The sequence below is a fragment of the Polypterus senegalus genome, chromosome 1, assembly GCF_016835505.1.
Source record: "Polypterus senegalus isolate Bchr_013 chromosome 1, ASM1683550v1, whole genome shotgun sequence".
Lineage (NCBI taxonomy): Eukaryota > Metazoa > Chordata > Cladistia > Polypteriformes > Polypteridae > Polypterus > Polypterus senegalus.
This window is the reverse complement of record NC_053154.1, coordinates 30,071,001-30,143,089: the sequence shown is the minus strand read 5'-3', so window position 1 is coordinate 30,143,089 and position 72,089 is coordinate 30,071,001. Positions and strand designations below refer to the sequence as shown.

The 72,089-nt window shown below is 36.8% G+C and overlaps 4 gene segments (V, D, J or C); all 4 read left to right on the top strand.

Annotated features, from left to right (window-relative positions):
* The first annotated feature begins 7,682 nt into the window (after positions 1 to 7,682).
* LOC120523760 lies at positions 7,683 to 8,215 on the top strand. The segment is given in 2 exon segments: positions 7,683 to 7,737; positions 7,830 to 8,215. Coding segments are annotated over 2 exon segments (369 nt in total).
* A 30,574-nt stretch (positions 8,216 to 38,789) lies between these two features.
* On the top strand, positions 38,790 to 39,476 carry LOC120523753. The segment is given in 2 exon segments: positions 38,790 to 38,968; positions 39,140 to 39,476. Coding segments are annotated over 2 exon segments (444 nt in total).
* Positions 39,477 to 42,203: 2,727 nt separating this feature from the next.
* LOC120523763 lies at positions 42,204 to 42,760 on the top strand. The segment is given in 2 exon segments: positions 42,204 to 42,273; positions 42,429 to 42,760. Coding segments are annotated over 2 exon segments (369 nt in total).
* Positions 42,761 to 48,686: 5,926 nt separating this feature from the next.
* LOC120535072 lies at positions 48,687 to 49,287 on the top strand. The segment is given in 2 exon segments: positions 48,687 to 48,810; positions 48,962 to 49,287. Coding segments are annotated over 2 exon segments (444 nt in total).
* The last annotated feature ends 22,802 nt before the right edge of the window (positions 49,288 to 72,089 follow it).

The window sequence follows — 72,089 nt, the reverse complement described above, 5'->3', positions numbered from 1 at the left end:
TTTACAGAGCTGAGGGCTGTCCCTTGTGGTGATGGACAGGTGGCTCTGCCTCTTAGGGAACAACCTACGAAACACATGGTACATAAAACAAAATGCTTACACATAAAGAATCTAAATAATCAATAATGTTTACATAAAAAAGGGACCAAAATATACACAAATGAGACATCTGAACCTCAGCAAGGGAAGGAATCCAGGCAGAAAAGAGCATATATTAAACACCGTCGCATGAACCCTGAAGAGGCTGGACAGGAGGATCTCTCTTCCACATCTAAAACTATATTATTGGACTTGTACCCTACTCCGATTTGGAACTAGTTCAGAACTCCAGCTAAACTACAGTCTTGGTTCCCAATCAGCTTTACTCTGGTTTGCACAATCTTCTTTTTGTTTTTCCTTACACCACTCTAAAAATCAATGCAAACCTTCCTAAATAGGGTTCAGTAATTCTCCTTACTAAAACCCTCTGAAATATCTGTAATGAATCAGACATCTGCAGGTTCCATTTGTTAAGGTCCAGATTCTCCATCTTTTCCTTTGCCTTGTTCTGTTATTATTATTTAAGATCAGCTCTTAAGACTTGTGGAATTTCATTATCTTCTCCAAATCCCTTATATCGGCTACTTACCTTCTCTCAGTCTCTTTATCATCATTAAATGACAACTTCAAATCTTCAATGTTAAAACGTTTAAAACAGCATATAATCCCCTCCTTTGGTATTGAATCTGGCAATAAAATGTCCCTTCCTTTTTCTTTTTTAATAATATTCTGTTATTCATAAACCAACACATTTCAAACGTACAGTATGCGTATATTGTATCACATAGCCCTGCTATGAACTTGTCACATATTGAACATACCATTCCTGCTCTCTCAATGTTGCTGTGCTTATCAACAGATTTTGGGTTTGTTCCCTTCTCTCGTTTTTGGTTCTTTCTTCTGGATCTGGTTTCTTTACACTTTACATTGATATCCCTTTCTCTCTCACATCTTCCTTCATTTAGACCTCTCTGTTCACTTTTTACTCTACACCAACAGAAGATCATTTCAATATTACCTTGTGTGAAAAAAATACTAATTCTTTTTCTTTGATTTTTGGTAATACACCCTTTGTAACCTGATACCTTTTGAGGTCTCTGTATTTGGGATTATTGGGTCATCTTTCTGTAATACTGAAAATTGGTTGACATCAACTAAACTAATGTGTACATGGGTCTCATAAATCCCAAGTAGTGATGCTTAGGGCTCTCTATCTCAGCCCATCTGTTGCCCACTGTCCACACTCCTGCAGCTGAATGAGTTCCAGTTAACACATTTCACCATCTTGAATCTTCCTTACAGGGCTGTTTTTTTACCTGTCTTCTTACTTAAACATCTTTTAAAACATTTTATTGTTATTGATATTGATTATCTTTGTTTTTGACTTTTTTAATGTTAAATTTAACATACACATACTACATTGTCTCTTTGTGATCTTGCCTTCATGGAGTTAGCAAACAGTTTACAATGAAAAAACAGGCGGCAATGTATTTTCTCCTTTTGTGTTACCTTCATACTGATTGACAAATAAGCAAAATGTTGAATGAATCTCCAAGAAAAGAATAAAGTGTTTGTGAGTGATACTTAAACTTTACATTAAAGATTTTTTTTCTCAGCATCAGTGAACTATATGGTGTTTCTGCTGTTGAGCTAAAGTTTGCTTAGGACAAAAAAAGTAAGCATTGTTCCCACACTGAAAAGAAAAGGAGATAAGAGACACACCATTTCAGCTGTTGTAGCCTTCATGAAGTCTGCCAGGTAAACACCTGATGAAGGCTACATGGCCAGAACACTATGCCACTTACTACCTTTTTTTATCAAGGACAGGATTTCATTTTTGTTTATTTTGCAGATGCTCATTGGCACAACCCTTCATTAACACTAATATTTGTTTGCTATATAATACCTTTACAAAAGAACATCAGATATATACTGCATTACTAATGTATGAAAGTTTTCTGTTCCACAAGTGTATCTTCTGATCTAATATCTGCTCCAAGCCCATTCCAAAAAGTAATCTACGAAAGATTAATGAAGCAGTATTGTACCCACCTTATCTGAAATGCAGTTGTTGACACTCTGTACTGTGCTACTTTTACAACTTTGAAATATAGCCTAATTTGGAGAAACTTTACTTTAGAAAAACTGAACTTTCTTGGCCATGCAAATTTGTCTACTGATCTTCAACTTAAAGCATGTGCCTGTAACAACTAAAGGTCCAGCTGCTAATGACATTCTGTGTACTTCAAGGATTCAGAGCATCCCTGGAGTGACAGCTTCCTAATGTAAGATGAATTCTCACTTAGGGTACTTAAGTGTATCTTCTTTATGCATAAGTGCATAATTTCTTGAAGAAATGCAGCAGAGGAAAACTTGAAGGATTTGTAGTAGTCCTGCATTTTCACTCTTTTCACATGTCTAACTGGTTACACATTTATAGTATTGGTGTAGTTCAAACCCAAAAACACAGTGGTGTAGAGAAAGCAACATTTTCAGATCCTATTAATTGAAATACTGCCAATATAAATACTATTACAAATGACTGAATTCCTATATTCTGATCAACAGAAAACTGTCGAACCCTAATGTGTGATCATCAGTTCAATGTACATGTAGATCAGAAACATAGAACTACGTCTTGACAAAAGTTTTGTACAAGGTGGCATTAGAATGAATATTAGAACATTAGAACACTCTAGACGAGAATAGGCGATTCAGCCCAACAAAGCTCGCCAGTCCTATCCACTTATTTCCTCCAAGAAAACATCAAGTCGAGTTTTGAAAGTCCCTAACATCTTACTGTCTACCACACTACTTGGTAGCTTATTCCTATTCCAAGTGTCTATCGTTCTTTGTGTAAAGAAAAACTTCCTAATGTTTGTGAGAAATTTACCCTTAACAAGTTTCCAACTGTGCCCTGGTGTTCTTAATGAACTCATTTTAAAATACAAGTCTTGATCCACTGTACTAATTCCCTTCATAATTTTAAACACTTCAATCATGTCACCTCTTAATCTTCTTTTGCTTAAACTGTAAAGGCTCAGCTCTTTTAATCTTTCCTTATAATTCAACCCCTGTAGCGCTGGAATCAGCCCAGTCACTCTTCTCTGGACCTTTTCTAGTGCTGCTATGTCCTTTTTGTAGCCTGGAGACCAAAACTGCACACAGTACTCAAGATGAGGCCTCACCAGTGCATTATAAAGGTTGAGCATGACCTCCTTGGACTTGTACTCCACACATCATGCTATATATATCCTAACATTCTGTTAGCCTACTTAATGGCTCCTGAACACTGTCGGGAAGTTGATAGCTTAGAGTCCATTATGACTCCTAAATCCTTCTCATAAGGTGTACTCTCGATTTTCCGACTGTCCATTGTGTATTCAAACCTAACATTTTTACTTCCTATGTGTAATACTTTACATTTGCTGACATTAAATTTCATCTGCCACAAATCTGCCCAAGCCTGTATCCTATCTTGGTATCATTTGAAAACTTAACCAGCTTGTTACTTATATTCCTATCTAAATCATTTATATATATTAAAAATAGCAGCGGCCCTAGCACTGACCCCTGTGGAACACCACTCTTAACATCAGCCAGTTCTGATGAGGTTCCTCGCACCATCACCCTCTGCTTCCTGTGTCTGAGCCAAATCTGCACCCATCTAAAAAAATCACCCTGAACTCCCACTTCTTTTAACTTGATGCCCAACCTCTCATGTGGCACCTTATCAAATGCTTTCTGAAAGTCCAGATAAATAATATCATAAGCTCCACTTTGATCGTATCCTTTTGTTGCAACCTCATAGAATTCCAGCATGTTAGTAAAACACGACCTCCCTCTTCTGAACCCATGCTGACTGTTCAGAAGAACTCCTGTCCTTGCCATGTGTTGTTCAATCTTATCCTTAATAATTCCTTCCATTAATTTTCCTGTGATGCATGTTAAGCTTACTGGCCTATAGTTGTTTGGATCTGCCCTGTCACCCTTTTTATATAATGGGATGATATTTGCCATTTTCCAGTCCTTCGGAATCTCTCCAGTGCACAGTGACTTCCCAAAAATATGTGTCAAGGGTTTATATCTGTACTCACTAGCCTCCTTAAGAACACGAGGATAAATATTATCTGGTCCTAGTGATTTGTTTGATTTCATCTTATTTAATCTGAGCAGCACTTCTCCCTCTACAATTTCCAAATCCCTCAGTACCTCCTTAGTAGTCGCGTTTACCTCTGGGAGGTTATCCACTTGCTTACTTGTAAACACCTCAGAAAAATGTAAGTTTAGGGCATCTGCTATTTCACTATCTGTATCTTTTAATTCCCCTTTACTATTCCTGATGCACTTGACCTCCTCCTTAACTGTTCTTTTACTACTAAAATACTGAAAGAACCTCTTGGGGTCTTCACCCCGTGTTGGTGCTTTAACATGCTGTGTTAAAAAACAGTCACTGATTACTTCTAAAAACTCCTGCTCTTGTGCTCCTCCATCTGCAAGGTTATCCCAGTTAATATTTGGATAATTAAAGTCCCCCATGACTATAATATCCCCTGTAAACTTGCCTTTTGATATTACTAAAAGGATGTGTGTTGAAATTACAGTCTGAATTGGGTGGTTTATAACACACTCCTAAAATAAGACCTCTTTCCCTAATATTTTCCAGGCAGGCCACATGTCCTCACTAAGATGGGGCTCATCATCCAACTGAAGATGACTTACATTTAAACCCTGTTTGGCATAAACAGCAACCCCACCTCCTTTTCTGTTCTGTCTATCCTTCCTAAAAAATGTGTATCCCTCTATGTTACACTCATCCCCATCTTTGTTATTTAGCCAGGTTTCCGTTATTGCTATAATATCATAATTATGCTCTGCTACATACAACTCCAACTCACTTACCTTATTTTTGATACTTCTAGCATTAAGGCAAGCTATTTTAATGTGTTAATCCTTCTACATTTACGTGTTTGCTTAGAATTTACATTACTATGCATTTTTATTTCTACACCATTGTTTGTTCTTCCATGTATAGATCTAAATCTGGCCTGTCCTAAACTCCCTGCCCCCCATTCCCTAGTTTAAACAATCCTCGACTAGCCTACACATACACCTCCCCAATACATTGGTGCCCCTCCAGTTCAGATGTAACCCGTCATGGCAGAACAGGTCCCATCTGTTCCAAAAGGAGTCCCAATGCCCCATAAACCTATACCCTTCTACCCTGCACCAAGATTTGAGCCACGCGTTAAGCCTTCTAATCTCCTCAGTCTTACCTGGACTGGCGCAGGCAGAACTTCGGAGAAGACTACCTTGTCAGTTCTGCTCCTCAGCTTGGTACCTAACTCTTTGAATTTGGATCGCAGAACTGACAGACTACCCTTATGTATGTCATTTGTTCCAACGTGGACAATGACAACTGGATCCACCCCGCTCTGGCCAAGAGCCTATCCACCCTTCCAGGTAGGTCTCCCACCTGTGCTCCCGGAAGGCAACACACGTGCGAGACTCTCTCTCTGGAGCACACCTGCGCTTCAATCCCCCTAATGATTGAGTCCCCAACTATCACTACCTCTCTCTTTTTGGGAACTGGTTTTGAGGTGGCCCGTTGGGGCTCCTCAACCCTGCCTACCACCTCAGAATTATCAGAGTCACCGTCCAGCTCCGCAAGGACATGATAATGGTTAGACACTTCTAATTCTGGGGTTGATGCCCCCGGACAGTGTGCACCCTTTACCTTATGCCTTGTGACCGTGACCCACCTATTCCTACCTGTCTGGTCTGGAATCTCCTCCCACGCCACCTTGGGGTGCACACTATCTCTAAAGGACACCTGGGCCAAGTCTGCCAATTCTCTATTACAACGCAGGTCAGCCAACTCCTCCTCCAGTTCAGCGACCCTGAGCTTGAGGTGCTGGATCAGCTGGCATCTCTTGCAGATGTAGCCCTCATAGACAACTGGCTCTTCCAAACCATCATCTAAAAAGTCCAACATCCAACAGGACTTGCATTGCACTGGCCTCATTATTAAAATTTGATTTGGGATTACTAAACTGCCTTAACTTTTTTTTTCTTAAATTAAATTAAATTTCTTCTTCTTTCAGCTGCTCCTTAACTTAAATGGTAACACTAAGATCTGCTACAGATATTTTACACCTTTTCCCCTTAAGCTCCTGTACTGTTCTCCCTCTCAGCTGCCTGCTATTTGTCTTTCTATGAGGTTAACTTTACTTTTCTCTGTCTCTTCTCCTAACTTTGCGCTCCTCTTACTTATAAGCTCTTCACTCGCACTGTTTGTATTCCCCCGTATTAATGAACCAATACGCTGTCGCCCACTTAACTGTTCTACCTCTGGACCGCTAAGGACTGTTTAATCTAAAATAAACAAATAAATAAAACTTTACTACCTTATTTGCTCCTACAGCTCCTTGTGCCTGATCGGCGTCTTAACGCTAACCGCTTACCTGCGCACTGCTGAGCCTTAAACTTTTACTGCTTTGAAGTCAGATGTGGCCTTTTTTTCTTTTCTTTTAAACTAAGGAATCGCTGTTACGACGACGCGGTTGTTTACTTACAAATGCCGATATCAGTTACTGCTACTTTCTACCCTGTCTCCTCGTTGCTAACTCAAATACAGGTACAAGTACAAATAAATTTTCCAAGCACACTTCCAAACACCCAGCTACGTTTGCTCTTGTGCGGGCGAAAAAAGCAAAACAAAACAAAAAAAAACCTTCTAAAGGGAAAAAAGCTTTAAAAATTCCCAAACGGTACCTTAGAGGCAACCAAAACCCAAGTTTTTAAGAGCAAAATGTATATATATTTTTTTTTCTTATTTAAATCTCCCTACAGATTTTATTTTTTCTCCAGCCGTCTGGAGTTTTTTGTTTTTCTGTCCCCTGGCCATTGAACCTTACTCTTATTCGATGTTAATGTTGATTTATTTTTTATAATTATGTCTTTCATTTTTCTATTCTTTAATATGTAAAGCACTTTGAGCTACTGTTTTGTATGAAAATGTGCTATATAAATAAATGTTGTTGTTGTTGTTGTTGTTGTAAATTTCACACCACAGAACAGATCAGGATGACTGGTGTCGGCCATAGACAACAATTAAGTATAAGACTTGGCATTAAAATATTACAGCAGTTAGCAAATAATGGGTGTCTACTGCATTTGTTTAAACCAGTTAGTTTTAGATTTTTTGCTTTTATTTAGATTTATTATATTTTTTTATGCTGACATGGTATTTCTCTTTGCCCCGAAAATGGTCTTGCACGTTATTAGAAGCTCCAAATAAAACAGAGATCGATTGCATGAAAAATAAGTTACTGATTGTTCGATCCAGTGTATAGGAAGCATCTTTGAGATGTATTAACCTCAATAAAGTTATAAAACAATCTTTATGAAGTCGTTATTGCAATGGCATAATTTTTAAACATACAAGTTAAGATAATTATAATAGCATCAAAGATGTAATCTTTAATATTTATTACCACAACAAACAAACAAAACAGGATACTATCTGCAAAAATACTCTCCTATACTCCCTGCATATAAAGAATGCGTGTCTATGCAAATGACGGAGAGCGGCGAGCTACTTAAGACTCCAGACACTTCAGACAAAGGAAAGAATACAGCGTGGAAAAATGTCAGCAAATTATATCTGCCTTTACCTCTTAACAACATATGTACTGTGTAGGTCTATCTATCTATCTATCTATTTTTGTCGAGGTTTCTGTCTGCAGTTTTTTTTTTTAATTCTAATAGTCTGTTCATTTTTTCTTTAGATGTTAAGACAGCAGTCATTTTAAGGCAGTCTGATCCACAGCAGGTGAAGCAAGGGGCAAGTCTACAGCTGAAATGTGCAGTCGAAGGGCTTGAGTTAAGCGGCAACAGAATGTACTGGATTAGACAGGCGCCTGGAAAAGGTCTGGAATGGCTATTACACTTCTATACCTCATCAGATAATGGCTATGCGTCTTCAATAAAAGGAAGATTCACCACTTCGAAAGACTCTTCAAACTTCTACATACACATGACCGATCTAAGAGTCGACGACACCGCAGTCTACTACTGTGCTAGGCACACAGCGAGCGACATGAATTAGAAAGCCGCACAAAAACATAGCGTAAAATACAGATGTAAAGTTTACTTATTCGAAAATGTAGGAAATGTGCTGTTACTCCTTTTTCAATAACTGTGTTATAAATTAAAACTTTATTAATTATGAAAAATAATTACATTATTATTATTATTATTATTATTATTATTATTATTATTATTATTATTATTTATTTTTATTGTTGTTGTACAATATTGCATTTTCAATTATTTTTAAATACATGTCAGTCAGTCATTATCCATCTATCCATCCATCCATCCATCTTCTAACCCGCTGAATCTGAACATAGGGTCACGGGGGTCTGCTGGAGCCAATCCCAGCCAACATAGGGCACAAGGCAGGAACCAATCCTGGGCAGGCCGCCAGCCCACCATTTAAATACATGTATTTTTATAATACAGTTTTTTTCTTTGAAAGTCAATATGTGAAACATTCTTGTACCTTTAAAAAATATTCTTAACTATCTAAGATTTTTTTTAACATGATATTTGGATGTTGCCTTAAATTTGTAACATGTTTTCATCTTTTTTCTTTTATTATCCATTCACCCATCCACTTTGCTGCTAATGGTGTTGATGTTCTCGTTGTCTTCATTAACCTTAATAAATCTTTGAGCAATCTGAAGATTTTACTCTTCTCCAGAAGCTTGAAATATTTCTCTTTAATTCTGTTTTTTAACAGTTACATTTTTTTAGTTGTGTTCCAAATAAACCTCTCCAGTCTTAGTAATGCCTTTAATGAAATAATCCATTCCATTTGTTCATATTGGCATTGTGGTAGTAAGCACTCCTTTGTCAGTTTTTCACAGTGTTGACTTCAGACCAGTTTGCATGTTCTCCCTGTCAGTTTTCTCCAGCTGCTCCATTATTCTCCCATGTCCTCACAGCCCCATTGTGACTCTGAGTGTGCGCCTGAGTGTACCTTGTATGTGGTCCCATTTAAGGTTGGCTTTTGTTGAATGTTAAATACTGCAGAGATAAGCTCCCGTGGTTGTGAAAATGAAATAATGAGTTTAAAAAAATGCATTGATGGATGGTGGCCTTACTTTCTTTAATTTATCATTTACAAAACTGCTATCAAACTGAATTTACACAAGATTTTACTTGAATGAAAAATTGTCCCACAATGGCTCAATATATCAGAAGACTACAAAAACTTAAAATGCAAGCAAAAAGTTCAGTATACAAGTAAAAACACAAATTTCACCATTCACTTTCCATTTGTTTTGTCATCCATTTCAAATGCGGAAGGCATATTGATGTAGTGGTGGTGCTACTGCCTTGAAGCAAGTAGACCAGGGTTCATGTCCTGGGTCCTCTTGGACTTTGCATGTTCTCTCTGTGTCTGCATCATTTTCCTCCGTATGCTCTGGTTTCCTCCCATGGTTCATACACATGCAGGTTAGGTGTATTGGTGACAATAAATTGCCCTGGTGTGCGTTTGATGTGTGTGATGGGTATGTGTGGGTGCTATATATTAATTTTATATATTTGTGTATATATGTATATACAGTATATACTAGCTGTCCCCTGTGACTTTGCCCGCGCATTAGTGAAACAGGACAGTGAGGGTGGGCCCTGCCCAGCTCTCTACTCCTGATGTTATTCTTCCCCCTCCCCTTGGTTAATCTCAGATTAGCATGAATATATGGCTCCTGCAAGCGAACTATGATTCTTAGCACAATGAGAGAAGTCGTAAAATCCACTGGAATTCTCAAGCATATTATAGAAAAAAAAAAAAAGAAAGATCTAAATCCGTTAAGTAGTTCTCTTGTTCGCCAGCTAAGCGGAGTTAAGGTGTACTCCCTGAGGCAGACGCGTGAGTGAGGAGCGCCACACCCCCTCCCAACAGATCCGTGAGTTTCTCTCAGATTCGGCTAATAAATCGGTACTGCAAGCGAACTATGATACTTTGCATGATGAGAAAGTCACAAAATCAATGTAATGTTCAAGCAAATAATAGAAAGAACCCAATCTAAATGGGTCTAAAATACTATAACAAATTTTGTGCTTGGACCACAAAATTTTTAAAACTGTTTCTTAGTGAGCACCTATGGGCCAAGGGTAACCTACATTCCAAATTTCAAGTCCCAAATCCTTATGGATTGGGAGATTTGGTGATGAGTGAGTCAATGGTATTTGGCTTAAATATATATATGCCGACTTGTAGACTGTGTGTGTGTGTGTGTGTATATATATATATATATATATATATATATATATATATATATATATATATATATATATATATATATATATATATATATATATATATATATCACATTTTCTATATACTATGTATTGTATAATATGTAAAATATAAGGTGTATTTAGTATATGTATATATATGTATAATTATTTCATGTAGATGTCTTATATATAATTTATAAATATCTCATTCATGAAGATTTTTATGCTGTAATATTCAGTAATAACGCTAAAAGTGGTTATGTCTACTGTACTTCATTTATGTTTGTGAAACAACACAACTCATTTGATAGAAACTAATTCAATTGCTTGTTACATCTTGAGGCATTCTAATGAAATACGGCTAATAAAAAATATAAAAGTTGCATGAAATTGAATTTCTATAAGTTAACATAAAAACCTATTTAGTTAACATAAAATTAAAACTTAGTTTTTTATTCAAAGGAAATACTTCATTTTTCATTGAGAGAAATTAAGTTTAGTCAAATGTAATTTTTTCTTTGGTTAAATATTGATGTAAGTTGCACTGACAGAAAAAAATGGATTCATTCGATTGTTACCACTTGAAACAATTTGTCTAAAAAAATTGAATTAAATGGAATCTATGATTCCTACTGTTTACGTTTATACTTAATGGCAATTGTTTTTGCAGTGATAAGATTTTTATTTTTATTTATTTATTGTGGACAGCCTTAATAGGGCACATAGTGTAAAATATTAATATTGTATCTATCCTTAATCTTCAGCCCCTGAAAGACATTTGAGATGTTCTTGAACAGAACTAAATATACAAACAATATTTATAGGACTAAATTTTTAAATGGGAAACAAAGAATGTGAAACGGCGAAAATCGTGTATTTTTATGAGGAAAACATGCCTTTACACTTCGTTGATCACGTTAAGCAAATATAATAAATAATATTTGCAAGAATCCCCACTCTTACATATCGTCAATGCAAATCAGCGGCACTGTACTTAAACTCCTGACACAGACATATAATGTATACTTCAGCCAAAGGAATACCGCATGACACGATGGAGAAGAAATACATCTGCCTTCATCTTCTTACAGCATGTGTTATATGTACGTCTATCTATCTATCTATCTATCTATCTATCTATCTATCTATCTATCTATCTATCTATCTATCTATCTATCTATCTATCTATCTATCTATCTACAATAAACAGATATCCATCTTTTTTTTCAGATACCACGGCTGAGATCGTCTTAAAACAGTCTGATGCACAGCAAGCGAAACCCGGTGAAAGTGTTCAGCTGAAATGTGCAGTCGAAGGATTCACCCTTAGTAGCACCTGGATGGCTTGGATTCGACAAACACCCGGAAAATCTCTAGAATGGCTACTTCTCTATCGCAGTTCAGGGAGCGAGTACTATAACAGTGCAATACAAGGAAGATTTATTCCCTCTAAAGACAGCACTAATTTTTACATGCAAATGAACGATCTGAGAGCTGCCGACACTGCAGTCTATTACTGTGCGAGACACACAGCGAGTGAGATGAATTACAAAGCCGCACAGGAGCACAGAGGGCTGTAAAAGAAATACTGCAGACTGCATTTATTACAACTTTAAAGTTTTGTTATAGGTGAGATTAATTCTGTTATGTGCAGTAATTTTTCATTGTCTTATATCAATACACTTTCCCTAATGAATTTATTTCCCTTTCATTTTCTGCCCATTTATGTGTGTATTTTAATTGAATTTTTTAGTAAGCTTACACGTTATACCGTAAAATGTATTTATCTACAGAAAACAAAATAAAACAGAACATTTTTTCCACTGACAAAAACCAGCGCAAATATTATAAAAATAATAAATACGTGCTTATTTTCTTATGTAAACAGCACAGAACATTACATATATATGTTTTTTTTTTCTAAATAAACATATAAAGTTGTCCTTTTATGTAATGTTTGACAAGAATGTACTTTGAGCATGAGAAAAGTGCTATATTAATAAAATGTATTATCTGAGGACGTAGTTCTTAAAAAAACTCCATCAAATCCTTAATAATCCCACACGCCCACTATCGTAAATTTAATTTAAGATACGTGGCATTGAACAGGTGTGTCAACTAAAACCTCCTGATTATTATTATTATCCATCCATCCATCCATTTTCCAACCCGCTGAATTCGAACACAGGGTCACGGGGGTCTGCTGGAGCCAATCCCAGCAAACACAGGGCAGGAACCAAACCCGGGCAGGGTGCCAACCCACCGCAGGACACACACAAACACACACTACGGCCAATTTAGGATCGCCAATGCACCTAACCTGCATGTCTTTGGACTGTGGGAAGAAACCGGAGTGCCCGGAGGAAACCCACGCAGACACGGGGAGAACATGCAAACTCCACGCAGGGAGGACCCGGGTAGCGATCCCAGGTCTGCTAACTGCGAGGCAGCAGCGCTACCACTGCGCCACCGTGCCGCCTATTACTATTATTATTATTATTATTCATAATTGGATATAAATTATGCTTAGAGACAGAGTGGTGACGTTTTGGCTGAATATTTCTAAAAAGTAAAACAAATATTGGAGAGACAGAGGTAAAAAGTTGAAAGGCATTCTGTCAATTACTTCTTCCTATATGTATAGTAACTTCTGATTGTATTTATTTTAAATAAAGCCTCGTTAAAACTATCTAGCTTTCAATTCAAATATGCTTAAATAATGGATCTTTGTACTGGATTCATTCTTTTGTACTTACACCTACTCCATATTCAGCAATTTACAATGCTTTTTCATCATGCTTACAGAAATCGTTTTAATAAACCAGTGGTTCTCAAACTGTGGGAGGGGGGCACGAAGATGAGAGAAAAAGGAAACAAGAATCGAAAATATGAAAAATACATCTATTGAAACCAAAACAAATTAACTTAAACTACATTCTGATACTAGAAAAATAAATATAGAGTTAGATAAATGTCGATAAAGGTTAAGTAGGTATAATAAAATATACATCTATGAAATATTAATTAAAAAGGAACAAATTAGTATTAGTGGGTTCCTTTCAAAAAAAAAGTTAGGGGGACGCGATTAAAACTGTTATGAAAACTCGGGTTGCAAATACTTAAAGGTTGAGAAACACTATAATGGCATATTTTGATATATTATGAAGTAACCCAGGTAGATTAATAAATATTGAAGTGGAAGACAACACAGTTTCCAACACAAATTCTTGTAACATCAGTGATATGTTCTTTCATTTAATATATAAACAACCTAAGGACAGATCATTTTTTACAAGACTAGGGGGCTTTGCCTGCTGCTTGCTTCGTTCATCAACCCCCATGTTTGGCTTTCACAATTGAAAGATTTTTTTTTCTTTGAATTGTTGCTATTTCATTAGTTTCATTTTTATTTCAGAACTTCTGTAAAAACAATATTTTGAATGTTTCCAATATGCTGAATCTTTTAAATGGGGTCTGAAAGACATGCGTTTAATGACTGTAATTCAGGACAGGTTTCTCTGTTTGGAATTTCAGCACAGACAAACCTAATCTTCATCATCAGAAGTTAATAATTTTTATTTTTTTTTGCAAAGTAACCAATAAATGCATGATAGGTAAACTCCGATTTTTGAAATTCTCCGACTTAAACTTCAAAGCCTTACAATATTTACATACTTCTGACATATCACCTGTGTCCATATATTCGATCTCTATTCGCCTTTTCGTTATTTCTCCGAGTAATAATTTCTCTTTGTTTGCGCTAATGCGATGTTTATTTTCTTTGTTTTGACTGCTTTCATATTCTGTATCTTGCTCAGCATGTGTTTCGTGCCTACGGTTTTTTTCTTAGTCATTTAAATTCCAGTTTTCATTATCTCTAACCTTCTCTGCAAGAGTTTGGCCCCCTTGTTTTTTAACCTCTTGATGAAGTTTTACTTTGTTTATACTCAGTCTTTTATTTCTGACCTCGCTTTGTCCTGCTTTTTTTTCAATGACACCTGGTTCGTGGTGATTATTTTCCCTTTTTCCAGTAATAATTTCCATTTGTTTGCGCTACTGCGATCTTTACATTTTTTTTTATACTTTCTAATTTTTCTATTTTCATATTCTTTAACTTTCTCCACATGTATGGCACCTTTTTTTTTTTTGAGTCTTTCGAATTCCACTGCTCTCTAACTAGCTCTGCATGTGTATAGTGCCAACGTTTGTGAACGTCTTTATGAAGTTTTACTTTGTCTTTTAATTCTGATCCCGATTGAACGTGCTTTTTTTCAGTTTCACTTGTTCCAGGCTGATAATTACTTTCCTTATTTTCTGAATTTGCACCTAGTTTATTCTTTTTTGCTTTTTCTTCTCTCCAATGCTTTTGAATCTCCTTTCTCCGCACTGCATTTTTCGTCACTTAGTCGTTGACATTTCATTTATAGCGTATTGTCCTTATATGCTTTCTATGCCCTGAGAGTCCTGGATCTGTGTGTGGTCAAAGCCTTAAATGACTGAGTGTTTTTCTGCCCGTGGTCTTATTTGATATTGGTTGTAAGTAGGGCATGTCTTGCAAGAATCTCATGTTTTATGTCCCCGTGAGACGGTCCTGGGTCAATCTCTTGGCACAAAGTCTCATGTTTAAGGTCCCTGTGAGACGCTCCATGGCCAATCTCTTTCATCTCATGGGTCTTTAAAATGTCTTCCGTCATCTTAACGTGAAAATCACGTTTCATCTCCCGTCTTTCTCTCCCAGGATTTTTTTTATAATAGTGAGACGGAAGATCAGTGAACAGAATACCTGCAGTGAACAAGCTTCTCCGTTTGTATTTTGTATACCTCATTTAAAAAGAATTTTGCTCACAAGCTGTTACAGAATTTTATGTCATTAGGCCACAAATCTTCCTTGAGGGGAAGGGTATGTCTGATACAGAATCTTTAAGTAGTTACAAAATTGAGCATTACTGACTACTGGTTTGAAATTATGAATTCAATAGAGGTTTTATCTTCAGACCAACTATGTAATATGTTTAGGCAAAATTTAAATCTGTCAAATTTGCATGTTCTTTTCAAACATTTGCAAATCGTTGTTCATGGCACTCAGCTCTCAAGTTGTAAAAATGCACCATATGAGAGATTACATGAGTGTACCCATGAGAGCCAATCACCATATCCAGACTAGATATCTACTTTGTGTCTAGTGCTGTACTCTCTGTTCTCTCTGATGCTGTACTGGGTCAAGTGAAAAATTAATAAAAAAATGTGAAAGTAGTAGAAAAGAAATCTCTTTATTTAAACTTGTTCTAAATGTGATGATAATAGCCCAATAACATTTCAGTGAGCACACAACAGGTTTTAAAATATGAAGTAGTTGAAAATATCTGAAGTATCAATTTCATGTTTATTACTGAGATAACAGTAGTCAAAAATGGAAATAACATTCACAGTTATTGAAAACATGAAGTACAGTATTTGAGATGGCTTGCATTGCAACATACCTACGTAGAGTAAAGTAAAAGGGATCATTTTTAAAACATAAGCAGCAACAGAAGGCAGGAGAAAAATGGAAAGAATGGGTAATAGTACTTCTCCTCTCCTCATGAAATAAAATCAGCACCCACAGCACTTCTTCGAAAGAAATGAACTCTCTTTATGAAAATTATGCTATACTGCAACAACTATTGATTTTTAAAGTTCAAAATGTGATATTGAGGTCAATGATCTCCTCTTCAAGCTCTCTTCTATGACATTGCAGCTGTTCTCAGATCAGTTTTTTTAAGTCATTTAAGTATTTAATCACCTTCTTTGGTTAGGCTTATTGTTGCCCTGAACAGAGCTGGCTGTTTATAAGGTCATTATTGTCAAGTGTCCCGAGTACATTGAAATTCTTACTTCCCTCTGCTAATCTACAGACATCATCAAATGTGTTATTCAACATGCAGCATTTCATCACTGCCTTCTGTCACTGTTGCAAGAGTCCAGTCCTCTGTGTAAAAGTGTGATGTGCTACTTTCTCTGTCTCTTGCCAAACAATAATTTTCATACAAGTTGGTTACACAGGAAAACATTTACATGCATACCTTCTGTAAATTAGAGTTTTAAACTTTTGCACATGTTCTGTGAGTAGGATAAGTGACTGCAGGAGATGGGAATCATCAAGAAGAGAGCAAGGGACAAAAAGGTCAAGGCTTGAAAATAAAATGAAAAGTGACTGTCACTAGAATATACAGTAGATGGATAAAACTCATGAAGAAGGAGGAAGTGAGCAGGAGATTTATTAGATAAAATGAATTGCTTGGAGCTGCGGTGGGTTGGCACCCTGCCCAGGATTGGTTCCTGCCTTGTGCCCTGTGTTGGCTGGGATTGGCTCCAGCAGACCCCCGTGACCCTGTATTTGGATTCAGCGGGTTAGAAACTGGATGGATGAATTGCTTGGAGTAAGGAGAATGGTAGGTTTCTGAGAAAATATAATATAAAAGGGAAATACAAGAGTGTAGTAGTTCATGTCCTAATTAGAAAGAATAAAATAAAAGACAACAATAAGCACTTTGTATAAGTACTGAAATGGCTGTATGTCTACTGAACGAAAAGTAAAATTTATTGGTAGTTTGGCAAAATTGTCAAGAGACTGCAAACTGGCTGAAAACTAAATATGCTAATATGTTTTTTGTTTTCTTTTTTAATTTATTTTTTTAGCTTACCTTCACAGCTGAAAATGGCTGATATTATGAAGACAATTTGTTACCAAAATAATGTTTTTAAATATTTCTCTCCCTCTCCTTCTCTTTCTTTTTCACTTTCTCTGAAAAGAGATTGCTGAAAGGTGATAGTCTCTTTGTTTTTAAGATTTGACATTACATGCTATCAAATGAAATTTTAAACTTTGACATTGCATATCCTGTCCTTCTCTATGCACATATTTATAAATAACTCATAATTTCCAATGTTGTTTTTATGTTTTCTTGTGTCTATCTATTAATCACTTGCTTCTCTCACTCTACATGCTGCTCTTGAGTAGTGGATGTTTAAGTCTCAGCACCTTTAATCTTGGACACTACATGCTAGTGTTTTCTATGGATATGCCACATAAGCTAAGTTGAGAAATGAACAATAATTCAATGCGAGTGTCCGTTTCCCCAAATAAATCTTCTCTTGATCACAATGCTAAAGCCTGAAAGTGTTTTTTCAATAATAAGAATAAGTTAGGATGTGCACCTAAAAATGTAGAACATTGTTATGGGTGCTAAATTCAGTTCACAAGTAAATATTCAGACTTTTAAATGGCAGAAATGAAAATCTTTAAAAATTCTATTTTCTAATAGCATTTAATGGTTTTCCCATTCAAGCTAAAAACAAAATGATTGGTCATTTGTCTTCATTTGGGTTGGGTTATACCCTTTGATGATGAGATACACATAGACAGACTTTTAGACAGATAATAGATAGTGTAACCAAAGCACAAACAATGACAAAGAGGTGGGGACCCCACCCAGTGACCCCATATAATTCTAAACAACAACAGTATTTATTTATATAGCACATTTTCATACAAATGTTACAAATGATGTAGCTCAAAGTGCTTTACAGGATGAAGAAAGAGAAATAAAGATAAAATATACAAAATAAAACTAGGCAATGCTAATTAACATAAAATAAAAGTAAGGTCATATGGCCAGGAAGGACAGAAAAAAAAAAACAAACTCTAAACTGCTGGAGAAAAAAAATAAAATCTGCAGGGGTTCCGAGGCTACAAGACCACCCAGTCCCATCTAAGCATTCTACGTAACATAAATGATCAGTCCTCATGGTTTTCAGGCTTCACATGGAAGAACTTGATTTTGATGGTCATGTGGACTTCTAGCCTTTAATCCATCAATGGCAGATCGCCACCACAGAAGAACAGAAAAAGAACAGCAGAGAAAGCTGGTATTAGTATGGATTTCTGAGCCACCATCAATGATAAAGATAATTAAATGTATATACAGAATATCAGGATTAAACTAAAATGAAGCTATGAGAAAGCCATGTTAAAATAAAGTGTTTTTAGCAGTTGTTTTAAAGTACTCCATTGTATTAGCCTGGCAAATTTCTGTTGGTAAGCTATTCCAGATTTTTGGTGCATAACAGTAGAAGGCCACCTCACCACTTCTTTTAAGTTTAGCTCTTGGAATAAGCAGACACTCATATGAAGATCTAAGGTTACGATTTGAAGTGTAAGGTGTAAGAAATTCTGAAATATAGAATGGAGCGAGATTATTTAAGGATTTGTATACCATAAGCAGTATTTTAAAGTCAATTCTAAATGCCACAGGTAACCAATGTAGTGACATCAAAACTGGAGAAATGTGCTCGGATTTTCTTTTCCTAGTTAAGATTCTAGCAGCTGCATTCTGCACTCGTTGCAATCAATTGATGTCTTTTTTGGGTAGTCCTGAGAGGAGTGCGTTGCAGTAATCTAGCCGAATGAAAACAAATGCATGAACTAATTTCTTAGCATCTTGCAATGTTATAAGAGGTCTAACTTTTGCTATATTTCTTAAGTGAAAAAATGCAGTCCTAGTAATCTGATTAATATGTGATTTAAAATTCAGGAGTCAATAATTACCCATAAATTCTTTACCTCTGTCTTGACTTTTAATCCTAATGGATTATGTTTATTTCTAATGCCCTCATTATATCCATTTTTGCCAATCACTAAAATTTCTGTTTTCTCCTTATTCAGTTTCAGAAAAATACTACTCATCCATTCGGAAACACAAATAAGACATTGTGTCAGTAAATCAAGAGAGTTGGGGTCATAAGGCACTATTGATAAATTCAGCTGTGTGTCATCAGCATAGCAGTGGAAGCTCTATGTTATGCCCTGAGATAATCTGACCTAACGGAAGCATGTAAATCGAAAAAAGCAGTGGACCCTTAATAAAGCCTTGTTGAACACCATATAGAATATCATGTGTCTTTGAAGTTTAATTACCATATCTAACAAATAATTTTCTACCTGCCTGGTAGGACTCAAACAAATTTAAGACACTGCCAGAGAGGCCCACCCATTGACTAAGGTGATTTCTTAGAATATTGTGGTCAATGGTATGAAATGCGGCACTTAGATCTAAGAGGATGAGAAGAAATAACTGCCTTTATCTGCATTTACCTGCAAGTATAAAGAGGAAAAAACAAAGCAGTTTTCAGCAACACTGAAAGGACATCTTTTCAGACATGACTCCTGAACAGAATTGATTCAAAATGATGGTGTCTATGGTTTTAAAGGATTCTGGAAGGAAGGGGTGGGCCCAGGAGGTCATACAACAGAAGTAATGTGAGTGGAGGAATGGCTGTCAGTCTTCTGTTCAGTGGAAGAAGAAGGAAAGAAGGCATTAGACAACAGCACCACCACCACCTGGTTAGGCAAGTTATTACCATGAAGGGCAAAGTGGGCATTGCCTGTTCTGTTAGGATTTCGTGGCACACCAGGCCTATTAAGAAAACAGATTTAAAAGTAATGCAGCCAAACTAAATGACCAAACTCCAGCTTGTACCAGGATCTGCTTGGACATCATCTGATAACAAAGGTGTATATCAAAGTTGCACTGACATCTCTCCAGAGGCCCCTCTTTGGCCAGAAGGCCTTAAATGGACTCAAACAATTCCAAGATCTATAATTCAAGGGATGTCAAGTAAGACAGAAGAACTTGCCTATTATAAGACACTGATTTTGTAAATGGAAGTGACTTTAATCCAATCAGGAGAAGGTTCAGTCTTCCTTTAAAACAACATGCTCTCCATCTCTCAAAGTTTAAGAAAAAGCTCTGGGATATTTGGTGGACACTCATTGAACTCCCAGAGGATTCTGTCAGGGATGGAAAAATATGCCTAATGACCTTCAGAAACCTAGTCTCTGAAACTTAAAAAGTTATGAGACAGCAGAAGGCAAGCTGAGAAAGCAGCCGCACAGCACTGACATGGATCAAGCAGCAAAGAGAAAGAGTGCACTCCAACACAAGAATAATCTTCCACTTGAACCCTTTGCATATATATGAAATATATGAAAACAATTCATAAAACCACTAATGCAACTTTCAGTGCATTTGGATGAAAGAGAAATCAGTAATGTATAGTTTCATTGCTTGTCCCTTCATCCATCCATCCATTATCCAACCCGCTATATCATAACTACAGGGTCACGGGGGTCTGCTGGAGCCAATCAAAGCCAACACAGGGTGCAAGGCAGGAAACAAACCCTGAGCAGGGAGCCAGCCCACCGCAGTTGCTTGTACATGTAAACAGTGTCACACACGTGCGAGTTGGAGGCAGTCAAAGAGCCTAAAGGTGAGTGAAATCTCGCGAGACAAGGGTTTATCACGTGGTACTTACCTGAATCTCTTTCTATCCACAGAAAACCGGAAGACAAATAAAACATTTCCAAACTCACAAATCCAAAATGGCCTCGATGACGTCACTTCATTTTTCGATCTGATGACGTCACTTCTGGTTCCCACTCGATAACTACAGTCTACTCCTGGTGACGTTGGTTCCGTGGTCCCGCCTCCAATCGTCACTTCCTGCCAACCACTTCCTCCCATCATTCCATCTGCTATATAAACGCTATTTTGTAACAGTATTTCATTCATTTGTGTACTGAAAAGTCATTTTTGAATCATTCTTTTCATTGCTGTCTGGACGACAATATACGGGGATAAAACCCCAAATCTTTTTCTATTTGAAAGGACTCTTTATTCTATTACAACAGCTAATATCTAAAAATATTTATGTTAATTATACTATAACATTTCCAGGAGATGACAGCATATTTAATACAATTTATAATAAAATATTTTTGTTACACCATACTACCATTTGAAACTTTCCAATACAGTATGCTTGGTGATTTAATATATTTTTTAATATGTATTTTAGAAATGATTGGGAAAAAATTAATACATTGAGAAAAAAATAAATAAATAAAATCAAGTCAGGCTGCATACCTTTATTGGCAGGCCTGTATTTTGCTCCTGCCCACAGAACCCTGCCATCATCTAAAGGAAACAATCATAGTTTACATTTAATATATGAGTATTTCTTACTGTTAAATTCTGACATCACTTCAACGAGATATTATAGTATTGCAGCAGCCAGCTTATTGGCTGAAGATGGGTCAAACTGAATGCCTGATTGACAGTGATCTGTCACACAGGTACACAGAATGCTGTATTTCACAAATCTTGGGATGGCTCAAACTACATTCTACAAGACTGGGAAGACTCATGAATGAAGGCAGGTACTTTCAGAGGAGAGAATAAAAAAGCAGTCTCATGCAAAATAGTAGGATAATATGCAGTCTGGAGGTTTGAAAAATTTTGAATTTGAAGTGCACCTGTGGAAAATGTCAAACCTCCACCCACAATGCCCACTGTAACCAGACAAATGAAAGGAAAAACGTATTACCTCACACAAACAGTACCAGGAATTTGTGATGTTTATTTTACTTTGTTTATACTTCTGATGACAATGCATGCATCAGAAATGCTGAAAAATGATTTTTTTTAAACCTATACTGTATTAAAACTAACATATTTTTTTGTTTTCACTTTTGGACCTCTGCCCCATGATTTCCACTTTAAAATGCAAGAGCAGGGTAGTTGTTTTTTTACAATTTATAAAATATGCATCACTTTAGAATAAATTTTCAGGTGGCAATATTATAAATACCATGCATGACTGATCAAAATAATTTTAATTTATATAATAACAAACTTATCTTTTAATTCTCTCGGGTGATCAGAAACTATAATTAAAAGTTTATCATAGCATAACTAATATAAGACATTATAACTGATTTGACTGTTAATATCTTCCAGAGACACATCAGAGGAGACTGCAACATATAGCTGAGTGTCATTATTGTAGCTATGACAATGTATGCATTTTCTTCTAATTATTTTACCAAGAGGGACCACATGCCATTTGAACGGATACAGCAAAAATCCCCAAATAAAACTAAACAGGCTTTGCGAGTGTGATAACTATTAAAGCAGGATATAACTAAACCAACAACCATCCCCCATACAGTAGCCTGTTAATAATATTATCATGGTCTTCTGTGTCAAAAATGGAACATAAATCACGCAAAATAATAATAGAAGGCTTCTTCATGGCCAAATTTAGCTTTCTGTCATTAACAACCTTCACAAGTTTTAGTGTGATAGATAGATAGATAGATAGATAGATAGATAGATAGATAGATAGATAGATAGATAGATAGATAGATAGATAGATAGATAGATCTTTATTGTCATTGTCACTTTTACAAAGGAACAATGAAATTGAAGGTGCATTCAACTCAGTGTGAGGCATAAGAGTTAAAAAGACAAGAAGAGAGAAAATAATAACAAACCGAATAGTAATAAAAGTACTTTACAAAATATACAAATTGCACTGGTTAAATGTACAAATTGCACTGGTTGACTTAAGGTCTATATTGCACAATGGGAGAATGATATGGAGCAGTTTTATTCTTATTATTATGATTGCTTTTGGATAAAAACTATTTTTAAGGTGGTTTGTCCTGGTTCTCATTGCTCTGTATCTCTTGCCCGATGGCAAAAGCTGGAAGTAGCAATGACCAGGATGTGATAAATCCTGTGAAATGTCTATTGCTTTTTGCAGCATCGGAATATAGTGTGCAACAAAGACAGACAGAAACTTATCAAAGATATTTCTTATTTTTTTTCAATTGAATTAAGAACAGTTTCTTGAACAATTTACTAAAAATGGGAGAATAAGAGAATTCTTTAAATTTGCTCAAAGTTGGGAGGAAGCAAGGCTGTTTTTTGCTTCAGTTTCATAGCCATCATTATTAATTTCATATCACACCATTTTCTAAGCCTGCTTTATCCTGAGCAGTGTTGCATGGTCCAAAGCCAATCCCAGCAAACATACTGTAGGGCACAAGCAGGAGCAATTCCATAAAGAGGATGCCAGTCCATCGCAATGTGACCACACTAATACACACATACTAGGACTGATTTAGCAGTGCCAATCCATCAAGACTGCATGTCATTGGACTGTGGGAAGAAACCAGAGCACCCAAAGGAAACAGAAAATGGAGGGGGGACCCAGGGCCTTTTTACTGCACGGCAACACAACCCCTACTGTACTACCCTCATTATTAACTCATTGTACAAAGTATAATAGATGCAGGTATTTCATTTTGTGAAAATATTAATTGATTGAAATGTTTGGTAAGTTAAGAATAATATAAATGTTGTATTAACTATAACCACATATGTATAGGAAGTAAATGTTAAAGTTCAAGTTCAATTTTATTGCTACATGTACATTGTACATTGAGAATGTTATTTCAGTTTCTCCCACAGACTAATGAATGTCAACATCAAACACTGAATACAGTACCATACATTAAATTCAAAAACAGAAGATGAATTAATATAAGAAAAAACACATCAAGTATGATCATGCATATACAGTTTCAGTGTTACAGATTTGCTATCAGCTTTATGACCTGAGGACAGTTTTGTCATGAGAAAGCTAATGCTCCTGTATTAACAGCCCAGAATGATGGAGGAAGATAAGTGCCTCTTCAAAGTAGCTGAGGTCTTATAGATATTCTTAGATATTTCTAAAAAGATACAGTAGCATGTATTACATGTTGTGAACAGAAAGCAGCTCTGTGCCATTGATATTCTGAGACGACTTCATCATGTTTTTATTAATTCAGTTCAGTCCTGAGATAAACAGATCAGAGTAAGTAAAAACATCGGTGCATCATGCAATTTGACTCATTTAAAATATTGCTAAGTATAAAGTGAAAAATTCAGTTAAATCCATTTTATGTTTCCATAATTGTGCTTTAAAGTCCATTGACTTTTTGCCTTAGATTTAATTTACATGAAAATACAGGACCTCGCTATTACATGCAATATAATACTTGATATGCTGGCATTTTCATAAGGTATTAACTTATAAGAACATTTTTTTTTACTTTTATAGAAACATTACCAATCGTACTTCCAAAAATTTGCAAGAATAAAACAATCACAAAATGGGTAGTTTAGCTACCTTATAAAATCTAAAAGTTAAAAGAACAGCTAGAAGCATACAAGAAGCTTTTTTTGGTGTCGTGAGGCCCTTCGTTCTACTGAGAGAGTGAGGTCACTATTCATAATGGGAATATTTTACTTTGGACATCTGGCCATTCACCTTGTTCTATGACTGAATGGCCTAATGTTACCGTCTCCCAAATATTCTTTCAAAAATTGCAAAGAAGCTGTCAGTTCTTCACTACACTATCTACTAATTTTACTTAGTGTTTTTTTTTTATTTTATTTTGAAAATCAACTACTATCTTCTTTGCAGTTTTATATTTGAAATGCTGTTGTAATATATTTTTTAACTGTTGAGTCTTATGAAGGTATATACTGTAAAAATTAAGTTACAACTATTTCATACATTCTTAATTATCAACTCTTGAAGGTGATTTGAGATGTCCTTGGGTAGATAATTATGCAAGCAATATAATATTGAAATGAATAAAATTACAAATGGACAGAGAATAATTTTTAACGGATTCAAATCACATTAACTGTAAATGTAAATTAAGCAAATTTAATAAATGATATTTGCAGAAATTCACACTTTAACCCACCTTGCTTAGAGAAAGTCCCGTCTATGCAAATATGCACAACGACACTCTACTTAAACTCCCGCCGACCTTTTATGTGTACAGCATCAGCTAAAGGGACATCGTGTGAAATGATGTGCAGAAAATACATCTCCCTTCACCTCCTTACGGCATGTTTTATATGTAGGTCTATCTATCTATCTATCTATCTATCTATCTATCTATCTATCTATCTATCTATCTATCTATCTATCTATCTATCTATCTATTTTAAAATGTTTTAATGTTCTTTGTTTTTCAGATACCTCGGCTGAGATCGTTTTAAAACAGTCTGATGCGCGGCAAGCGAAACCCGGTGAAAGTGTTCAGCTGAAATGTGCAGTCGAAGGATTCACTCTTAGTAGCACCTGGATGGCTTGGATACGACTGGCACCCGGAAAATCTTTAGAATGGCTAATTTACTACTACGGCTCAGGGAACGAGTACTATAGCAGTGCGATAAAAGGAAGATTTATTCCCTCTAAAGACAGCACTAATTTTTACATGCAAATGAACGATCTGAGAGCTGACGACACGGCAGTATATTACTGTGCCAGAGACACACAGCGAGCGAGACGAATTACAAAGCCGCACAGAAACACGGCGGGCTGTAAAACCACTACTGCCGATTGTATTTGTTACACCTGAAACGTTTTGTTAAAGTTTACATTAGGAACAGATTTAAATGCTTCTTAATTATTATTAATTGTTTTTAGTCAGTCAGTCATTAACCTAACACAGGGGTCGGCTGGAGCCAATCCCAACCAGCACAAGGTGCAAGGCAGGAACAAACCCCGAGCAGGGCGCCAGCCCACCGCAGGGCACGCACACACACACACTAGGGACAATTTAGGATCGCCAAAGCACCTCACCTGCATGTCTTTGGATTGCTGAAGGAAACCGGAGCACACCCATGGGTAGAACATGCAAATTCCACGCAGGGAGGACCCAGGAAGCGAACCAAGGTCTCCTTACCGCGAGGCAGCAGTGCTACAACTTCTTTTTTTTTTAAATTAATTTGAAAGTAAAACTTTTACGGTTTTAATACTAGATATAGGATAAAACGAATAAAATGTCATTACTTACAGTACCACAATTAAAATTGTAAAATAAAAATATCAACCCACTAAATGTTTTTTCCATTAATTACTATATTAGAATATCCAACAAGCAGTTTTAGTTTTGACATCACATCTAAACTTGCAATACAAACATAATTAGAAATTTTAATTTTAAACAAAATGATTACTTTTTTGTATTGATTTTGATTTTCAGTGTCTCACAATAAAACTAACAAATAAGATCATCTCAACTTGTTTTATATTACATAGGATTTTAAATTGTGATTTCAGTTTTTGGGTCCTGTGATGGACTGCACCCTGCCCACAAAGGTCTCCTGCCGATATATGATTAATCAGATTAAGTCATTTTGAGAATATCATTTTCTGTTATTTTATATGTTTTCTTTGGAACCAACAGTTTCACTCAGGGAGAACATGAAAATTATTCACACTGAAAACATTTATATATGGTTTCTTGTTAAATACTAGCTCAAATTGATACTACAGAAAGAAAATAACATATACATCAACATGTCTCTTGCATCAGTAATTTATGTTTTTCTAATAATTATACCATGCATGTTATTATGTTAATTCAATTTGAATCAGTCATTTTGACTTAATTTCTTCATCACAGTGAAAAAATTCTGTGTTTTTGCAAAATTAAAAATAAGTTAAGAAGTGCACTGAAAATGGAACAGCTCTGATAGTGTGTGTACTGAAATAGTACACAGTGAAAACTTAACACTAAAAACAATTTTGTTTTAATCTTTAAAGATGCAAAAAAGGGAAATCTTGCCAAAACTTAATATTCCTAAGCATTTCATTGCCTTTCACATTCAATTTAAAAAGACAAAATGTTTGGACATTGATTGCCTTCAGTGTTAAGCAACATGTGGCCCTTTGCTGATGGACAAGGTGCAGGCTAACCAGTATTTGAAGACTAAAGCTCACCAGAAAGCCTCAGCTGTGATGAGCATTAATACATAATGTGTTCATGAAAGTGATCCAGTAAAATATTAATGTTATATTTTAATTTGTACATAGCTACATCATAAATATTTGGACTTGCCCCAAGCAGGTATTTAGTTGCACTTCAATTGTTTCATAATGGTTTCAGTACTTCAGCAGCTAGATCTTGCTAACACACAAGAGAGATCATCTGTGTTAACATAAACCGGAAATGTACAGTACATTGTTTAGAGATTCCATCATAACTGATGGTGAAACCTTCAGATTCTGCACACATTATTGTGTTGTACATTTAAAGTCAAATAGATAAATCTGACATTTTGGCCCATCAATTTTTACTCAGGAACCCATAGTGACAAAGTTAAAACATTCTGTGGAATGGTTTGCCTTCTACTATAAACGGTGACCCTTCAGTCTCTGCTTTTAAATCCACTACTTCAGTTTAAAATACCCTGACTAGAGATGGATTAGCTGCACACACGGCACATCTGTTGTTACTCATTAGAACTAAAGTATTAGTAATATATTACTAACCCACCCCTATTCCTTTTTTCTTCTCAGTATCATCATGTGCCACTGATCTACCACTAAGTGGTTTACCTGTCTATGGAAATGTCATCTCAGATAAAGAAGCACTGGAATCATAGGGTAGAAGGGTACTTTTACAAGATTGGACCGCCAGGCACTGATTCACATGTGGAATGGCCAGTGGAGGGGCAACTTATTGGCCAAGGTCTCTAAAACTCTAACTGTGTCTGGCTTGTCTGATTCCTTTTATACAATCTGGCTGTGGTTCTACAATTGACTGTTGGACAGATCTTATTTTTCATTTATGTTAATTAGTTTCTACTTTATTTTTGACGTATTTCAACAAATCTATATCTTTATATTTGTATTTAGTGAGAGGTATCATCTAATATTGAATTTTACCTGAAGAGCTGTTGCTGCACTCTGTACCTGCACTTGGTGAGGAGCGCTGTGCAAAGAACAAATTAGTTTGTGTTATTGTGTTGTATTTTTCTGAGGTGGCAATAGATTTACCATCCAGCTCTGTGAAGAGGATTACTTGGGTTCTGTTTTGTGTATTGTTTTTACCCCAATTTGACACCCATTGCATGCCCAACCTACCTAGAAGGGGGTCTCCTCTTGAATTTTTTTTTTTTTTTACCCTACAAGCATTTTTTGGGGGGATTTTTTTCTTGTCTTCTTAGGGAGTCAAGACATTGTGATCGCCATAAAGTGTTAAAATGGGGAGGATAAAAGCTGCACAAGATACTCTTTAGGAGACATTTTTTGGTCCCTGGTGTGAGATTAGATTTATTAACAAAAAAAAATAAAATTGAATCTGATGTTAGATTGTATTCGTTTAGGAGAGTAGGTACTTGTTTTTTTTTGCTTGACATCCAGGCAATTATTATGTCGGATGTATGAATATGTTCAAGTGAGAAAGAGACAGTGAAAAATAGCTATTCTGGAACTGCTTTAATTTGTGTATTGAACTCTTAGGACTTTTGTTATTGCAAAAGACTTGGTAAAGGGGTGAGTGCAATAATAATGGAGGGGAGATTTTTTTAACTGTGATTTTAATTGTTGCTGTTGTTTACATTTATTGTTTAAGTTTACAAACATACTTGAACTTTGAAAAAATATATTTTTTTTATCTTTTGCTTAATAATGTTTTTTCTTCAATTTACAGTGATTTTAATGGATTCTGTTTTTTTTATTACTTATTTTTTGCTCACAGGATTTACAAATATACTTGAACTTTTTTCAAAAAAAGAATGCATTTTTAAGATTTTTGCTTAATAAACAATGAAGTTTTGCAGGTGCACTTCTGGAGCAGCCACTTGTCCTCAGTCCCAATACTTGACGTCTGTGTCCCAGTCTACATAACTTCAGGGACAAATGAAATGTTAAGTGTGATCTGTTGATATAGAAACACTGTTGTGCAGGTTATAAAGTTTGTGTGATGTTTTACATGTTTTTCTGTCAATGAGAAAAATCCTGTTTAATTTCTGCTCATTACATTTAATTTTTTTCTTAATCAGTCATTACCTCAATGTTTTTATTATGATTCCAAAACACACTGGATGTGGTCACATTGTCTCTGGAATAATTTATTGAAGCTTAATCTCTCATTTCTACACTTTCATCTCATCCTGCCTAGCAGTGTTTCTCTGTCATATTTGAAGCGACATAAGTAAGGATTCTAACATAACCTCTCAGCTTGCAACCTCCAGGAGTGCCGGGAACTGTTGGAAAATTGCTGAACTAGAACAGCGTCTTTCTTTGTTAGATAAAGTGTACTTTTACGTGCTGGACCCTATTCACAAATCACTAATAGCATGAGCTGAGCACCTTGCTCTTAGAATATGTTGAAATTAGTTATATGAGAGAGTAATAATGTGTGTTTTAGGCTAAATCTAGTAAACCATTAGCACTCTTGCTCTATGAATGTTATTTATTTGCCTCCACCATTTAATCAAACCTAAATCACATTGCTCAATACTAACAAATCCTTCAAGATAAGCAGTTTTTTAAAGTCTATTAAGAATTATTTTCAATACCTGTTTTGCAATGTAACTCTTTCTTTTAAACATCTTTCGCTTCCCAGCTTACAGAAGAAGAAGAAACCTCCATATCACATTCCCCTTTGTTCAGTCCTCTGCTACTTCCTTAAGAAATGAACTCTGCAATGAATGTGGCTCCAATGTCTCCTGTGCCAAAACTGAACTATTACTTTAGTTAAATCTTTATATGTTTGATGAACTCCAGTACCAAGCTGCTGGCTAAACTTTTCATTCAGTGTTAAAAGATATGTCATTCATAAGAAGGCACCAGACAACACTTGTTACCTTTTGTGAGCAGTTGATCCTGCCTCTACCTTATCCTACAGCCCTGATGTCCTCACACTAATGCTGTAAATACTCTTGAAAACATGAATCGGGCCTTTCTATGATGGGTTTTAATTGTGACTGGCTATAAGTATGTTTAAGAGTTTATGGTTTTCCATCAGCAGTTATTTTTTAAAACTCTGAAATTTCCCAACCCAATTGAAACTGCTGAAGTGCAATAAGATGCTGTCCCATATTTCCTCCTCTTCTTCATCTGTCCCTTGTGACACATTCATGTCATCTTCCAAAAATGTTCATTCTCATGATTTTATTTCATTTGTTTCATTTTTTAATTAAGAAAGACTTTTTTCCACTGTTCTGCTACATTTGTCCTTAAACTGTAAAGCGCAGTGATGTTAACATGACCTTAATTTATTTTATTCACTTTATATTTAAATATACTGTATATTTTAAAAAAAAATGTTTTCTTCATATTTTATTACTTTTTGTTGACGTTTTGTTTCTGCCATGTGTGCTGCCATTCTAAATCTCACTTAAAGGGATTGCTAAAGTTGTGCTTCTAGGAAGTCACAGTTTGTCTGACAGTGATTGGATTATTCCAGGTTTTGGATCATTTCCAACACCTTTCTACAAATGGTTTTCATAAAGAATATTTTTTTTGGAATTCTTGCTTTTTTATTTACACTTTTTTTGGTTTTATTGAAGGGATTTTTGAGAGATCTGGATCCTCATGCATAAACGGTGCGTATGCACAGAAATGTTGCACAAGAACGTTTCCACATTCAAATCGTGATGTATAAAACCTAAACTTGGCGTAAAGCCACACACTTTTCCATGGTACCTCATACCCTGTCGTACGCAAGTTCTCCGCTCGGTTTTGCAGACTGGTGGCACCCAGCGTCAAAGCAGTGCTACTGTTCCTGTGTGGTTACTCTTTATTTCTTAGAACCACATTCCTGACGCGACTTTATAAATACACTGAAACTAACTGCATATTGTTAATTAGTGTAACGCATCTGATTGTAATTAACTTGTAACAATATAATGGTCAAGGGAATAGCCATAGTATTCCAAATACCATAACTGCTTTAGCGTTTTTAATCTCACTGCACGTTTTTTTTTCTTCTTTCAGCTGCTCCTGTTAAGGGTTGCCACAGCGGATCATCTTTTTCCATATTACTCTCACTGCACCACTCAGAGTATTTATATCACTGTATCTGAGTGGGAAATCGCAGCAGCAGCTGATCGAAAAGAGAATTATCGGGATACAGCATCAAGCAACCCCTGCCTCACCCACGGCAAAATGTTTCAAAGCCTTTCCTGTATGGACCTCGCGGTTCAGAAACAGTTTCATCCCAAGAACTTTAAACAGACAATCAGTCCATCAATTGCTCCTTGTAGAACTTTTTGTTCTTATAAGTACAATCACCTCACTGTAAACTTGCACTACAGTTATAATATTGCACAACCTGTGACACTTTATAAAGCACGTATTTACATATGATAACGATATCATTTTTAAGATGAAATGCAGCAAAATATGTTGATTACTGTATATTATACAGATAAAACTTTAACTTCATTTAAATAATTTGTATTGTTAATAACTAAACATATGAGGACACGGTGCCGCAGCGCTAGCAAGTTCACGGATTGATCCTACCTTGTGCTGTATTCTTTCTGGCACTGATGCGACACTGGAAGGATAGATGGATAGAATAATTAAACATGTGCTACAAAGATATTTCAATGTTCCTTAAAAGTTTTCAAGAATCGTTGCTGTAAGCTTACAGAAGGCTTAACATCTATTACAAAGCTGTTTGTGTGGCAGATTGGGTATGTGAAGAAAGAAAAGTAAGCACAGGAATTGGAGGTTAGTATGTTTGAAAAAGACAGTACCGCTACAATAATTTCATCGAAGGTCACGCACAATCACATACCGTGTTCCTGTTTAAAAACATGCTTTAACTCCTATCATCATGAAAAAGATATCACATATACATCTCAGTATTTTTATTATTCATTAGCTGTAATATCACGAATGTAATGGATTCTGTGTCCTGTCGGAGAAAGAGAAAGCGGAAGGACGTAGTGATTCACACACATAGAGCAAAAGATCAAATACAAAACAAAGCATTTAACATGCTACTTTAATTACGATGTGATTTGAGAAACTGGTTAATTGAATGATTTTCAGATGAAGTTTATAATGTTCTACTTTAATGACAAAATAAACTACATAATTAAAGTGGAAATTTCGAGATTGAAGTTGATATTTCGTGCTTTTTTCCTACTGTGTGCCTTTTTTTTTCTTTGTACCCTAATAAGCGTTCATATGACACTCAAATGGTGGGCTACAACTCGCCTTTTCACGGCGACTTTGATATGTGACAATTTCTTTTTTATTTTGGGCACCGTGCGACTTTGTGAACTTGAGCTTTCGAATTTCTCCGTCAAGTTATGTCAGTCAATCAGTTTCCTTTTGTTGTTTATACCACTGTTTAAACCAACAAAAGGTACATTTTTCCTTGCCTCCACTTGGTATTCGCTGAAATTCTTCCATTTTCCCTCTTGCTTTTTCCATTGTCTTTTCACAGAACACTGAGCTTAAGGGCTATTTATATTGATTTGCATATTCAAAGAGGCATAATTCTGGGAGGAGATGGGGCGGGACAGCAAGCACGTGCACGAGCGTTACTTTTCATGCTGATCGGGAATTATGTAGCAGAAGAACACGGAAGTTGGAGTACGCACACATTCCTGCATCTGTGCGTAAGCACATTTCGGCTTTTGTGCTTACATCATGTTATAATGCGAATTCTATGCATGGCGTTACGCATCTTCCTTACTTTAGATCTCTTTATTCCCTTTTTACTCTACACCAGCAGAAGATCATTTCAATGTTATCTTGTATGAAGATTTCTCATTATTTTTCCTTTGATTTTTGGAAATACTCTTTTTTTAATCTAATACATCATGGGGTCTTTGGATTTGGGATTATTGGGTCATCCTGTCCTAATAATGAGAATTGGGTGACATTGAATAAAGTAATGTGTACATGGGTGTCATAAATCCCAAGTAATCAGTGAAGCTTAGGGTTCTCTATCTCAGTCCATCTGTTGCCCACTGTCCACACTCCTGTAGCTGAATGAGTCCCAGTTAACTCCTTTCACCATCTAGAAACTTCATTACAGGACTGTTTCTTTTACCTGTTGTGAACGATAGGGGGCGCTCTCGCTCCCTTGAACCCCTGTCCACGACTCCAGACACCAGGTAAAAGTCCTCAAGTTGACTTTATTTTCTTGCCACAGTGTACAAAGCACACTCTCCTCCACAATACTCATTAACAACAATAATAATAACCAATAAACCAATCCTCCAGCTCCCAGACGCGTTGCCACCCTTCCACCCAGCTCAGCTCGTTGTCTGGGAGTTCCCACAGTCCTTTTATACCTCCTGACCCGGAAGTGTTTCTGCCCAATAGTCCACAAGTCCTTTTCCTTCCGGGTCAGGGTAAATCGTCCCTTTCTTCAACCCGGAAGTCCGTCGCTCTTCCTGTGACGAACCTCCGGGTCACAGGGCACGAAAAAGCCCTCGGTCCTCCCTGCAGCTCCCTCCTGTGGCCCCCACGGCATCCAGCAGGGCTTTGCATAAAAACTCCAATGTCCATGATGCCCTGCTGGTCTTCTGGGGACCTCCTCGCTGCAAGGAGGGCTCCACCTGGCGGCTTGGGGGTATTGGCCGGGATAAATGGCCGGCCATCCATTACAGTATTCCCCAGCGACGAATTATTATTCGGGCGGCCTGCCCCGAGAGGAAGTCTTCCTCCAAGAGGACGTCCTGGTTGAGCCTTGATTAAACGAACATCTTGGTCCCTGGAGAACCTAGGGGGAATATTATTCCAAATTGACCTCTTGTCCCCCTCTCTCCAAGGACAGTTCCGCCAAATATGGCCCAACCTTCGGCACCCGTAACATTGCCTCTGTCCTCCTGGTATTCTTCCCCTACGGGACTGAAAACAATAAGGAACTGTTAGGTCCGCCCTTTTGCTGGGAGAGAAACCCTGCCGCCTCTACTGGTGCTTTGACTTTTCTGTCTCTTTTCTTTCTTGTCAGGAGACCCCGTTTTATCTTAGAGCCCTCCTGTTTAATCTGGGGCTTATATACAGTCTGGTCTCTCTATTACAAGAAGAGAGCCCCTTTACTGTCTGCCCCTCTTGATTTATAAATTACCGGTGGCGGCGTCTTCAGGGCTGCCTCGCTCCGGGAGTCAGCACTGTCTAGCTGCCCCGGATCGATTAGCCCTTCCGCCGACCACTCGGTTAACGTACCGACCTCTCTTGTAGGGTACGCCGTGTATTGGCACCCGCTACTTATTAAACGCGGGCCCGGATCACACCGCGTCCCTCTATTATATACGATACGGGTCTCGCTCACCTGTATCGCCGCATCATTCATTACGGGAGGCTCCTCACCAAATCGCCGCACGTAGGCCCTCACCTTCTCCAACGGCTCTCTGGCTGCCGCTCCCAAATCCCGACGATCTTTTCAATGGTCGTCAGGACCTGTAAGATACTCGCTACGGGCTCGATTAGTTTTTCGAGCTCCCGTAAGTCAATATAATTATTTATTTCGACCGCAGAACACTCACTTCCTCGTTTGTGTTACCTGCCGACCGGGAGCCAATGAGCACGCCCGCTTCAGGCACGTGCTCTGGCGGGTCTCGCGGAGGCTTCTGGGATTTGGAGTTCTCGGAGGGTCGAGTTGCCTTCTTCGGCGAACTGCGGTCTGCCTTTAATATTTTTTCGACATCCCGATCAGCTAATTCCCGACCCTCCTTACCTTCTTGTGTGTTGAGCGATGCCTCGCTGCCTCCCCTTCCTTTGGAAAAACCAAGTCCGTTCCTTCGGGCTTGAAGGTGCAAACTGCAGAACGCGGAGCTCCTCCTTCCCAGGATGCACCGGGTTTGCTACCGTGTCCCTCGTCGGCTGCCATCATGCGGAAGTCGATTTCTAGGTGCTCTGGCTTCGACAAGAGAAGGCCGTCGTCTTCGGGGCAGTCTCCTTTTCCCCTCGGAGCCTCCAGGTGGTCATCTCCAAGGTACATGCACGGGACAAGGTGAGAAACAATAAAAGGATTTTAAAGTCGCTCGGCACGTACCTTAGAGGGATCGTTGCTTCCTGGAGGTTTCTCCGGACTTGTAAGGCCTCTCCTTAACTCCTCCCGAGCGTCGGCCATTGCACCTACGGCACTCCCGCTGGCGTTGTCGCTTTGCTTGCCCTTCTTCTTTCCCATTTTGGACTCGGTTTTTTCGGGTTTTGGCGATGCTGTGGTGATTCCTGATTCCGCAGTCTTCTCGGGGTTCGTTTCCCACAGAAATTTTTGATTCAGGTCCTCTGCAAACGACGCTAGAGTATCCTGCCGACTACGCCACTGTGAACGATAGGGGGCGCCCTCGCTCCCTTGAACCCCTGTCCACGACTCCAGACACCAGGTAAAAGTCCTCAAGTTGACTTTATTTTCTTGCCACAGTGTACAAAGCACACTCTCCTCCACAATACTCATTAACAACAATAATAATAACCAATAAACCAATCCTCCAGCTCCCAGACGTTGCCACCCTTCCACCCAGCTCAGCTCGTTGTCTGGGAGTTCCCACAGTCCTTTTATACCTCCTGACCCGGAAGTGTTTCTGCCCAATAGTCCACAAGTCCTTTTCCCTTCCGGGTCAGGGTAAATCGTCCCTTTCTTCAACCCGGAAGTCCGTCGCTCTTCCTGTGACGAACCTCCGGGTCACAGGGCACGAAAAAGCCCTCGGTCCTCCCTGCAGCTCCCTCCTGTGGCCCCACGGCATCCAGCAGGGCTTTGCATAAAACTCCAATGTCCATGATGCCCTGCTGGTCTTCTGGGGACCTCCTCGCTGCAAGGAGGGCTCCACCTGGCGGCTTGGGGGTATTGGCCGGGATAAATGGCCGGCCATCCATTACACTGTCTTCTTAGTTAAAGATCTTTGTAAAAATATTGTTATTGTTGTTATTGTTATTACTATTGATTATCTTTGTTTTGGTTTTCTTAATGTAAAATTTAACATACACACACGACATTGTCTCGTTGTGATCTTGTCTTCATGGGGTTAACAACAGTTTACAATGAAGAAACAGGCAGCAATGTATTTTTTCCTTTTGTGTTATCTTCATACTGATTGACAAATAGGCAAAATACTGAATGAATCTCCAAAAAAAGATTAAAGTTTTGGTGAGAGATACTCACATTTTACATTAAAGATTTTTTTTCTCAGCTTCAACAAACTATATGGTGTTTTCTGCTATTGAGCTAAAGTTTACTTAGCACAAAAAAAGGAAACATTGTTCCCACATTGAAAAGAAAAGGAGATAAGAGACACACCATTTCAGCTGAGGTGGCCTTCACAAGGTGTGCCAAATAAACACATACTGAAGGCTATCTGGCCAAACACTGTGTCAATTACCACCTTCACTTTTCAGGGTCAGGATTACATTTTTGTTTATTTAGCAGATGCTCCCTGGCACAACCCTTTATTAATATTAATGTGTGCTTGCTGTATAATACCCTTACTAAAGAACTTCAGATATACAGTATACTTCATTAATAATGTATGAAACGTTTCTGATCCACAAGTGTATCTTCTGATCTGATGTCTGCTTCAAGTTCATTCCAAACAGAAATGTACGAAACATTAATGAAGCAGTATGGTACCCACTTTATCTGAACTGCACAGTTGTTGACGCTCGTACTGTGCTACCTTTACAACATTGAATTACAACCTAATTTGGAGAAACTCTACTTTAGAAAAATTAAGTGACAGCTTCCTAAAGTAAGATGAATTCTCACTTAGGGTACTTAAGTATATCTTCTTTATACATAGCTGCATAACTTGTTTGAGTTTCTTGAACAAATGTGGCAAAGGAAAGCTTTAAGGATTTGTACTAGTCCTGAATTTTCACTCTTTGACACTTTATGTCTAAACTAAACTGGTTAGACATTTATAGTTCTGGTATGGTTCAAACCTAAGAACAGAGAGAAAGCACTGTTTTTAAATCCTATTGGAACCTCTGCAAGAGAACCACCTCTTTCAACCTTAAGAAACATATGCAGTTTTTAATATTTGGAAAAAATTTGGAATTAACTTGCTTAGAGATCTTTATATAGACAACATCTTTGCATCCTATGAACAATTACATTGCAAATTTAACATTCCAACTACACATTTCTTTCACTATCTTTAAATCAGAAACTTTGTTAAACAAAACCTTCCAGATTTTCCTCATCTTGCACCCTCATCCATGCTGGAAAAAATATTGCTCAATCTCAAGGACTTAGACTCCATCTCTACAATATATAAAATCATTTTACAATCCCTCCCTTTCAAAGATCCAAGAGGACACTGGGAAAAAGATATCTCAATATATCAGAAAAGGAGTGGAAAGTATATGCACAAAGCATACAATTATACAACTTAAAATTATATATCGAGCATATCTGTCTCGACTAAAATTCTCCAAAATGTTTCCAGGGCATGATCCAACCTGCGAACGTTGCAACCAAGCCCCAGCCTCACTGGGTCACATGTTCTGGACCTGCACCAAATTAACATTATTCTGGACAAAAATTTTGAATTACCTTTCAGACAGGCTTGGACTCACAATCCCTCCTAACGCATTAACAGCTGTGTTTGGGGTTCTTCCAGAGGGGCTTAAAGTGGAGAAAGACAAACAAATTGTGATTGCATTCACTACACTGTTGGCACGCAGACTCATTCTGATAAACTGGAAGAACCCAAACTCTCCTCTTTTAAGTCAGTGGGAAACTGATGTGTTATATTATTTAAAATTGGAAAAAATCAAATACTCAGTTAGAGGATAAATACAGACTTTTTTCAAAACATGGCAGGATCTAATCAGTAATATTTTAAAATAAGTTCATAAAACACATAGAATTTATTAATTTAGGTATGTTTACAAGCCTTAAATTTAACTCTATTTGGCTTGTTCTCTCTCTCAGGGGTGGGGATCGATCTGTTCTTAACTTAATTTTTCTCTTTGTAAAAACTTGATTGCTTTGTTTGGATTGTAATAAAATTAATAATAAAAAAATTAAATCCTATTAATTAAAATACTGCAAAAGTAATTACTATTAAAAATAACTTAATTCCTATATTCTGAGCAACAGAAAACTGTCTAACCTTAATCTGTGATCATCAGTTCAAATTACAAGTAGATGAAAAACAAATATAACTCCATCTTGTGAAAAGTTTTGTACAAGCTGGCATTAGAATGGATAGATAACAGGGTACCTGGTGTTAGTCATATACAAAATTTAAGAATAAGACTTGGCATTAAAACACCACTGCTAATGGCGTATCTCATTAGCTCTGTCAAAACATGCCACACTATAAATTACCAAATTACGTGCGTCTGCTGCATTCGTTTAAACCGGGCGGCTGTAATCTGTGATTCAGATTGTTCCTGGGTATCTCAAGAATGCTTTTTTTTTTTTTTTGCTTTTATTTAGATTTGCTGTATTGATTTTTTTATGCTGACGTGGCATTTCAAATTCCGTTTGTCCCGCAAATGGTCTTGCACGTTACTTGAAGCTCCATGCAAAATAGAGATAGCACAAAAGCAGGTTACTGATAATCCGTTTCAGTGTATAGGAAGTATGTTTGAGATACTCAGAGGCGTTTCGACCCTCAAAAAAGCGGAATGATGGCACCAATACTAAATGAACTTTTATGAAGTCTCTTTTCTAACTGTATAATTTTAAAACATAAAGGTTGTTAAGATAATTATAATAGCATCGAAGATGTAAACGTTATTATTTGTTACCAAAATAAATAAACAAAACAGGACAATGTCAGCAAAATTTGACTCATCTATATATGGCCTGCTTATAAGGAATGCGTGTCTATGCAAATAACGGAGAGCGGCGAGCTACTTAAGACGCACCACTTCAATCTCAAAGGAAAAATACACCGTGGAAAAATGTCAACACATTATATCTGCCTTTACCTTCTAACAACATATGTTATGTGTAGGTTTATCTATCTATCTATCTATCTATCTATCTATCTATCTATCTATCTATCTATCTATCTATCTATCTATCTATCTATCTATCTATCTATCTATCTTTCTTTCTTTTTGCCGAGCAGTCTGTCTACAGTTTTTTATAAACTCTAATACGAGTTCATTTCTTCTTTAGATGTTAAGACTGCAATCATTTTAAGGCAGTCTGATCCACAGCAGATGAAGCCAGGGGCAAGTGTACAGCTGAAATGTGCTGTCGAAGGGTTTGAGTTAAGCAGCAGCAACATGTACTGGATTAGACAGGCGCCTGGAAAAGGTCTGGAATGGCTAATATACTACTACAGCTCATCTAGCAACAGCTATGCGTCTTCAATAAAAGGAAGATTCACCGCTTCGAAAGACTCTTCAAACTTCTACATGCACATGACCGATCTGAGAGTCGACGACACCGCAGTCTATTACTGTGCTAGGGACACAGCGAGGGAGACGGATTAGAAAGCCGCACAAAAACACAGCGAGAAATATCGTCGTAAAGTTTACTTATTCGAAGATAGAGGAAATGTGTATACTGTTACTCATTTTTTTCAATAATGGTAATATAAATGAAAACTTTAATTATGAAAAATATATTATTATTATTATTATTATTATTATTATTATTATTATTATTATTATTATTCAATTTTGTGTTTTCATTTTTTAAATACATTTATTTTTGGTATGCAGTTATTTCTTTGAAGGTCAATACGTGTATATTTTTTAAAAACTGTTTTACCTTTAAAATGTTTTTGGCTGTGTTCTTAACAATTTAAGGTCCATTTAACATATTGGGATGTTGCCTTAAATTTATAACATGTTTTTCTTTTATTATCCATTCATCCATCCATTTTGCTGCTTGCGCTGTTGTTGTTCTTGTTGTCTTTATTAACCTTAATTAATCTTTGAGTGATCTGAAGATTTTACTCTTCTCCAAAAGCATATTTTGAAATATTTCTCGTTAATTCTGTTTTTGACAGTTACATGTTTTTAGTTTTTAATCCAAATAAACCTCTCCAGTCTTAGTCAAGCCTTTAATAAAATAATCCATTCCATTTGTTCATATTGGCACAGTGGTAAGCACTCCTTTGTCATTTTTTCAGTGTTGACTTCAAACTAGTTTGCATGTTCTCCCAGTCAGTTTTCTCCAACTGCTCTATTATTCTCCCATCTCCTCACAGCCCCATTGTGAGTCTGAGTGTGCGCCTGAGTGTACCTTGTGTCCCATCTAAGGTTGGCTTTTGTTGCATGTTAATTGCTGAAAGGTTAGGCTCCCATGGTTGTGAAATTGATGGATAATTGGCAATACTTTCTTTAATTTTTATCATTTACAAAACTGGTATCAAACTGAATTTACACACGATTTTACTGAATAAAAATTGTCCAACAATGCTCAATATATCAGTAGACTTCAAAAAATTAAAATACAAATAAAAAGTTCAGTACACAAGTAAAACACAAAACTCACCATTCAGTTTTTATTTTGGTCAACCATTTCAAATATGGAAGGCATACTGATGCAGTGGTAGTGCTAATGCCTTGAAGTAAAGAGACCAGGGTTCACATCCTGGGTCCTCTCTGCATTGACTTTGCATGTCCTCTCTGTGTCTGCATCATTTTTCTCTGTGTGCTCCGGTTTTCTTCCACAGTCTAAACACATGCAGGTTAGGTGAACTGGCAACACTGAATTGTCCCTAGTGTGTGTTTGGTGTGTTGTGTGTGTGTTTGTGTAACCTGCGATGGACTGGCACCCTGTCCAGGATTTGTTCCTGCCCTGAACCCAATGTTAGGCTTTAGTCTCTCAAAACCTTGGTCTGGATCAAATGGGTTAGAAAATGATATGACATGACAAGGAAATAAATAGTTCAGGATGAAGTGCAAGTCCATTAATGGTTCATATTTACTGAGTAGGTGGTACAAAGAAAACCAAAGTACTGAAAGGAGTTCTCACGTGAACATGAAAACAGCATAGAAATGTTGTTCACATGAGGATTAAACACAGAAAGAGATCAAGATGTTATTCAATCCCTTTGTTCTTGGAAGCACTGTACCTATGTTCCAAATTGATTAATTGTTATAATCATAATCATCATCATGATGCCTTATCCAGAGTTGGCTCCAGTGCTAATTGCTACCAGAATAGACACTGGGTCTCAGAAACCTTAAAAGGATTAAGTAGAGGAGGAGGAGGAAGAGGAGGAGGAGGATAGGAGTATGCAATGATACAGTGCATTGTCACACCCACCACATGACAAATCAACTCAGGATCCCAGATTAAGACCTGAGTGCAGTCTTGCAATGGGTGACTGACACCTCAGCACCACACTATTTCAGGTGGAATGGAACAGTGTGAGGTTTTTTTGGTGGCTGGAGTGCCAATTCTACCAATTCTAACTTAATTCCTATATTCTGAGCAACAGAAAACTGTCTAACCTTAATCTGTGATCATCAGTTAAAGTTACAAGTAGATGAAAAACAAATATTATTCCTTCTTGAGAAAAGTTTTGTACAAGCTGGCATTGGAATGGATAGATAACAGGGTACCTGGTGTTAGTCATATACAAAATTTAAGAATAAGACTTGGCATTAAAACACCACTGCTAATGGCGTATCTCATTTGCTCTGTCACAACATGCCACACTATAAGTTACCAAATAATTTGTGTCTGCTGCATTCGTTTAAACCGGGCGGCTGTAGATTCAGATTTCTCATGGGTATCTCAATTAAGAATGTTTTTTTTTGCTTTTATTTAGATTTCCTGTATTGCTATTTTTATGCTGACATGGTATTTCAAATTCCGTTTGCCCCGCAAATTGTCTTGCACATTTCTTGAAGCTCCATGCAAAATAGACATGGATAGCAAAAAAGTAGGTATGATTATCCGCTTCAGTGTATAGGACGTATGTTTGAAATACTCAGAGGCGTTTCGACCCTCAAAAAAGCGGAATGAGAGCACCAATTTTAAACGAAATTTTATGAAGTCTCTCTGTAACGGTATCACTTTAAGACATGCAGTTTGTTAAGATAATTATAATAGCATCGAAGATGTAAGCTTTAGTATTTGTTACCAAAATAAATAAACAAAACATGACACTGTCAGCAAAATTGTACTCTTCTATATATGCCCTGCTTATAAGGAATGCGTGTCTATGCAAATAACGGAGAGCGGCGAGCTACTTAAGACGCACCACTTCAATCTCAAAGGAAAAATACAGTGTGGAAAAATGTCAACACATTATATCTGCCTTTACCTCCTAACAACATATGTTATGTGTAGGTTTATCTATCTATCTATCTATCTATCTATCTATCTATCTATCTATCTATCTATCTATCTATCTATCTATCTATCTATCTATGTATCTTTTTGCCGAGCAGTCTGTCTACAGTTTTTTTAAAACTCTAATACGAGTTCATTTCTTCTTTAGATGCTGAGACTGCAATCATTTTAAGACAGTCTGATCCACAGCAGGTGAAGCCAGGGGCAAGTCTACAGCTGAAATGTGCAGTCGAAGGATTTGACGTAAGCAGCTACACTATGTACTGGATTAGACAGGCGCCTGGAAAAGGTCTGGAATGGCTAATGTACTACTTCAGCTCATCTAACAATAACTATGCCCCTTCAATAAAAGGAAGATTCACCGTTTCGAAAGACTTTTCAAACTTCTACATACACATGACCGATCTGAGAGTCGACGACACCGCAGTCTATTACTGTGCTAGGGACACAGCGAGTGAGACGAATTAGAAAGACGCGCAAAAACACAGCGAGATATACCGAGAGTTTAGTTATTCGAAAATACAGGAAATATGTATACTGTTTCTCATTCTTTTCAATAATTGTGATATAAATGAAAACATTAATACTGAAAAATATATTATTATTATTATTATTATTATTATTATTATTATTATTCAATATTGTGTTTTAATTTTTTTGAATACATTTATTTTTGGTATACACTTCTTTCTTTTAAGGTCAATACGTGTATATTTTTAAAAACTTTTATCTCTAAATTTTTTATTGGCTCTATTCTTAACAATTTAAGATTCATTTGCCTTAAATTTGTAACATGCTTTCATCTTTTCATTTATTATCCATTCATCCATCCATTTTGCTGCTTGCGCTGTTGTTGTTCTTGTTGTCTTTATTAACCTTAATTAATCTTTGAGTAATCTGAAGATTTTACTCTTCTCCAAAAGCATATTTTGAAATATTTCTCGTTAATTCTGTTTTTGACAGTTACATGTTTTAGTTTTAATCCAAATAAACCTCTCCAGTCTTAGTCAAGCCTTTAATAAAATAATCCATTCCATTTGTTCATATTGGCACAGTGGTAAGCACTCCTTTGTCATTTTTTCAGTGTTGACTTCAAACTAGTTTGCATGTTCTCCCAGTCAGTTTTCTCCAACTGCTCTATTATTCTCCCATCTCCTCACAGCCCCATTGTGAGTCTGAGTGTGCGCCTGAGTGTACCTTGTGTCCCATCTAAGGTTGGCTTTTGTTGCATGTTAATTGCTGAAAGGTTAGGCTCCCATGGTTGTGAAATTGATGGATAATTGGCAATACTTTCTTTAATTTTTATCATTTACAAAACTGGTATCAAACTGAATTTACACACGATTTTACTGAATAAAAATTGTCCAACAATGCTCAATATATCAGTAGACTTCAAAAAATTAAAATACAAATAAAAAGTTCAGTACACAAGTAAAAACACAAAACTCACCATTCAGTTTTTATTTTGGTCAACCATTTCAAATATGGAAGGCATACTGATGCAGTGGTAGTGCTAATGCCTTGAAGTAAAGAGACCAGGGTTCACATCCTGGGTCCTCTCTGCATTGACTTTGCATGTCCTCTCTGTGTCTGCATCATTTTTCTCTGTGTGCTCCGGTTTTCTTCCACAGTCTAAACACATGCAGGTTAGGTGAACTGGCAACACTGAATTGTCCCTAGTGTGTGTTTGGTGTGTTGTGTGTGTGTTTGTGTAACCTGCGATGGACTGGCACCCTGTCCAGGATTTGTTCCTGCCCTGAACCCAATGTTAGGCTTTAGTCTCTCAAAACCTTGGTCTGGATCAAATGGGTTAGAAAATGATATGACATGACAAGGAAATAAATAGTTCAGGATGAAGTGCAAGTCCATTAATGGTTCATATTTACTGAGTAGGTGGTACAAAGAAAACCAAAGTACTGAAAGGAGTTCTCACGTGAACATGAAAACAGCATAGAAATGTTGTTCACATGAGGATTAAACACAGAAAGAGATCAAGATGTTATTCAATCCCTTTGTTCTTGGAAGCACTGTACCTATGTTCCAAATTGATTAATTGTTATAATCATAATCATCATCATGATGCCTTATCCAGAGTTGGCTCCAGTGCTAATTGCTACCAGAATAGACACTGGGTCTCAGAAACCTTAAAAGGATTAAGTAGAGGAGGAGGAGGAAGAGGAGGAGGAGGATAGGAGTATGCAATGATACAGTGCATTGTCACACCCACCACATGACAAATCAACTCAGGATCCCAGATTAAGACCTGAGTGCAGTCTTGCAATGGGTGACTGACACCTCAGCACCACACTATTTCAGGTGGAATGGAACAGTGTGAGGTTTTTTTTTTGGTGGCTGGAGTGCCAATTCTACCAATTCTAACTTAATTCCTATATTCTGAGCAACAGAAAACTGTCTAACCTTAATCTGTGATCATCAGTTAAAGTTACAAGTAGATGAAAAACAAATATTATTCCTTCTTGAGAAAAGTTTTGTACAAGCTGGCATTGGAATGGATAGATAACAGGGTACCTGGTGTTAGTCATATACAAAATTTAAGAATAAGACTTGGCATTAAAACACCACTGCTAATGGCGTATCTCATTTGCTCTGTCACAACATGCCACACTATAAGTTACCAAATAATTTGTGTCTGCTGCATTCGTTTAAACCGGGCGGCTGTAGATTCAGATTTCTCATGGGTATCTCAATTAAGAATGTTTTTTTTTGCTTTTATTTAGATTTCCTGTATTGCTATTTTTATGCTGACATGGTATTTCAAATTCCGTTTGCCCCGCAAATTGTCTTGCACATTTCTTGAAGCTCCATGCAAAATAGACATGGATAGCAAAAAAGTAGGTATGATTATCCGCTTCAGTGTATAGGACGTATGTTTGAAATACTCAGAGGCGTTTCGACCCTCAAAAAAGCGGAATGAGAGCACCAATTTTAAACGAAATTTTATGAAGTCTCTCTGTAACGGTATCACTTTAAGACATGCAGTTTGTTAAGATAATTATAATAGCATCGAAGATGTAAGCTTTAGTATTTGTTACCAAAATAAATAAACAAAACATGACACTGTCAGCAAAATTGTACTCTTCTATATATGCCCTGCTTATAAGGAATGCGTGTCTATGCAAATAACGGAGAGCGGCGAGCTACTTAAGACGCACCACTTCAATCTCAAAGGAAAAATACAGTGTGGAAAAATGTCAACACATTATATCTGCCTTTACCTCCTAACAACATATGTTATGTGTAGGTTTATCTATCTATCTATCTATCTATCTATCTATCTATCTATCTATCTATCTATCTATCTATCTATCTATCTATCTATGTATCTTTTTGCCGAGCAGTCTGTCTACAGTTTTTTTAAAACTCTAATACGAGTTCATTTCTTCTTTAGATGCTGAGACTGCAATCATTTTAAGACAGTCTGATCCACAGCAGGTGAAGCCAGGGCAAGTCTACAGCTGAAATGTGCAGTCGAAGGATTTGACGTAAGCAGCTACACTATGTACTGGATTAGACAGGCGCCTGGAAAAGGTCTGGAATGGCTAATGTACTACTTCAGCTCATCTAACAATAACTATGCCCCTTCAATAAAAGGAAGATTCACCGTTTCGAAAGACTTTTCAAACTTCTACATACACATGACCGATCTGAGAGTCGACGACACCGCAGTCTATTACTGTGCTAGGGACACAGCGAGTGAGACGAATTAGAAAGACGCGCAAAAACACAGCGAGATATACCGAGAGTTTAGTTATTCGAAAATACAGGAAATATGTATACTGTTTCTCATTCTTTTCAATAATTGTGATATAAATGAAAACATTAATACTGAAAAATATATTATTATTATTATTATTATTATTATTATTATTATTATTCAATATTGTGTTTTAATTTTTTTGAATACATTTATTTTTGGTATACACTTCTTTCTTTTAAGGTCAATACGTGTATATTTTTAAAAACTTTTATCTCTAAATTTTTTATTGGCTCTATTCTTAACAATTTAAGATTCATTTGCCTTAAATTTGTAACATGCTTTCATCTTTTTCATTTATTATCCATTCATCCATCCATTTTGCTGCTTGCGCTGTTGTTGTTCTTGTTGTCTTTATTAACATTAATTAATCTTTGAGTAATCTGAAGATTTTACTCTTCTCCAAAAGCATATTTTGAAATATTTCTCGTTAATTCTGTTTTTTGACAGTTACATGTTTTTAGTTTTTAATCCAAATAAACCTCTCCAGTCTTAGTCAAGCCTTTAATAAAATAATCCATTCCATTTGTTCATATTGGCACAGTGGTAAGCACTCCTTTGTCATTTTTTCAGTGTTGACTTCAAACTAGTTTGCATGTTCTCCCAGTCAGTTTTCTCCAACTGCTCTATTATTCTCCCATCTCCTCACAGCCCCATTGTGAGTCTGAGTGTGCGCCTGAGTGTACCTTGTGTCCCATCTAAGGTTGGCTTTTGTTGCATGTTAATTGCTGAAAGGTTAGGCTCCCATGGTTGTGAAATTGATGGATAATTGGCAATACTTTCTTTAATTTTTATCATTTACAAAACTGGTATCAAACTGAATTTACACACGATTTTACTGAATAAAAATTTGTCCAACAATGCTCAATATATCAGTAGACTTCAAAAAATTAAAATACAAATAAAAAGTTCAGTACACAAGTAAAAACACAAAACTCACCATTCAGTTTTTATTTTGGTCAACCATTTCAAATATGGAAGGCATACTGATGCAGTGGTAGTGCTAATGCCTTGAAGTAAAGAGACCAGGGTTCACATCCTGGGTCCTCTCTGCATTGACTTTGCATGTCCTCTCTGTGTCTGCATCATTTTTCTCTGTGTGCTCCGGTTTTCTTCCACAGTCTAAACACATGCAGATTAGGTGAACTGGCAACACTGAATTGTCCCTAGTGTGTGTTTGGTGTGTTGTGTGTGTGTTTGTGTAACCTGCGATGGACTGGCACCCTGTCCAGGATTTGTTCCTGCCCTGAACCCAATGTTAGGCTTTAGTCTCTCAAAACCTTGGTCTGGATCAAATGGGTTAGAAAATGATATGACATGACAAGGAAAGAAATAGTTCAGGATGAAGTGCAAGTCCATTAATGGTTCATATTTACTAAATAGGTGGTACAAAGAAAACCAAAGTACTGAAAGGAGTTCTCACGTGAACATGAAAACAGCATAGAAATGTTGTTCACATGAGGATTAAACACAGAAAGAGATCAAGATGTTATTCAATCCCTTTGTTCTTGGAAGCACTGTACCTATGTTCCAAATTGATTAATTGTTATAATCATAATCATCATCATGATGACTTATCCAGAGTTGGTTCCAGTGCTAATTGCTACCAGAATAGACACTGGGTCTCAGAAGCCTTAAAAGGATTAAGTAGAGGAGGAGGAGGAAGAGGAGGAGGAGGATAGGAGTATGCAATGATACAGTGCATTGTCACACCCACCACATGACAAATCAACTCAGGATCCCAGATTAAGACCTGAGTGCAGTCTTGCAATGGGTGACTGACACCTCAGCACCACACTATTTCAGGTGGAATGGAACAGTGTGAGGTTTTTTTTTTGGTGGCTGGAGTGCCAATTCTACCAATTCTAACTTAATTCCTATATTCTGAGCAACAGAAAACTGTCTAACCTTAATCTGTGATCATCAGTTAAAGTTACAAGTAGATGAAAAACAAATATTATTTCTTCTTGAGAAAAGTTTTGTACAAGCTGGCATTGGAATGGATAGATAACAGGGTACCTGGTGTTAGTCATATACAAAATTTAAGAATAAGACTTGGCATTAAAACACCACTGCTAATGGCGCATCTCATTTCCTCTGTCACAACATGCCACACTATAAGTTACCAAATAATTTGTGTCTGCTGCATTCATTTAAACCGGGCGGCTGTAGATTCAGATTTCTCATGGGTATCTCAATTAAGAATGCTTTTTTTTTTTTTTGCTTTTATTTAGATTTGCTGTATTGCTATTTTTATGCTGACATGGTATTTCAAATTCCGTTTGCCCCGCAAATTGTCTTGCACGTTACTTGAAGCTCCATGCAAAATAGACATGGATAGCAATAAAGTAGGTATGATTATCCGCTTCAGTGTATAGGACGTATGTTTGAAATACTCAGAGGCGTTTCGACCCTCAAAAAAGCGGAATGATAGCACCAATTTTAAACGAAATTTTATGAAGTCTCTTTTGTAACTCTATCACTTTAAAACATGCAGTTTTTTAAGATAATTATAATAGCATCGAAGATGTAAGCTTTAGTATTTGTTACCAAAATAAATAAACAAAACATGACACTGTCAGCAAAATTTTACTCATCTATATATGCCCTGCTTATAAGGAATGCGTGTCTATGCAAATAACGGAGAGCGGCGAGCTACTTAAGACGCATCACTTCAATCTCAAAGGAAAAATACAGCGTGGAAAAATGTCAACACATTATATCTGCCTTTACCTCCTAACAACATATGTTATGTGTAGGTTTATCTATCTATCTATCTATCTATCTATCTATCTATCTATCTATCTATCTATCTATCTATCTATCTATCTATCTATCTATCTTTTTGCCGAGCAGTCTATCTACAGTTTTTTTAAAACTCTAATACGAGTTCATTTCTTCTTTAGATGTTGAGACTGCAATCATTTTAAGACAGTCTGATCCACAGCAGGTGAAGCCAGGGGCAAGTCTACAGCTGAAATGTGCAGTCGAAGGATTTGACGTAAGCAGCTACAGAATGCACTGGATTAGACAGGCGCCTGGAAAAGGTCTGGAATGGCTATTACACTTCTATACCTCATCAGATAACGGCTATGCGTCTTCAATAAAAGGAAGATTCACCGCTTCGAAAGACTCTTTAAACTTCTACATACACATGACCGATCTGAGAGTCGACGACACCGCAGTCTATTACTGTGCTAGGGACACAGCGAGTGAGACGGATTAGAAAGACGCGCAAAAACACAGCGAGAAATACCGAGATTTTAGTTACTCGAAAATACAGGACATATGTATACTGTTTCTCATTCTTTTCAATAATTGTGATATAAATGAAAACATTAATACTGAAAAATATATTATTATTATTATTATTATTATTATTATTATTATTATTATTATTATTCAATATTGTGTTTTTTTTTAATACATTTATTTTTGGTATACACATCTTTCTTTTAAGGTCAATACGTGTATATTTTTAAAAACTGTTTTATCTCTAACATTTTTTTTTGCTCTTTTCTTAACAATTTAAGATTTATTTGCCTTAAATTTGTAACATGCTTTCATCTTTTTCATTCCATTCATCCATCCATTTTGCTGCTTGCGCTGTTGGTGTTCTTGTTGTCTTTATTAACCTTAATTAATCTTTGAGTAATCTGAAGATTTTACTCTTCTCCATGAGCATATTTTGAAATATTTCTCGTTAACTCTGTTTTTGACATCTGCGTGTTTTTAGTTTTTAATCCAAATAAACCTCTCCAGTCTTAGTAATGCCTTTAATAAAATAATCTATTCCATTTGTTCATATTGGCACAGTGATAAGTAGTCCTTTGTCCAGTTTTTCAGTGTCGACTTCAGACCAGTTTGCATGTTCTCCCTGTCATTTTTCTCCAACTGCTCCATTAGTCTTCCATGTCCTTACAGCCCCATTGTGAGCCTGAGTGTACCTTGTATGTAGTCCCATCTAAGGTTGGCTTTTGTTGCATGTTAAATGCTGAATGGATAGGCTCCCATGGTTGTGAAATTGATGGATAATTGGCATTACTTTCTTTAATTTATCATTTACAAAACTGGTATCAAACTGAATTTACACAAGATTCTACTGAATAAAAATTGTCCAACAATGCTCAATATATCAGTAGACTTCAAAAAATTAAAATTCAAATAAAAAGTTCAATACACAAGTAAAAACACAAAATTCACCATTCACTTTTTATTTTGGTCATCCATTTCAAATATGGAAGGCATACTGATGCAGTGGTAGTGCTACTGCCTTGAAGTAAAGAGACCAGGGTTCATGTCCTGGGTCATCTCTGCATTGACTTTGCATGTCCTCTCTGTGTCTGCATCATTTTTCTCCATGTGCTCTGGCTTTCTCCCACAGTCTAAACACATGAAGGTTAGGTCTCACAACGTTGGTCTGGATCAAATGGGTTAGAAAATGATATGACATGACAAGCAAAGAAAGGATGAAGTGCAAGTCCATTAATGGTTCATATTTACTGAATAGGTGATACAAAGAAAACCACAGTACTGAAAGAAGTACTCACGTGAACATGGAAACAGCATAGAAATGTTGTTCTCATGAGGATTAAACACAGAAAGAGATCAAGATGTTATTCAACCCTTGGTTCCTAGAAGCACTGTACCTATGTTCCACTATAATTAATTCTTATTATCGTAATCATCATCATGATGCCTTATCCAGAGTTGACTTTTGGCGTTATGGGTCCACAGCTCGCTCAGCAAAGACCAGCCGTTTTTAAATAAATAATTACTGCGCTCGCGGCTTAGTGAGGGGGTGTGGTGGCCGTAGCAAGCCACAGGGCGATCTGCGGTGTGGGCGTTTCTCACCTAGTGCACAGGTGAGGGACTGCCCACATCCGTGATTGTTCCTGTGGCTCATGTGCTATAAAAAGCGCGAGTCGGTTAGGAAAAGAGATCAGAAAAAACGAAAGGAGAAGGAAACGGAGGAAGCAGGAGAGAGAGAGAGAGAGAGAGAGAGAGAGAGAGAGAGAGAGAGAGAGAGAGAGAGAGAGAGAGAGCGCTAGCGCTAGCAGAATAGACACTGGGCCTCACAAGCCTTAAATGGATTAAGTAGAGGAGGTTAGGAGCATGCACTGATACAGCACATTGCCGCACCCTCCACATGACAAATCAGGATTCCAGATTAAGACCTGAGTGCAGCCATGTAATGGGTGACACCTCAGTACCACACTTCAGGTGGAATGGAACAGTGTGAGGTTTTTTATGTTGTCTGAATTGCCAATTCTGCCACCAACCCCCAGTTTCTTCCTTGCATGTTGGATGGCCTACATGCATGGCTGGATGCAGATTAACTTCATACCCAGGACGAAGCAATTGCGGGTTAATGGCCTTGCTCAGGGGCCCAACGGGGCAGAGTCATTTCTGGTGTTTACAGGATTAAGTAGTTTCTGTAATAAATGGGGATTAGTTAATTAAACAATTAGTTTAATGAGATTGTTTTATATTTAACTTCTCCCAATATCACCTTCAGATATCTTTTTAAAAGTTGTTTATATTTTACTTCAGTTACATAAGTTTGTGGTTTGTGTAAGATACCTGCAAAATGTAATGAGAAGAAGTGCATCCTGGATTTAATTTAGTGACTTCTTAATAGAAGGGTTAATAGGGAGCAGGTAGCACCAGGTTCAAAACTTGAACTAACCCGATGTGGCTTCAGTCCAGCACAATACCCACCCAATCAGGACATAAATACAGTGTCTCATGTTGAGACAAATCAAATCAGTAAAGCTCATGCCATGTCATCTCACTGAGGAGCAAAACCAGTGTCTGTGGAAGAATCCCAAATAAAAAGTAAATGTTTAAGTGCTATCAGTGTACAATGCTAGCTGCTTTAAATAATATGTACAGGATACCTGTACTGCAAATAAGAATTCTGCCATACTGAAAAGCAGCAGGCTAAGAAAGGTAACAATGAAAATGACTAAGAGCCAAATACAGAAACACTTGCAAATCAGAAACAGAAGGAGGACTAAAGCCGGAATTGTTATTCAGAATGTTTTGCCAGAATCTACTACATAAACTAACTGCAGTAGATAAATGGAAGATGAGAACATTTCTGGAAGGCCCACTGTTCCCACTTGGAAAAGGAAATGTTGGTGTAAGAAGGTGCAAACATCTTCCCTATAGCCTTGCCAAGAATTTGAAGAAACATGTGTCTATCAAATTCAAAATTGTTATGTGTTAAGTTTATCTCCAACAGATACAGTCTTTCTGGGTCAGGAAACCTACAAAAACAATTGGAGACTGATTCCAGACCTAATTGGATGTCAAACTTGATGTGCAAAAATTTGACATCTAAGATAAACATAAAGGCATGAACTAGAATTTGATATTGTTTAATAACATGCAAGAAATAGAAAGTGTCCCTAAAACAACTATCATGCTTTTGTGATAAAGGATTTAAGAAATGGTCTATATACTCTGAAACATGTAGAATTCTGATGAACAATTAGATACAATCAGCCTGTCTGAAGGAATCTGAAAGGGAACTGTCCACAGATGTGGTGGTTTGTGGATTTTGAGTAATAAATAAAATTTACGAATTGAGTATATAGATGGACCTGAAAAATACTTCTTCTGTTTATAATGAATTAATCCCTGTTCTAATAGATAATCCATCGACTCATTATCCAACCTGCTATATCCTGACTACAGGGTCACCAGGGTCTGCTGGAGCCAATACCAGCCAACACAGGGTGCAAGGCAGGAAACAAAACCCTGGGCAGGGCGCCAGCCCACCGCAGGGCACACATACACACACACACACACACACACACACACTAGGGACAATTTAGAATCGCCAATGCACCTAACCTGCATGTCTTTGGACTGTGGGAGGAAACCCACGAAGACACGGGGAGAACATGCAAACTCCACGCAGGGAGGACCCGGGATGCAAACCCGAGTCTCCTAACTGCGAGGCAGCAGCTAATAGATATTTCTTGCAATGGTCTAGCTGAAGGTAAACAATGCATTGTATTACTCAACTATCCATAGCCCTGATGTAAATATTGTGATCTGTACAGAATAACCGTAATCAATCCTTTGTCAGCTGCTTCAATTATTATATCTTTCTTTCTATGTAAGTACTGTAAGGAAGCTCTTTCTTGTTGATTTACATTATCTGGTATAGTATTCTGATATGTCACATGATCAAGTGACTGCCAATCTAATTAGATCAATTAATTAGATCTAATGTCGGTTGACTAATCACAGAATTTCTAGGCACACATGTAGAAGGATCTATAAATAAAGTGGGAGTATGTTCTGTTTTATACTCAAAGTAATCAAGCAGTTTTAATTTTCTGTTATATTGATGAACATCTCAGTTTCAGTTGTTTCACCTTTACTATAGTAACGGTTGGAACAAAAGTCAACCCTTTCTGTAACAGCGAAATATCAGACTCTGTCAGTCTAAACATTAATCACTAAGATTGTCCGAGGTAGATTCACTTTCCAATTAGATTCGAGCAAAGCATTAAATGTCCTGGCTTTATTTTTTGAATAATGATGCTTTATTTTAGGAGTATCCAGGTGGGAATTACTGATAAATTTCCTCAGAGTGTAAGAGATTATTTTGCGAATGAGATAAAGTACTACTTTAGTTATGAAGGGATATGGGAATAGGTGGTTATCGTGGTGGTGATGGTAGTGAGGGGGGATTCGGGGCTCAGAGGGTGTTGGTCATAAAGTCTTATTTATTATTTACATGATCTTCTTTTCTAGGCTGCATATGCTGGGTTCATGTCCAAATGTCTGTTAATGGCATTTTAATTTGATAGCCATGTTTCATCCAGTTCTCTGGCACTTTTAGTATTAGCCTTAAATTTGACTTGCACTGAGTCCCATTTAAATGTGTGTTCGGTCAGACTTGTATCTGTGTAAATCAAAGGGTCCTTTCTTCTGACTGCATTGCAATGTTCCTGTACAGCTTTATTACTTAATTTGGAAATGAATATGGAATGTTATATGGTTATGCACAGCTGGCTGGGCGGTGTTGGATGGAAACAGATGACATCTGGCTGATCCTGGCAAGGGAGTGCTCAACTCCCTCAAACAAAACTCCAGAACTAAGTTTTGATCCCAGTTCTTCCTCGATTCACAGTAACATTTTGTTGATTTTCCAACAGGATGATTCAAGTTTGAAAAAAAAAAATCAAAAATCAAATCAGCTCACCTTTTTGAATATGAGAGGTCAGCAAGCCACCTTTATGCATTATAAACACATTAGTGACAGACTATCATCACTTGCTGTCACCCAATTAATTAAAATAAAGCTGCATACTGGAGGCTGTGAACATATCCCTTTAAATGCACCTATTAATGGTATAATTTGCTGGTATTCTTGTTTAATTAAAGCAGTGATAGTTTTATGAATAATAATAATAATAATAATAATAATAATAATAATAATAATAATAATAATAATAATAATAATAATAATAATAATCTTCTGTAATTGTCCTTAGATTTTTATAAATAATCATTTTCTTCAATGGAATGTAAAACATTAAATTTGTTCAAATTGCCAGAGATCATTCCATTTGATCAATTGTTTCATCATGTTGCTAGTGATGAATCAAACAATCAGGTTTCAATTTCATCAGGTGTGTGCTTAAGCAAATAAAATATTTTTATGTAGTCACATCAAATACAGAACATGTTAATTTTACAATTAAGCCCAGCTAAAAACTATACTTGGATTGTTATTACATTTTTAGGTGAATTCCAAACCATTTAAATCCAAATAGTAGATGTCTGCCACGTTTATACCGACTCATACAGCTCTTGTTCCAACACATAGTAATGTGGACCTTCTCAGTGTTTTAAAAATCCATTTACACCTTAACAGAAATGATCGGTCAGAATTGTATCCTCTCTCTAGAACTTCCTTGTGAAAGGTCAGTTGAAAAAGCTATTAGACTTAAACTAGGAGGTTACTTGTTCAGTAAATATTATGTGATGTGTCCCTGAAGAAGTTAATTAATTAAACTGCCTTTGCTCTAGTTTTTTTAATTAATTAGTTAATTTTTAAATGTAAATAGTTGTACTAGTCGCCTGTACTTGTAGGTACTTTGAAACTGTGTTTGCTATAAAATGGCACTTAATGAAATAAAGGTTGTTTGTGAGAGCTTGTGTCTTTGTGTTAAACTCCTAACTGAAGACCTCCCCACTTCCCGTTGGGCTTTCATTTTCTGACCCTTCGTTAACATGTTTCAATGTACATCTTCTTCACTATGCAATACTCTCGACATTTTACTCTTTTATTAACTCTATTACTAACACAGAGTGCTTCCGTTGTAAGCGCTCTCCAAAATGTGCTCTTAGACTTTTATTTATGTTATTTTGCATCTATGCCCAATTTGTAAGTTATATTGATGCTGGTTTGAAAAAAAAAACTAAATGTCCAGTATATTTCACTGTAATTTTTCACAATACAGTATCATTTACCTGATCGTATGCTTGACATTCTGAATTAATCTTGTTTACAGTTTCCTGTATTGATATTGCATTTTAAATATCGTTTACTTGAGTAAAGTGCGAGTTGATGGCAGTTGTTGTTAAAGACTCCATACAAATAAAGACCAAAACGTTGGCAGTGAAAAAAAAACCTTTTCATTTAACTATTAATATTATAACTTATTTTAATACATGTTAATTATTGAACAAATTTAATAAAACATAAGAAAGCTGGTTTAGGTTTCATTAATGAAATTAAACAAACAAACAAAATATATTGATTTCAAGCATTCACCCTCCTGTTAGCCGAGCTTACAGGGTGTGTTATTTTATGCAAATATGGGAAGCGACGCGCGTATAAGACTCTGACACTCGCAACTTCTGGGCACTTCACGGAAACAGCAAACACCCTGTGAAAAAATGTCCTATATCTGTCTTTACCTTCTAACAACATGCATTATATGTATGTCTATCTATCTATCTATCTATCTATCTATCTATCTATCTATCTATCTATCTATCTATCTATCTATTAATACTTGTTTTAATTGTTCTTTTAGATGTTAAGGCTGAAATAATTTTAAGGCAGACTGATTCGCAGCAGGCGAAACCAGGAGAAAGTTTACAGCTGAAATGTGCTGTCGAAGGGACCGATGTAAGCAGCAGTTACATGCACTGGATTAGACAGGCGCCTGGAAAAGGTCTGGAATGGATAATATACTTCTACAGCTCTTCTAGCAACAGCTATGCCCCTTCAATAAAAGGAAGATTTACCGCTTCGAAAGACTCTTCAAACTTCTACATGCACATGACCGATCTGAGAGTCGACGACACCGCAGTCTATTACTGTGCTAGGGACACAGCGAGCGAGACGAATTACAAAGCCGCACAAAAACACAGCGAGAAATATCGTCGTAAAGTTTACTTATTCGAAAATACGTGAAATGTGTGTATTGTAACACTTCTTTTCAACAATTGTGTTATAAATGAAAACATTTTTTTAATTATTAAAGATCCTTCAATATATTATTATTATTATTATTATTATTATTATTATTATTATTATTGTTGTTGTTGTTGTTGTTGTTGTTATTATTATTATTATTGGTACCATAATATATTTTTAATAAATATATTTTCCGTACCTTGCAAGTCAATACGGGTAAAAAGTTTTAGGAACAAGTCAAGTGTGACGAATTAGAAAGCCGCACAAAAGCACAGCAATACAGTTACCTCACGTAAATATGAATACCTACATTTTAAATTACATATTTTTAAAAAGTATACTTAAAATATACATGCGTGGTACTTCAGAGTAATTAAATTAAGGAAGCATAAAAATTAAGTATGTTTTGAATATTTTATGTAATTAATTTAGTACAAATTAAAACCAATAAACACATTACAGATTTGACTTAATCAAAACTATGTCAAATACAGCTTTAATAGCAGTATATGTGTGAGAAGTATGTGGAATTAATTTAAAAAGTGCATCAGTGCATTTTGTAACCATCAGTTCAACAACATGCTATAAAGCTGTCAGTTGATGCCAATTTATGTGTGTCTCTTTTTAACTCTTTCTCAACCCTCACCCCTTCATATAGCTGAGCCTTAGTCCCAACTCATTTTCTGATTCTAGAGTCACCCTGTGCCTTGAGATGGCTTTAAAACACTTTTTAGGTTTACCATTGTTGTGACAATCAGAAGTCATTTGCAAAGTAAGAGGTTTGCTTCCTTTATACGTGCACTCCAGATTGAAACTTCATTTCTGTACCCTTGAATTTTCAAAAGAGGTCAAGACTTCAAGACAGCCTCTGACCTCATCTATTCAATTGTAATAGTGACCTCATTCACTCTATGTCAGGAACCATATGCTGCTCCTTACTGTTAATTTCTACTGTCAAATATTTTTTAAACTGAGATTTAGATAAGCGGTTTATTGACCAGAAGGTGTGACAAATACTTGCTATAACAGTATAGCTTCCTTTTCACTTAAAGGTCCTGGTTTGTGCTAGGTTGAATGTCTGGTGGAGTCCTATGGGGCATTTGCATACCTCTATTGTGGTTGCATTCCTTAGTCACGTGTTGCTCTTCCAGAAGAATTTTCATGCAACTCTAGAAACATAAATGACATTCAGGACCTTCTCTACTACTTATGAGATGGTGTTTACACTGGTAGAACTGGATTAACTCAAACGAGTGCACTTGGGATTTTACATTTCCATGCCTCTAGTCCCATCCCTGTTTGGGAAATTAATCTTAAAGTGGATGAAAAATGATTTAACAGACTCAACAAAAATCAAGTTAAAAGTGATAGCAAAAAGTAATCCAAAACACAGAAATTGTCAAGTCCAAACGTAAATAAAGCAAAGTATATTCCAATTTGCAAGTGACATAGATGAAGAAAGTCAAGACACTCAAACAAGGAAAATCACGACAACTTGCAGTAGAAGACAAATAAATACTATAAAACATATTGGGAAATCAACTCAAATAAATCAGACCAGCAATTTTCAAAATCTTTTTTTCTCCTGAACCCAAATACTATACCTTTTGTACCCAGGCGGAAAATAATTACTAAAGGGTAAAATATGATACAAAAAGAGATATTTACTTTCACAGTAACATTCACTCCCAGAAATTTAATGCATAACCATGTATACATACATACATATTTAGGAGAGAAGCATTGGAACATCACAGCCAAGTGGGAGAATGCTGACAAATTTACCTGATTTACAAAAAAATAATATCTCAATTAAAACCTCCACCTGCGTCCTTGATCCAATACCAACAAATTATTTCAAAGAAGTATCGGGCGTGCTAATTGATAATGTTCTTGACATAGTAAATTCGTCATTAGATAAGTGGGTCTTCCCAGACTGTCTTAAGACTACTGTAGTTAAACCCCTACTTAAGAAACATAATCTTGACCCCTCAGCTCTTGAAAATTTTAGACCCATCTCGAACCTGCCTTTCTTAAGTAAAGTTCTGGAGAAGGCAGTCATTATGCAGTTAAATGACCACCTAAATAAACATGCTATTCTTGATAAATTTATTTTAGAATAAATCACAGCACAAAAACTGCACTCGTTAAAGTAGTAAATGATTTGCGAGTGAATGCAGACAGAGGCCATTTATCTGTTCTCATCCTCTTAGATCTGAGTGCCGCATTTGACACCATTGATCATAATATTCTTAGAAATTACCTTAGACAATGGGTGGGCCTCTCTGGCAGTGTCTTCAATTGGTTTGAATCCTACCTGACAGGGAGAAAATTCTTTGTTAGTTGTGGGAATTACAACTCAAAGACACATGATATCCAATATGGTGTTCCACAAGGCTCTATCCTGGGTCCGCTGCTCTTTTCAATGTACATGCTTCCATTAGGTCAGATTATCTCAGGGCACAACGTGAGCTAACACAGCTATGCTGATGACACACAGCTGTATTTATCAGTAGCACCTGATGACCCCGATTCTCTTGATTCACTAGCACAATGTCTGACTTGTATCTCAGAATGGATGAATAGTAACTTTCTCAAATTAAATAAAGAGAAAACTGAAATCTTAGTGATTGGTAATAATGGATACAATGAAACTATTAGAAATAAACTGCATACATTAGAATTAAAAGTTAAACCGGAGGTAAAAAGCTTAGGGGTAATTGTTGACTGTAATCTGAATTTTAAATCGCATATTCGTCAGACCACTAGGACAGCATTTTTTCGCTTAAGAAAACAAAGCTAAAGTTAGACCTCTTACATCACTGAAAGATGCTGAGAAATTAGTTCATGCGTTTGTTTTCAGTCGACTAGATTACTGTAACGCACTCCTCTCAGGACTACCCAAAAAAGACATAAATCGTTTGCAACTAGTGCAGAATGCAGCTGCTAGAATCCTAACTAGGAAAAGAAAATCTGAGTTTTGATGTCACTTCACTGGTTACCTGTGTCATTCAGGATTGACTTTAAAATTCTGCTTATGGTTTATAAAGCCTTAAATAATCTCGCCCCATCTTATATATTGGAATGTCTGACACCTTATATTCCAAATCATAACCTTAGATCCTCAAATGAGTATCTCCTTAGAATTCCAAGAACAAAACTAAAAAGAAGTGGTGAGGCGGCCTTCTCCGGCTATGCACCTAAAATCTGGAATAGCCTGCCTATAGGAATTCGCCAGGCTTATACAGTAGAGCACTTTAAAACACTGCTGAAAACACATTACTTTAACATGGCCTTCTCATAACTTCACTTTAACTTAATCCTGATACTCTGTATGTTCAATTCATCATAATAACTATTCATGGTGGCTCTAAAATCTGTACTGACCCCTACTCTCTCTTCTGTTTATTTTTCCGGTTTCTTGGCCTGTGCCACCACCACCTACTCAAAGCATCATGATGCTCCAACAATGATGGATGGATTAAAAGCCAGAAGTCTACATGACCATCATCATCAAGTCCTTCTGTGAGAACCCTAAATCCAAAGAGGACTGTTTCATTTATGTTAGGTAGAATGCCCAGAGGGGACTGGGCGGTCTCATGGCCTGGAATCCATGAAGATTTTTTTTTTTTTTCTCTGGCTGTCTGGAGTTTTACAACCTTACAAAACAAAAAAATTACTTGTCCCTAGCTAAACTTTCTCTAATAGTGTGCAACCTCTCTGTGAGACTAAAGAACAGGGTAACATATGTTTGCCCAGAACCTCAGTATACCCATCTGGGTCAAGTGCATCATCACCTCAACCAAATGACAGTTCTCTCATGAGAGTTCACTCAGAAATGGCTTATTGTGGGCCTGCATTGCTGCGGTGGGCTGGCGCCCTGCCCGGGGTTTGTTTCCTGCCTTGCGGCCTGTGTTGGCTGGGATTGGCTCCAGCAGACCCCTGTGACCCTGTATTTAGGATATAGTGGGTTGGATTATAGATGGATGGATAGGCCTGCATTGACTGTTGGCAGCAGTTCTCACCTGGTGGCAAAGTGGTTTACTATCACAATGTGTGACACATGGAAATGGTCCCTATCTGTCAGCTCCATCTTTCAAGTACAATGCTGGCAAAGATTAGCAGTTGATTCTAATGTATGCCACTGCTGGAAGACCTGTTAGACAGTATGCTTAGATACACCACAAATTCGATAGTTTCCAGTACTGGATACTATGTCCTTTGGAATGTCTAAATGCAATAACCCCATTTTTCCAATTTTTTATGTCTGGCATGCATCCCATTTTTCAAAAGAAATAATAAAAAACATGCAGCACAGCCCCACTTCTCATCCCTCTACCACCACCGTAGCAAACAATATGGCAATTTGTAGGAGGGTATTCATACTGGTGTGTCCTCTGTTGGTGTGTTAAGTATGTATCACATCTAATATGTGCAATGACCAATTTTTTTCCAGTGAGTTTAACATCATATTTTAATGAACAATTAAGGAAAAGTGTATAAATAAGAACATAATCAGACACATTTTGTATCTACAAAGGATGTAAAAAAATGCATAACAGACTCCAGTCATAAAAAAACCCTCACTTTTCTAAAGAAGAGCTTGTTAGTTTAGATGAAAGGAGAGTGTTGTTATTTATTAGGTCACATGGCAGCCTTTCCAACAGTGGAAAAAATGGGATGAGACATATAACAGCTAGCAGTACATCATCGATTAATTCAGACTCATATATGCCACCTAAAAGAGTAACAATTTGCTAATTTTTCATGTATAGATTTCAACTACTGCGGTGGGCTGGCGCCCTACCCAGAGTTTGTTTCCTGCCTTGCGCCCTGTGTTGGCTGGGATTGGCTCCAGCAGACTCCTGTGACCTTGTATTTAGGATATAGTGGGTTGGATAATGGATAGATGGATGGATAATGGATGGATGGATTTCATCTATCTACTCATATTTTTCCTCAATTCTTTAGTGAAGACAAGTTAATAAATTCCAGTATGTATAAAAAATGTCTACACTGTTAGACAGCACACACAGTGTTTATTTTTCAAACATACACTATATAAAATAATGTAACATGAAATTAAAGCAAAGTTGCTTAAAGGTCTTCACAGGTGAGGAAGTGTATAACCTCCCAGTGGTAAACGGGACTACTAAGGAGGTACTGAATCATCTGGAAATTAGAAAGAGAGAGAGAGAGAAGTACTGCTCACGTTAAATTGGCTGAAATCAAACAAATCACCAGGACCAGAAAATATTTATCCTTGACTTCTTAAGGAGGTTAGCGAGTACTTATATAAATGCTTGACACATATTTTTAGGAAGTCACTGTGCACTGGGGAATTTCAGAGGAACTGGAAAATCACAGATATTATCCCATTATATAAAAGGGTGACTGGGCAGATTCATACAACTATAAGCCAGTAAGCTTAACATGCATCACAGGAAAATGAATGTAAGGAATTATTAAGGATAAGATTGTCAAGGACAGGAGTTAATCTGAACAGTCAGCATGGGTTCAGAAGAGGAAGGTCTTGTTTTACTAACATGGTGGAATTCTATGAGGAAACAACTAAAGGATACAATCAAAGTGGAACATATGTTATTTATCTTGACTTTCAGAAAGCATTTGATAAGGCGCCACATAATTGGCCAATGTTAAGAGTGGTGCTCTATAGGGGTCAGTGCTAGGGCCGCTGCTATTTTTAAAATATATAATTGATTTAGATAGGAATATAAGTAACAGGGGGCGGCACGGTGGTGCAGTGGGTAGCTCTGCTGTCTCACAGTTAGGAGGCCCGGGTTCGCTTCCTGGGTCCTCCCTGCATTGAGTTTGCATGTTCTCCATGAATCTGAGTGGATTTCCTCTCACAGTCCAAAGACATGCAGGGTAGGTGCATTGGTGATCCTAAAAATTGTCCCTAGTGTGTGCTTGGTGCTTGTGTGCCCTGTGGTGGGCTGGCAACCTGCCTGGAGTTTGGTCTCCTAACTGTAAGGCAGCAGTGCTACCCACTGTGCCACCCTATATATATATATATATATATATATATATATATATATATATATATATATATATATATATATATATATATATATATATATATATATATATATATATCAGCAAAAAAAGAAACGTCCCTTTTTCAGGACTGTGTATTTCAACAATAATATTTTAAAAATCCAAATATCTTCATTGTAAAGGGTTTAAACAATGTTTTCCATGCATGTTCAATTAACCATAATCAATTAATTAACCTGCACCTGTGGAATGGTCGTTAAGACCTTAACAGCTTACAGAAAGTAGGCATTTAAGGTCACAGTTCTAAAAACGCAGGACACTAAAGAGACTTGTCTACCAACTGTGAAAAACACCCAAAGAAAGATGCCCAGGGTCCCTGCTCATCTGCGTGAGCGTGCATTAGGCATGCTGCAGGGAGGCATGAGGACTGCTGATGTGGCTAGGGCAACAAATTGTCATGTCCGCACTGTGAGACGCCTAAGACAGCGTACAGGTACAGGATGGCCACAACAACTGCCCGAGTCACACCAGGAACACACAATCCCTCCATCAGTGCTCAGACTGTCCGCAATAGTCTGAGAGAGGCTGGACTGAGGGCTTGTAGGCCAGTTGTAAGGCAGGTCCTTACCAGACATCACCAGCAACAACGCCGCCTATGGGCACAAATCCACCTTCGCTGGACCAGATAGGAGTGGCAAAAAGTGCTCTTCACTGATGAGTCACGGTTTTGTCTCACCAGGGGTGATAGACGTATTCCTGTTTATCGTCGAAGGAATTGAGCACGTCTGGGACCTGTTGGATCGCAGGGTGAGGGCTAGGGCCATTCCGCTCAGAAATGTCCAGGAACTTGCAGTTGCCTTGGTGGAAGAGTGAGGTAACATCTCATAGCAAGAACTGACAAATCTGGTCCAGTCCATGAGGAGGAGATGCACTGCAGTACTTCAAGCAGCTGGTGGCCACACCAGATACTGACTGGTACTTTTGATTTTGAGCCTCCCTTCATTCAGGGACACATTGTGAAACATTTTTAGTTTATGTCTTATGGTGTTGACTCTTTTAGTGTTCATACAAATATTTACACATTAAGTTTACTGAAAGTAAAAACAGTTGAAAGTCAGAGGACGTTTCTTTTTTTGCTGAGTATATATATATATATTGGAGTCCTTTCATGGAGAACAGAGATCACAAAGTTTATGATAGAACAGACTTCAATTAGGGTTGGTGGGGGCCAATGCTGAATAGCAGCTAAAAACATTCAAACATTCATATCAGCTTGCAATCATACACTCATGACATGCACAGGCAAAACACATGCTTTTTTGCTTAAATATTGTTAAATAATACTTCTGTAAATCAGAACAGTGTGTGTTCATGTAAAAGTGAGCTTTTGATTGAAAATAGGGCTTTTGACAAATCATGGGAAGAGGTGGATCGTCAATTAAAAAAGAAGAAAGATGCTGTGAGAAGGGGTGAAAGCATTCTATCAAATGGTGCATAGTGGTTGTGTGTGTGTATGAGCTTTGTAAAGTGTATACAAGAGATAGAGAGTGATGATCAAGTACTTAAAGAGAAAAACATATGAGGGTCACTTTTGTGCATTGGCCTGTGTATATGGCCACTGGCAATCTTGGTAAAAATTTTAGATAGGATCTGCTGATATAGTTTTGGAAATTGAGTGAAGATGTTGTTGTTTCTGACCCCCAAGTGAGTGGCAGGTGGTAGAACCGCTAGCATGAATGTTCAGGTGATGGATGTGGCAAATGAGGATCATTTGAGCCTTACAGAAGGAACCATAGAAGATCATTGTGGCGTTAGAAAGTGCCTAAGGAAGGACAAGGTTTACCTCAAATGAGGTAGAAGGACATAAAAACTGCATTTCACAGCATGTTAGGCTACCAGCACCAGTGGTGATAAAATATTTGCCAAATAATGACATAAAGAAATCACACAAAATTATGGGTTATCAATATATTCTTGTGTCATACAGTACATCCACCAAAAAATAGTATTACAAGATACCTCAAAATTGAACCACAAATTAAAAAGAATATTAATACATTTCTAGATTTTGTTCAATGCTAAAATGCTGAATCAACATGATTCATTATACTGAAATCTCAAATGACATAATGAGATGTAAAATTTCATGCACCCTTTAAAATAATCACAATAAATCATCTAATGGTTTGCTGAGAAGAGTTGCAGACTTTTCACATGAAGAAAATTATACAGAAAACTGTGCAGTGTCAAATGACCTGTCCAAACAATGAGGAAACAGCTTAGGTGTGCCAGGCTCAAAGAACATTTTACATACTCAATAAAGATTTTTTTAGATCAGTAATTGCAGAAAGTATAGCATGGAAAATTGGAAAAATAATCATTTTAATGTCTATGCTGAGTTTGCTATACATATTATAACAATATGGTAAAATATTGAAGCACATTTACTACTTGCTTAGTTTTTGAGCAACACTACTATTTTCTAGTAGGTGGGGGGAAATGGTCCGTTTCCTCTTAATGTAGAGACCTTACTTAATAAGAAGGATTTTAAAATCAAGCCAGTGGATAATAGATAGCTGAAGTAATGACTTTAAAAGTGTTGTAATATGATCTGTCTTATAAGAGCCAACAAGCAGGTAAGCAGCTGTATTCTGAACAAGTTAAGGCTTGATTAGGGCCTTGCTGGACAGGACAGACAAAAAACAATTGCAGTCAAGCCTACTAAAAGTACAACCATGCACTAAATTTTTATCATCAGATTAACAAAGAAAAGGACTTCTCGCAGCAAATATTCATTACATGATAGACATATGTTAACATAATATAACTATTATGAGCACTAAAGCTAAAGGCCAAATCAAAAAGCACACTTACATTTCATGGCTATGCAAATACATGCCATGTCTTCTGATGATTTCACCAGGACAGAGCATTTACAAGTTGAACAGTATGGAAACCAAAACTGAGCATTTAGGAACACAAGAACTGGAAACTGACACAGAGGAAAAATCACCAATAGATCTTAAGCAGGCCTGCCAGTGTGATAGCTTTTAAAGCAGAATAAAACTGAACCAGAATGACCAGACAGCCTACTTGCATAATCTGTCAATAGAATATCATGGTCCACTGTGTCAAAAACAGAGCTTAAAGCAAGCACTATAATAATGGAAGGCTTCTACATATCCAGTTACAGCCAGAAGTAATTAAAAGCCTTCATAAAAACAGTTTCATTGCTACAGTGTACATGAAAGCCTGAATGAAACTTCTGAAATATAACAGTATCATTGAAATGGTTGTTCAACTGCATCAGAACCAAATTCTCAAGAAATTTACTTAATACATGGGAATTAGAAATTGGTGTAAAATTGCTCAGTTGGGAGATAGAATAGTTGATTTTTTGCTTTAGTTTTATACCCATTTTTATTAACTAATTGTAAAGAATATAATTCATTTTGTGAAAGTGTTAATTGCTCAAAATATTTAGCAAGTTAAGAAAAATATAAATATCATAGTAAATAAAACTACATGAACAGCAAGTAAATGTTCATGTTAAATGTTATTGTCATGTGCACATAGTACATAATGCAATGAGATCCATACCTCTATTTTTCCAACGGGTGAATGACTAATAGTATAAATGTTAACATCAAACATTGAATACAACATTATACATTAGAAATAACAACAGAAGAGTGGTTATACTATAAGAGAACACATTTGAAGTGATCATACATGTTATAATGGTTATTGAGTAGCATTATGTCCTACTTCCAGTCTTGTCATTGGAGAGCTACTACTCCTGTACTAATTCTCAGAATAAAAGCACCTAATCCAAATGGCTGAAGCCTTCCATAACAGTAATTTACATTTCTAAGACAGCATGTATTTATGCCCTAAACAGGTGTGTAGCACTGATTCTCTAAGTTGACTTTGTCAACGTTTGCTGTTTGTTGCAGTCCTCGGACGATTAGGTACTGTCTTAGGATTTCATTCAGTCAAAAAGGATAATCTGCATTATTTACCATGACCCATTAAAAACATTACTAAGCATAGAACAAAACATTCAAGTCAAAACTCATCATGACTGTTGTATATAATACACATAAGCTTTTTGCTTTAGATTTCATGTCTATCTACAGTATCTATAAATAAATGTATGCGCTCTCTGTCACAGACAATATAAACTTTCCAAAATGATGGCATTATCTTAAGGTGTTAACTTTGTGGTAATGCAGCCCCCCATACACAGCAGACATGACACCGAATGTCCAAAGCACACACGTTTATTGCCTTCTCTTCTCTTTACACGACACAATGCTCTATTCAGCCCAACTCAGTCCTTTCTTTTCGCTCTCTTCTGTTTCTCTTGTATCGCCTCTACTCCCCTCCTCACAAGCTCCGTCTCCTTCCTCCCAACTCCGGCTCATCCAATGGAGTGAGGCAGTCCCTTTTATAATGCTCTGGATGTGCTCCAGGTGGTCTGTAATTACTTCCTGGTGTGATGAAAGTGCCACATGAGCACCCAGAAGCACTTCGGGCATCCCTGGAATCCTCTCTGGCAGCACTTCTGAGTGTGGTGGAAGTGCTGCATTCCAAGGCTCCATGATCCTCCGGGCACCCCCTGGAGGTGGCCACAGGCCCCAACAGGGATGAGCTTCCAAGCTCTGATCCCGTGGCCCCCATGCAGACCAGGGCGGCTGCCCTCACGTGGCCCAGGGGAGGCATTGTCCCTCTCCTGATGCTTCCAGGCGTCCCAGCTGGGTAGGATCCCCAGCCGTCTGCCACAACTTATAATAAAAATTATGTTTTAAACTTTTATTGCAACATTATCTGTTGCACAGTGAAGAAATCTATATGAAGGGCAAAGTTGTAGAGTAGTTAGTTCGGCTACCCAATAGCTGTTGAAATCATGAGAACAGATGGAGAAACTAAAACTTCCATCCGAGGTGTGAGGAAACAGTGGCACTGATGAGACTTTTTTAACAAGATATGAAATGTTTTGTGTCCACTTCAGGTCATAACTGATAACTCCACAAAATGTAAAGCTATTTACTCTCTCAATATGACCTCCTCCAAAGTATATGGAGGTTTATCTTGCTTTCTGGTTTCCTAAGTCTATGACAAGTTCTTGTGTTTGCTGCTATTAAAGTTGAGATTGTTGCCCTGGCACAAACGATTCAGCAAGTAATTCACTTCTTTTTATGATGTCTTTATTATTGCTACAGGGGGGATGCACAAACCAGTGGTCTTCTTCATGCCTGTCCCAAGCCAAGATAAATGAGGAGAGTTAAGTCATGAATGGCATCCAGTGCAAAATCTTGCCAGATCAATATGATATCCCTTTCCCTTCAACATCTTCCTTCCTTTAAACCTCTTTGTTCTCTTTTTATTCTACATCAGCAGAAGATCACTTCAATAGTGTCTTGTGAGAAAATTCCTAATTCTTTTTTCTTTGATTTTTGAATATGCACAGTTTATAATCTGATACATTCTTGAGGTCTCTGTATTTGGGATTTAGTGGGGTTATCATGCCCTAATATTGAGGATTGGTTTTACATCAACTAAACTAGGGGGTACATGGTTGTCATGAATCCCAAGTTGTCAGTGATGCTTATGGCTTTCTATCTCAGTCCATTGGTGGACCTCTGTCCACACTCCTGCGGCTGAATGGGCTCCTGTTAACCTATCAACATCTACCAACTTACTTACAGGACTGCTTTTTACCTGTCTTCTTACTTAAAAGTCTTTTAAAAAATATTGCTATTTCTTACTTCTGTGTTTTCTATTGTTATTTCTTAATTCTTTGATAGTTGTTTATACTGATTATCTGTGTTTGTTTTGTTTTTCTTAATGTAAATGTTAACATACAACATTTTCTGTTTATGATCCTGTCTCCTTGGTGTAAAATACAGTTTACAATGAAGTTACAGATAGCAATGTAAGTTTTCATTTTGTGTTACCTTCGAACTGATTGACCAATGGGGAAAATGCTGAATGAATCTCATTCAGATACTCACACTTTCATAAATAAAAGAGGATTTTTCTTAGCTTCAGGGAGCTATGGTGTTTTCTGCTGTTGAGTTACATTTTACTTAGGTCAAAAAAATAAACATTGCTCCGACACTAAAAAGAACATAAGAGACATTTCAGCTGCTGTAGGCTTCATGAGATGTGCTAGACAAACACCTGCACGGCTAAAACACTGTGCCACTTACCATCTTATCTTTTCAGGATGGGAGTTATCTTTTTGTTTATTTGGCAGTGGCTCAATGACACAACCCTTCATTAACTCCAGTGTTTTCTGGATATAAATATCTTTACACGAGAACATAAGAGACATATTGCATTTCTAATGTATGCTAAACTTTTTTTGGTCCATAAAGGTATCTAATAGTCCAATATCTGCTCCAAGCACATTCCAAAAAATTATGTATGTAACATTAATGTAGCATAATGGTGCCCACCTTAAATGAAGTACACATTTGTTGACACTATATTCTGCTGCTGTACCTTCAACACTGTAAATTGCAACTTAATTCGGTGAAGCTCCATGGAAAAATAAAACTTATCTTTCTTGGCTATGCAAATTTGTCTATTGGCCTTCAACCTAAAGCATGTGCCTGTAGCAACTGAAGCTCCAGCTGCTAACAACATTGAGTATATTGTGTTGATTCAGAGCCTCCCTGGTGTGACATCTTAGTAATTTAAGATGAATTCTCACTGATGGTACATTATGCTAACTTAAGTATGCATTACTGTGTAATTTGTCTGAGTTTCTTGAACAAATGCTGCAAAGGAAAGCTTTAAAAATGTACTAATCCAGCATTTTCACTATTTGACCCTTCGTGTCTAAATATACTGGCTATCCATTCACAGTACTAGTGTGGTTAAAACCTAAGAACAGGACATGTAGAGAAAGCAATATTTTCACATCCAATTATTTGAAATCCTGCAAATGTATAAAAAATTACTCAATTCCTATATTCTAAGCAACAGAAAATGATGAACCCTAATCTGTGAGCATCAATTAAACTTGCATGCAGACCAAAAACAAATAAAACTACTCCCTGGCAAAAGTCTTGTAGGTGGCACAAATGACCTGATAACAGGGTGACTGTCATTGGTCATACATAACATTTAAGTATAAGACGGTGTTAAAATACCACTGCTAATGGCTTATCTCATTTACTTTGTCACAATATGAAGTCTAGATATAATTCTCTAATATCTCCGTATACTCTCAGTTAATTAAATAATGTGTGTCTGCTGCATTCGTTTAAATCGGGCGGCTGTAGATTCAATATCCTCCTGGGTATCTCAATGGAGTATTTCCTGCTTGTATTTGATTTGTTGTATTAATTATATCTCATATATTTAACCTTCTGTAACAACTATGCTCTCTTTCAGTATTGATACGGTATTTCAAATTCAGTTTGCCCTTCACATTGTCTTGCACGTTAATAAAAGCTCCATATAAAATAGGGATTGTTTTAATGAAAAATATTTTAATGGTTATCGTCCCAGCAGTGTATCAGCGCATTAGGCTATGGTTGAGGTACTCACTGCAAGCCTCGAGAAAAACAGTATAAACACCAAACCAGAAGCTTACGAGATTTGTATTCTAACTGCATCACTTTAAAACATACAGGTTGTTACGGTAATTATAATAGCATCTTAGATGTAAGCTTTAAAAAACAGGACACTGTATGCAAAAATATACTCTTCTTTATGCCCCGCTTGTAACGAACGCGCGTCTATGCAAATATTGAGACTGGTGAGCTACTTAAGACGGCAGACATGGACCTCTTCTGTACACTTCAAAATAAAAAATACAGCGTTTAAACATGTCAGCAAATTATATCTGCATTTACCTCCTAACAACATGTGTTATGTGTATGTCTATCTATCTATCTATCTATCTATCTATCTATCTATCTATCTATCTATCTATCTATCTATCTATCTATCTATCTATCTATCTATCTATCTATCTATCTTTATCTCTCTGTCTTAAATTTTAAAATCTCTAATACGTCTGTTCATTTCTTCTTTAGATGTTAAGACTGCAATCATTTTAAGGCAGTCTGATCCACAGCAGGTGAAGCCAGGGGCAAGTCTACAGCTGAAATGTGCAGTGGAGGGGTTTAATGTAAACAGCTACAGTATGGTCTGGATTAGACAGGCTCCTGGAAAGGGTCTGGAATGGCTAATATACTACTACAGCCCGACAGACAACAACTATGCGTCTTCAATAAAAGGAAGATTCACCGCTTCGAAAGACTCTTCAAACTTCTACATGCACATGACCGATCTGAGAGTCGACGACACTGCAGTCTATTACTGTGCTAGGGACACAGCGAGCGAGACGAATTAGAAAGCCGCACAAAAACACAGCGACATACCTTTAGAGGAAATATTGACATATTGTATGTTCTTATATTGAAACACTTATGTCAAAAATAAAGTTTACACGAAAATACAAGAAATGTGTATATCGTTATTTTTTTCTTTCAATAATTATGTTATAAATGTAAGCTTTATTAAATATAAAGGATATTTCCATATTTGTTGTTTTTTGTATGATGGATTTTCAAATTTAAATTTAATTTCTTTTTTAATTAATGTTGCTTTGGTATAGACTTTATTCTTTGCAAGTCAATGCTGTATAGTTTTAAAAATGTCTTTACCCATATTTTTATTTAGCTCTGTTCTTAAGTATTTAAGGCATTTTTAGCGTGTTATTAAGATGTTGCCTTAAATTTATCACGTTTTCTTTTATTATCCATTCATCCATCCATTTTCCGACCCTTCTGCTGCTGATAGTGTTGCTGTTGTTTTCGGAAAACCTTAATTGATCTTTTAGTGATATGAAGATTTAACTCTTCTCCATGCATATTTTTAAAATATTTTTCATTAATTGTGCTCTTTGATAATTTCATGCTTTAAGTTTTGTTCCCACTAAACCTGTCCAGTCTTAGTAATTGGCACAGTGGTAAACACTCCTTTCTCAGTTTTTCACAGTGTTGAATTCGGACCAGTCTGCATGTTTTCTCTGTCTCTCAGTTTTTTGCAGTTGCCCCACTATTTTCCCATGTACTCACAACCCTGTTGTGAGTTTGAGTGTGTGTCTGAGTGTACCTTGTATGTAGTCCCATCTAAAATTTGTTTTTGTCGCATGTTAAATGCTGCAGGAATAAGCCCCCATGGTCATGAAATGAAAATAATGGGTTTAAAAAATGCAATGGTGAATGGTGGCATTACATTCTTTAATTTCTCATTTACAAAACCAGTACCAAACTGGATTTACACAAAATTTTACTTAAAGAAAAAATGTCCTGCAATAGCTTGATATATCAAAAAACTGAAAAAAATTTAAAAATAAAAGCAATATATTCAATATACAATTAAAAACTCAAAAAATGCACCCATCCATTAATTGTCTGTTTTGCTCATCTGTTTCAAATGGAGACGGCATATTGGTACAGTGGTAGCACTGCTGCATCGCAGTAAGGATATCAGGGTTTACGTCCTGAGTTCTCCTTATTTGAAGTTTGTATGCTCTC